Source organism: Dysidea avara, chromosome 8, assembly GCF_963678975.1.
Source record: "Dysidea avara chromosome 8, odDysAvar1.4, whole genome shotgun sequence".
NCBI lineage: Eukaryota > Metazoa > Porifera > Demospongiae > Dictyoceratida > Dysideidae > Dysidea > Dysidea avara.
Window position 1 is genome coordinate 31,241,243 of NC_089279.1, and position 71,031 is coordinate 31,312,273.

Here is a 71,031-nt window from a genome sequence, read left to right on the forward strand (position 1 = left end):
CTATTGCATCATGATTGGCATTATATGGATACTTGAAGTACCTGTGTTAAGTGGTCGTGCTTTGTGCCAGAGAAGCTGAGCAAGAAATAGTATGTTTCATTTTTAAACCACCCAGGAGGTGTTAGCAAATTAATGATTGTCTGCTGATAGTCCAAGAGTTGCACTAGTGGAATTAAACTAAAAAAAAGTAACTGTTATTTAAGGTGACACGTGTGAATACACACTTTGCTTGTAGCCCACGTTCATTCATGCCTTGCTTTTTCAAGTGATGGTGTATGCTGATAGCTTGTGTTTGTAATTGTAAGCCTGCTATTTGTAGGGGATGATGTTACCAGCTGGAATCACAACAATATCTTACAAGTTGTTGATGTCAGTTGTCTAGCATAGCCTATCTATATAAGAGTACCTTGGGGACTCCAGGCAAAACAAGAAGCTGTTTCTGTATGTGAAGAAGTGTTTATGACAAGTTATTTTGAATAACTGGTGTTTGTAGCTGAAAGGAATTTGTGTGGTTATTACGCTAGGTGCACACTATCCTTACACATGTACACTAAAAATAGAATAGTTTTTGAGTGATAGCTGTGAAGGTTTCAAATTTTCAATGGAGAGTCACTAACAAATTCTGTAGAGGTCTATGTTTAGATGAGTTATGGCAATGAAAACACAAGGTTTTGGATGGTGAAACACACTTTATTGTTAACTTGAGTTCTATGTAAGCTATGTATTAAATACTAAACATAGAGTTGTGAATTATTAACTGAAGTTTATTCAACATCGTTTCCAGCATGCTAGTTAATAATGAAGGACTAATTTTGATTTAAGTGTCTTGTAAAGAATCACATGTAGCTATAAAATGTACAGGCTGTTTGGTTTGTGTTGAAGAAAGGGAAGCACTTTGAATGTAAGGAACATATAGATTTATTTTACACATTGTCTGAGTACAGTGGACAGCACAAAATCACATGTTGTATAGCTTCAGATAGCTGCAAGCATACACCCTTCACTTTGACCACAAATGGCTTTGAGGCTGAGGTAGTACAAAATATTTGTCCCCTTTAATTCTATATAATATTGAGCTGCTTAAAGTTTTGCATATTGGGCTTGAGATCAACATGGATTCTAATATATTAGTTCAGGGAGGCTAGGTGTTCTCTTGAAGAAAAACTATTTTATAAAATTTATATTAGTATAGTGTGGTTCAGCAACAATAGACATCAATAAACGTGACCAGGTCTGCAAGAATGCCACATGTTAGTGTATTTTTTTAATTCCATTTTTACATCAACGTATGTAGCCAAAGAGAATGGTCAACTGAAATTTCAGCCCTAGAAGCGAAGTTTGAAGCTACAGTGCTACAAAGTGGTAACAATAAAAAGATTAATTTCTTCAGCAGAAAGATCAATTTGAGACAATGCAGAAAATAAACTACAGGAGCTTAAATAAGTCATTCAGAATATGTGCAGTTGTAGGCTGAGGTGATTTACAAAGGAGACAAACATTTGCCAATGATGCAAATTCATAGGAGTTGGTAGAGTATCAGAGGAGGCACGCAACATGAATGATAATTGGCCAGGATAAAAACCTTGGTTCCACAAGTGGCTTGATGTTTCAAGAGAAGCAGCATCTGTGCACTCAGAGACTCAAGCTTAAAAGTACACCAAGCTGTTTCCATATCAATAACAACTTTCTTACTAGCAAGATACAATTTTCTTAGCAGAAGGAATGGCAATTAACTGCTTCCTGGTCTGGGTTAGAATTTCATGATGATTTGTTATTGTGAATAATTCCAGAACCAAAGTCAAGTTGTAACGCTAATTCCTGAAGCATTAGATCAGCTGACTGAGTAATGTTGGCCAAAAGGCTTAGCTTACGATGTTTAACAGTTAAGGAGATATTGGGAGAACACACTGCAGGATAATACTGGAAGAACTTTGGGTAGATGAAGTCACTGTTTAAGGTATCTGGTTGCCAAATTCTCCAATTTCGTGATAGTAGATGGACCAACACAATCTATTGCAAGATGAAATTGAATAATAAAAAGAATGTAGTTCCAATAAATCTACACTTCGTACTCTGGTCACAAACACATTTTATCCACTTTATCTAGAAGCGTAGTAAACTTGTCAGCCATGGCCTTACCAGCTGGAAATTTAGTAGAATGCACTGATATGATAATCAGCTTACTTAAAAACTTAGCTAGACCTTCCATACTTGACTTGGTTGCACCTCTCAGGAGGGAGATGCCATGTGATAAAAACTTTGAACCATCGTAGATGACTTCAACAAAAAGCCAATTTCTCTTGCTTTAGAATCAGCTTCAGACAAAACTGAGTATGGATTTCTTCTGTGGTAGAAATCAATGTGGCATTACTGCCCTGTTGCACTTTAACAAGGCAGATACACCCACTGGCATGATGAAGTCCTGATGTGTTTATTCTAGTTTCATTGTGGAGATGTTGTAGTTTATGCTAATATTGATGGCTACAGCGATGCCCCTTTGGCTGCTATCCCATCATCTGTAGTAACCACTTCTTATCGTCCTGATATTGTTATACCGATCATACAATTAGCAACATTATATGATCCAACTGATCTAGGTCTAGAACTGATCTGAGTTCTACACATGTTTTTCTTTCTTTTTTCATAGCTGTACGTACATTTAATGAAGTACATTCGCCAAGATGGCAACCTAACATCACATTAGTTTCTAATACAATAGTCATTTTCCTAAGCCAAATTACTAGCATGATGTCTTATGATGATATTAATTATTTAATGCTGTGAAGTTTTATTGTAAGGAGTGGTTGATGACATACAAATGTATGTGGTTGTGAGTGGGTTATGATGATTCTGTTGCTGAAACATAAAAGCTGACCATGATAATTGAAAAGACATCTAACGATTACACCAGCTTAGTAATGTTTGAAATTTTTAAAATGGTTGACCATGCAAGCAAACCTGAGTATAAATTGTTAATTTCAGGACCGAATCGTTTAGTACTCTATATTCAACAAAATAATATAAATTGGCTGCTCGGGCCATTTTCTTACTCACTCCATCAGAGCTCTGCAAGCTACAGTAGAACAGTGTGTGTAGTGACTTGTAAGTATATCTTGAGCAAAGTTGCTCAGAAAGCTATCAGCTTGTCACAATGTATATTTTTAGCATAATATTATGATTGTCCTGAATGGAACATTTGATTATAATTTTGTTTTGTACTTGTTAATGTTGATGTGTTGGCTTTGTTTGCCAGTTTATTTTTGTAGTTTCCTTGCCATGTTTACACTGTGCATTTTGCACATATTATAGTAGCATGCGTCCGAGGTTTTTGTATTTGTGTGTTTTGAACATCCCAGTAAACAGACGTAACTTATGAATGCAGTCCTCCACAGAGATGCAACTTATACCATTATGTTCTTCATGAATCCATTGCTGGGTAAGTTATGTATGTCTTCCAGGTCCTTCCTATGACCAGGGCAAAGGCAAAATCTTGAGAGAAAAAAACAAGTGAACCACTCTTCCAATGCAAGGCAGATTAACACTCATATCTTCTGTCTCCTTGAGAGCACAGACACAAAACAAAGATTTTCAAACTCCTTTTGCTTTGGGGAACACGACACTACCAAAGTTTTTTCCATTAGTGACACCTTCCTTCATAGCGAAGCAGGTGCTCAAAAAATCTATGGAATTTTTTTTGGTTATAATCACTTAGACCCTTTTGTGGTGGATTTTGGAGGTATTTTAAGTTACTTAGACCCTTTTCATGTTTATTACACACACCTGCACTGGTAGCACTGGTAATGCATCACCAGCTGAAAATTAGTTTTTTAACCCTGTAACTGTTGTTATGGGTGGAGTAATGGCTTGTTTCTACTAATGAACACTACATTTCTCTGTTACAAGCAGCTGTCAACAGTGCTAAGGTACAACAACTACATAAAGGGTCTAAATAAGTTAGACTTCAGGCCACAGGGGTCTAAGTAATTTAGTAACCCATCAGGTTACTAAATTACTTAGACCTCTTCTAACTATTACATAGTGATTTGGTTTACCATACATTTAATCCCAATAGTAGGAGTACAATTAATCCCAAATTGCACTGGTAGTTTCTGTAATTGCACTGCCACTACGACAGTATGGTGTGATTCTATTGGAACCTAATTGCCGACTGGTGTTTTCATAGTGATAGGTGTCCACAGCATAGCAACAGTGCGGTTAATGGTTGCTAGGTAACTGTTGCTAAGGTAAAAGCTACTTTTGAAGCACAGTTGCTAGGCAATGGTTGCTACGTGTGAGTAGTCTTTTGCCATGGTTAATTTTCAAATTCCTGTTGCTTAGTAACGGTTGCTAGTGTGGAAGGATGGTTAGTAGGCTATCACACACATTTTCGTGCAATTATGGAATGATTGTACCCGTAACAGCCAAAACCCCTAATTTCACTCAAATGCATGTGATTACCTATACAAATTTGTGTCCATCGTGTTTTATGCATTCTACTGTAAAATTAGGCTTATGCTAACAGGTGGGATTCTTGCAGATCCGGTCACAAAAGAATTGTTTCTGCAGTGTTGGGATCATTTTTCTACACATCACATTTCAACCACATTTCGCTGATGTTCTCGAGGTCAGTAGCTTGTACTATACTTTAGCACAATAATTGTCCTTAACAGTTAAATGGCTACAAATGACATCACTAATACCAGCAAAATCTACAGTCACTTCTTTAAAAAGCACTGTGTACAGGCTTTATAGCATATGACACTTCATAAGTACTATAGCCCATGTTTTTAACCCACCATCAATATGTAAATAAATATGTATAAAATAAATGAGATGAATGTAGATTTGTGCATGTTTTCACCTATTAGGCTTGCATGCATGAGTGGTATAATATTATTTATACCGTGGTTGCTCAGGATTTTCCTGATATATATGCCTATGCTCTAGTGTTGTTTTAGTATGGAGTTTTAGTTCTAGTTTTAGTTATAGTTGTAGCTAGTTTCATCAATAATTTTAGTTTTAGTTTTAGTTTAGTAATCTTTCTTAATTCTTTTTAGTTATTGATTTAGTTATGGTTATTCACTCTTTGATGTTTTAGTTTTAGTTATAGTTACAGTTAAAAACATGAAAACCTTTTTTTTAGTTTTAGTTACAGTTTTAGTTATGTACATCGAAATCTTTTAGTTCTAGTTCTAGTTATAGTTAGAAACATGAAAACCTTTTAGTTTTAGTTATAGTTATAGTTAAAAACATGAAAACCTTTTAGTTTTAGTTACAGTTTTAGTTATGTACATGAAAATGTTTTAGTTCTACTTCTAGTTCTAGTTAAAAACTTGAAAACCTTTTAGTTTTAGACATAGTTTTAGTTATGTATCTGAAAACCTTTTAGTTATAGTTTTAGTTGTGCATAAGAAAACCTTGTTTAGCTTTAATAGTAAGCTATATTTTATGTGAACGAAACTCTTGTTATAATTTCAGTACCATTTTTCCAGCTTAATTAGTAATACAAAATCTTTGTATTACAAGACCTGTCGATTTTTTTATAATATAGATTAATACAACACTTAATACAGTGCATTTGACGCAATCTCTGTCACAGGTATTCCTTATTCTTTCTTAGCAGAACTTCCCTTTCCAAGTTACTATTAGTAAGTCTGTTGCGTTTGCCAGATGTCGATTCCCCACTTGTAGACAAATACTCTTTCAATATGGGGCTGTTGAAGCATGCAGGTATGCATAAATGTAGCCATTAGCTAAAAGCATTAAATTACAGTGACCATTAACAAAAATGGTTAGCATACTATAGGCCATCACTACTACCTAGTACCTACATTACTGAGTTCGTGAATTTTGGTCAAACAGTTTTTATTAGTTATAGATTTAATAGTATGTACGTAACTATGATATAGTTGCATATAGTTTTAGAAGTAGTATCAAATACATTTAACAAGCAGTTACAGTTTCAGTAGTAAGATCAACTTGCTATATTGTAAGCAGGTTTAGTTTTAGTGATTACATACATTTGTTTTTAGTTATAGTTTTAGTTTTAGTTAACTTAAACATATTCACCTTACTAAAAGTACTTTTAGTTTTAGTTACAGTTAACTGAAACATCAGGCCTAGCTTGGGCATATATCAGGCAAATCCTGAGTGGCCATGCTATAACTGTTACACACACATATTGATTGCACAACCATACCTATTTCACATGTTGGTACAGAATCATTCCAAGTGCCATCACTCTGACAGTTCACAACATTAGTGCCATTTAACAAATAACCTTCATTGCAAGTGAAAAAGCAATTATCTCCAAAGACAGTCTGAAAACCTTGTTCCTCATAACAATATATATCTCCATTGTCAGGAACAGTGAGCAGTGGACATGGACCTATAGATTCATAGGAAAGCCTTCAAAGGGATTATATAACAGGTAATAGAGAAATAAATACTTAGTGGTATTTTGTATATTATGTGTGTGTGCGTGTGTGCGTGTTTATTTGTGTGTGTTTGTGTGTGTGTGTGTGTGTGTGTGTGTGTGTGTGTGTGTGTGTGTGTGTGTGTGTGTGTGTGTGTGTGTGTGTGTGTGTGTGTGTGTGTGTGTGTGTGTGTGTGAACAATTCTACTTTTTGTGTGATTGAATGAAACATACTGTACCTACCTATGTACGTATATAGATTTCTGAATATTATACATTGAATGAAAGCAGTTATTGGTTTAAATTTCCTTGGCAACCTACTGACAGTGTGCATGTCTACAAAACTTTTAAATAACAAACTTTTCAAAACATTAATTTTGTTTGCTCCAGACTGACCCAGTCTTGTGACTGGATTTGCAAAATGTACACACATCTAACTCTATGAACTTGAAAGACAATCATTTTGTTACAAAGGTAAATTTAATTTTACTTTTGCAAATCTATTTACCTATATTGATAGAAAAATAGGCATCTTGAAAAGATTCTTTAAGAATCAGTCATTAATTTATGTTTCCAATCTGATATTTTTTTACACAACAGCACTTGTGAAAATTATAAAATAGTACAGATCATAGTTGTAGAGAGACTAGTCAAGGTCGAGCTTGATTTCAAGTCACATTATTGATAATTTGCACAAAGCACACTCCATGTTCTTTCTAGGGTTAGCTGAATGCATGCCTTCACAGGAAATTTAGCTTCCTGAAGTCAAATTTGAGTGCATTTTTGGCACCTCACTATTCTATTAGAACAAACTACTGTTCTATTGGTGTTCTTTGAGATTTTTATAGCAAATAAAAAAATTACAGGGTTAGTGCACCCTTACTTGTTCCCTGGGAATGTACATGTTAATATCACAAAGACAAATAATTGTGCTCATATATAGCACTAATGTTTGACACATTATTATATGTACTTGCGTGCATGGATAGACTATTGTAGATAATTCATACCAGGTTGACATGTTTCAAGACCACTCCAAATCCCAGTATCCTCACACTTTATTCTTAAATATCCAGGTTCATGTAGACACGGGGTCAAACACATACTTCCAGGCTGGCCGGTATAATAGATACAGGCATGTGGTGTAGATTGTTGACCAAAAGGTGGTAGTGGACAAGTAGCTAGAAGAAAATTCAAACATGCAGATGAAATGCTTCAATTGTGAGTTATAATATTTTGATAAAAAATTCAGTTTTATAACAAGTACAGGTAAAAATTAGGGATCATAGAAAAAAGGGAGATTGCCTACACCTGCAAATGTACTAGTGGACACTTAATCCCTAATTCAGTCTATAACCCAGGACTGAATTAGGGATTAAATGTCCACTAGTAATGTCCGCAGGTGTAGGCGACTTCAGTTGTTTCCTTTTCTATGGTCCCTAATCAATTTTAAAATTCCTACTTTTTCCTTGCACTTTTTAATTTACTTTTTTGTAACATAATTTTGACTGGTGAACCTGTGCATACCACATCAAAAGAAAGAGTGGAACCAGCTTTAATGTTTTGTCTGAACATGCTCCACAACTATCAATTACTGACTCAAAAGTGAAGTAGCTATTATGCTTTGGGTTCAGTCCATTACATAGCATTACAAATGAAGAACAGTAGAAGAAGTACTTCTGCAATCAATCCAGTCACCACAGAAAATACAGACAATCCCCATTTACAAATGCAGGGAAGCCATCACACACTACCATGAATTGACACACCTTGGACTGTCAGCAAAAAGAGATGGGACACAAAGTAGGACAAAGGTAAATCGATGATGTGTGCATTGTATACATTGCGGTATGCCAAAAAGCACCTGTTGGGTTAAAGTGACATCTAATAGTGAAAAACATCAAGCCCATAGCCGTAGCTGTTACTGAGTTATGCTTGTCTGAAGGCTTATCGAGTTACGCTTGTCTGAAGGCAGGTAGGCAAGCAGGCAGGTAGGCAGCCAGGCAGGCAGGCAGGCAGGCAGGCAGGCAGGCAGGCAGGCAGGCAGGCAGGCAGGCAGGCAGGCAGGCAGGCAGGCAGGCAGGCAGGCAGGCAGGCAGGCAGGCAGGCAGGCAGGCAGGCAGACAGGCAGTAGGTCTGAACCTATTATGCTTTTGAAATTGACTATTTGAGCAATGCTCCAAAATTTCCCAATTGTGCTCCAATTATGCTCAGTTGTGCCCCATTATGCCTCAAAATGCTTTTAGAAATTCGTATCTTAACTACTCTATTAGAGTATCAAATACATCTGTGAATGTCCTATTAGGATATTCAACATGCGGTGACTGTTCTATTAGAGTATATCGATCTCAAGTAGCTGCATGTCTTGTGTTTGCCAGCTTTACTAGGCTATCCCCATCTGCTTCATGCAAAATGTGTAGGTTTTCAGCATCACTGATACCCTAATTGTGCCTATCATGCTGGCATTATGCTCAATGCTTTTTCCTACATATAATGCCGCTGGAATAATCAGCAGTTTGTTAGTAGAAAATTCTGATGAATAATTTTTTTAACTTCGTAGCAACTTATTGAAAGTGGTTCAAGTCGCACTGAAGGAACTTTTGGGCTTGGTACCTAACCAATACTGCCAAGGTGCCAGGACAGTATTGTAAAGCTGGTTTTAGGGTGATATATTTGGCCAGAAAACCCCAAACTTCCATAATCCAGTACTACCATACTGTATGATAATAAATTGTCAGTTACACTAGACATTAAACACAAGTTTGAATGCATCAAGTAGAAATGGATCCATAGATACGGTTCTCAAAATTCATTCTATTTGCAAGTTTAAAATACTACTTGCATTCCAAAATTGACAGTAAAGAAGTCTGTTTTGATTTTACACTGAAATAATCTGTGCATGGGTGCAATAGTCACACTTTTCATTAACTACAGTATAAATTAAATGTTTATAAATGTACCAGCAAAAATACAATTTTCAGATGTGTAGTTCTCATTCAGCACATGTATCCTTAAATGAAAAGACTAATCATCTTTATCAAAAGGGTGTTCTTGTAAGCATAACATACCCAAAGCCCAGCAAGTAGTGCTATAAAAACTTTACAGTTGGAATATATTTGAGCCATGTGTGCAAATCACAATTTTTTTTTGGAGTGGGGATTCTATTTTGTATGTTGAAAGCAATTTCAGTGTGCTCTTCAATTTTAAAAGTAAACAATTCAGTAATTAATACCATAACTGTTTCACTGGTTACAGCATGTGAAGTAATACACAATAGCATATTAAATTTACATTTTAGGGTGAAATGTGGTGTTTTACAACAATTGCATAAATTTCCTAAATAAACAGAAAGTGCATCATCGTTTCTTCGCTGTCATTTATACAACTTGCAGCAGGTAGGCTAACTAGATATATACTGTCTTGCTTTATACTATTTTCAGAAAACAGACACCATTTTGTGCAATTGTTAAACTCAAGTTTAATATGACTTTGGCAAAGATTTATTGCAATGTATCAAAGATTTCTTTGGTTGTGTAATAGAGGTAATGTGAAGTTGGCTAAATAGTAATATAGCTGAAATATTCGCTGAAGCTGTACAGATTTTCTGTTGTCCACCTCTCACAAATGATACTCCTTCTAATGTCCACAAACACGTTGTGTTCTTGTTCAGTACACAACACAACAAAGTTAATAACGTAAAAGGAATGCCTACACTTTAAACAAGTGAGAGAAAATCTAAACAAAGGGAGAAACAGCCTGTCAAATTTCAACATATTGGTGCACCGTAACTAGGATAGGTAAACATTTTAATGGTGTATATGGCAGACAATCCATGTTCTTTATGCCTTAAATGATATTATACAGTTGCACCCTCGCATACCACATCAAAAGAAAGAATGGTGCCAGAGTTAATGTTTTTGTCTGAACGCACGCCACAGGTATCAAAAGTGAAGTAGCCATTACGCTTCTATATCAACTATGTTTACCCCGTTATACAGCACTATAAATGAAGAACAGGTGGAAAGGCACTCTTGCAATCAATCCAGTCACCACGAAAAATAATGGATGATTCACGAGCCCCAACTACTTGAGATTGAACGGTGACCATTACACTTTGCTTTCACCTATTTCAGTCCATTACACAACATTATAAATGAAGAACAGTACGTACAAGAAGCATCTCTGCAATCAATCCAGTCACTATGGAAAATAAGGGCAAAATACCAACACAGCCACAGGGAAGCCACATTGTGCTGTCATGAATCAACATCTTGAGTTGTCAGCGAAAAGAGCTGAAATACAAAGGAGGACAAAGGCAAGTCCATTATGCATGTATTGTACGTACTGCAGTTGGCAAAAAGGCACATTTCAGGACGATGTGATGTCGAATAGTGAAGAAATCAAGCCCATAGCTATATCTATTGTCGAGTTATGCTTGGCTGAAGGCATCAATTAGTTAATTAGTTAGTCAATACAATTCTGCTACATAGAAAATTTTTAAATTCCATAGAAACTTTTTGGAAGGGTTTGGGGTTGGTCTGAAGACATTTTTGGGTTTGGCTGTGCCTAACCAAGTTTCCATGAAGGGAAATTGAGGCTGGTTTTAGGGTGATATTTTTGGCTGGAAAAGCCCAGTTCTGCATGATACCTAATATATAGTACTACCATACTGTATGATAAGAGCATGCCATTGGAAGCCAATACATGTGTGCTATCCAGATAATGTATAACTGGTAAATTATCTTGATGCTATAAATTATTTTTTCTCCAAAATCCAACTACAATAACCTTTACATATGTTGTTGGCATGTTGCTTTAGTCAACAAAATATATTGTAACAGTACTTTACACAGTTGTGTCAGAGAACACTTCGCTACTCACCACTTTGACAAGTTGATCCAGTGAAAGTATCCAAACATTCACATCTAAAAGAATTAATACGATCAATACAGGTACCTCCATTCAAACAAGGATTAGGATCACAATCATCAATGTTTATTTCACAATTGTCTCCACTAAACCCATCTTTACAATTGCAAGTGAACGAGTTGACTGCATCAGCACAGGTACCTCCATTGAGACAAGGATTGGGTTCACAGTCATCAACATTTATTTCACAGCTATTTCCACTATATCCATCCTTACAATCACAAGTAAATGAGTTAATCTCATCAAAACAATTGCCTTCATTTAGACAAGGATTAGGATCACAGTCATCATCATTTATTTGACAGGACTCTCCACTAAATCCATCAATGCATTTGCAAGTAAATGAGTCAGCCCCATCAGTGCAGGTACCACCATTTTGACAAGGATTAAGATCACAATCATTGCTACCATTTATTTCACAATTATCTCCACTGAATCCTTCAACACAATTACATGTAAATGTATCAATTCCATCAATACAGGTGCCGTTATTGAGACAAGAACTAGAATTGCAATCATCAAAATTTATTTCACACATGACTCCACTGAATCCATTCATACAATTACATGCAAAAGCATTGATTCCATCAGTACAAGTGCCATCATTGAGACAAGGATTGGGATCACAGTCATCCACAACTGGAAACATAAATATAAGTGTGTAAGACTATTATGTGAGTAGGAAGCACAAAAGGGGACATACATAAACACTTCATATTGAAGGGTACCACATGTATTGGCTATATAAAAGCATTACACAAGTAGTCATGACACAGGAAATTTGAGATGACATTTCTTTGTGAGTAATTGTGCTTTAACATTTGTTTAATATGACAGTAATCAATTTAAACACAATGTAACTGGATTTAAAGATTTTAAACTACACTGATCCACGTCACATATCAGAAGTTTCTAGGCTTGCACCAATTATGCCAGCATAATTTCAAGTATAACAGGCTCACCATAGCCTCAAGTATATTCCAGCATAATAGGATGATTATCAAAATTGTTAATTAATTGCCAATAAAACAGCAAATAACTACATTTCACATTTAACTACATAACACATCATATAACTACATTTCATATCAATAAAGCATTCGCTATTTTTCTGGTTGATCATTTACACTTAGCAGAAATAAAATCAAGATACTCTAATAGAGCAATCACATGCTCTAACACAGTATATAGTCAGAAATACTAAAAACAGTCACCTTCTGAGCATAACCTTGATATTGAAAGCATAAGTTTGAGTATAAAAGGCTTGATTTTTGAGCATTACTCAAAAGCATAATAGGTTATTTATAGCTGCAAGCCTAGTAGTTTTGAGATGTCTTAAACATTTGAAGCCATTATAATTTGCAATTAGTAAGAGAGTAACAACTGATACTTTTAAACTATTAAAGTAGAATTCATCACTCTTGTTTACCAACAAATAATTGACTACTGAATACGGCTATGTCACTGAATGCCTGAGTAATGATCAAATTAATGATGCTGTCTTGTTAGAAAGAGTGTTCAGAGAGTGTACACGTATAATGTTAAAATATTGCCGCAAGTGCTATATGAAAAATAAAGCACGAGGCGAATACGAGTGCTTTATTAGCATCGAGGCCAAGCGCCGAGTGCTTTAGTTTTCATATAGCACGAGCAAGGCAATGCTTTACATGATTTATGGAACTTTCTAGTCGTGTACTGAGCTTCACCATACACTAGGACTCGTAATTAACATGTGTTGCATGAATTATTAGCAACCTGAATGCACACAAACTAGTTTAACAAAGTAACTCACGCATAGTTCACCATAATTTGGCATAGTAGACATTCATCACATATTTGGCAGGTTTTCGTCACACCCACAATCGATTCTATTGTGACACATGGTGAAGCATTTCCGTGATATCTCCAGGACTTGTCCATTTACATTAACAAACGTAACAGCAACACTACCTTCTCCCACTCATCATCGAAGCATTTAGGTATGTGTATCAAAGCAATCCAGTGGTAGAATTCGTATTGGCTGGGGTGATTGACCACTCAGCGTGGCAAGGGCTATCAGCCTTCACCGGCTTGGGTGATTAGTCGTACTGGCGTGAGCGCTGCGGGCTATTAGCCTGCACTAAAGCACATGGGCAATAAAGCACATGGGAAACTGTGCTTTATTGCCCACAAAGAGTGCTTTATTTACGAATAAACCACTCTTTGCAGTGCAATAAAGTACTCTTTGGTATTGGCAGGCTATTACGGGCGGGTTGGGAGTGAATGAAATGATTTGAGATTGAAATTTATAGTGCAAAGAGTGCTTTATTTACGAATAAAGCACTCTTTGCAGTGTAATAAAGTACTCTTTGTGGGAAATAAAGCACTGTTTGCCCTAAAGTGTACTTTATGAAATTTAAACACTTTTCCTTTTGATCTCGCCCACACAAAGTTCTATAATTTGTTATATGTATTATTAGTTATACGATGCTTACGATTAACATGACTGAAACCTACGTGCAACTGCCGAGTGTGTGCAGTGCTCAAGGGACAGCATGTATTTAAGTTATATCTCTAGTAATCATGTAACTACACCCCAGTGAATGAAACAATTTGAGATTGAAATTTATAGTGAAACAATACCTGCTAGAACTGGAAATCAGTAGAATCATTCAGTGCAGTAGGAGTTAGCGATGCTCAACTACTCGTGATTGCTGAGTTATACACGAAGAGTTCATCGACGATCCACTCAGCAACACAAGTAAATAGTAGTTGTTTGATTTAGGCACTTATTATTAGAGACTTGTATACCGTTCAGGTAAGGATTCTGTGGAATGCGTGAAGTTACACCATATATGGTAAGCATAGCCACAAACCATGGTTATATCACTTCTATACCATAGTTCGCCATGGTATATCACTTATATACCACAGCGCGGCACTTTTGATCTCCACCACAGCAGGGGCAGATCCATGGAGCATTTTATTGTGGGTTTTAGTTCATACATTAGGCAAGGCTCAGTGTAGTTACTAAGTTTAGATGATATGACAGTAACTAAACTACATTCTAGGTGGTTATTTCCTGCTTAAATAATAAAGCAAGAATCTGTTCTTCCCACCCACTTACATCTTAGCCTGTTTGTACGCCTCCCCTTGTCAACTCTTGTCACTCAATAAAAGCATTTCGTATCTTTGAACTGGTCAGGCATCAAAGCCACGGGCAAACTGCATTCCCATGATATTGCCCGGTGAATATGCGCCAGAGCGGCGCCTTTGAACGCCCATGCTAAAGTGGTATATTTAGTAAATATCCTTGTCAGAGATGGTCCATATCTTCTTCTAACAGGCACTATGATCTGCTTTATGGCTACCTTCAACTTAGCTTTGATTCATTATTAGCATTTAGTCTTTTTAGCTAGAAAATTTGGGCTGATGTATGGGCAAGGACAAATATGCCTGCAGACATCCAGACATGTGATTTCAAACCAATCTTAGAACCAGCTGAGGCAACCAGGCACATGCTAACTGCATCCTGTGGGCACATACATGGATTAACAGTATTTATGTACTAGTAACCAAAATACTGTAAGGTCTGCCTTGCTGTAAATTTTGTAGGATGGTGTTTATTGTCTACCCTCACAATGCAATGCCACTATCTTCTTTTGCCTAATGAATAGTTGTTCTATTTAAACTATACCAACAGTAGAACCCTCATGTGGCCAAGTTCATTCAAACATCATGTAGCTACACACAATCAGGAGTGCTTCAGCTTACAGAACACTAGCAACAGATTGAATCACCACAAACCAAATACTGAGTACTATTGGTGCATGGAGGTTGGAAATCTGTTTGCTGCAAACCAGCTAACAGTAAGCATGTGTACAGGACAAGCAGTACTTTCCATCTAACTGTAAATGTGACTGGATCTGCGGAAACCCAGCATAATGTCACAAGCCTAAATTGACAGCATAAACCATTGATTACAATGACTAATTTCAAAGAAAATTGTAATTTTTAAAAAAAATACTTTTTCTCTGTGAAGAAAGGGTCTAACAGTAAAACCTTGGGTATTATTTTATTTGCCTACTCAAGAGGAGTTCGAAAATCTTTTGTAGAAGACCATCGGATGTGTGAGTTATGGGCATTTCTTTACGTATCATTGAAGCAATTGTACGCGATCAATTTTTCTTCACAGATTTCATCTCTGTATGTAGTGAAGAAAGGTGATCCAAGGAAAAACTTACTCAGCAACGGATCTCCCTAGCTATTCATGGCAAACACAATGGTACGAGTTGCAACTCTGTATATTATTGTGTTCGTAAGTTACAATTGTTTTTGTAAGTACCACCTAAGTTTGAGCACTGTGGTATGGCATCACTATGTAAATTTAAAAGCATGATAGCCTTGATAGGCTGATGCCTACATCCAGCCTAAGTCCTCTGTGGTGCTTGTTCATCATGTACCCTGTATAATACGAACCTCAATGGTCATCATAACTACTTATTACAATAATCAATAACATACATACCTACTGAACATGTTGGTACAGAATCATTCCAAGTGCCATCACTCTGACAATTTAAAACATTATTGCCATTCAGCTCATAGCCTTCATCACAGGCAAAATAACAATTATCTCCAAAGACAGTTTGAAAGCCTTGTTTCTCATAACAATATATTCCTCCATTGTCAGGAGCAGTGAGCCGTGAACACGCATCTGTAGAAAGTAAAACGTGTTGTAACTATACTCTTAGTAATACATAAATTATTATTGTGTGAATCACAAAAATTTGTTTTTTCTTATATAGAATGAACCAATGGCATAAATGAAGGGGCCAGTGGCAAAAGGGGACAAGTGCCATTTGAAAATTTTGGTGACCACATGATGGGCATTAAACAAATTTTGGGACATACGTAATTGAATTATTGCAATATTTGCTTTGAGACTGCCATAAACTTTTAAATTCTGTTGTTTACTTAGTGACAACGTCATTCACATGGTTAAAACAAGCCATTCTAATTTTTAAAAAATGGAAAATCTAAAATGGCACATGTCCCCCTTTTCCACTGACCCCTTCAATTATTTCTTCATTTGATTTTGCAGTATTAATTGGGCACAATCAAGCCTAAATCATTTGCACAGATTAATGAGGTATTTATAACTAAAAGATACAGTACCTGATAGTAGGTATATATACCTAAAACCTGTAACAATTTTTTTGTCACATGCGTCACATGCTTTGCCTATATTTACAGTCACAACATTAATTAGAAATCATTGCTAGTGTGTACAGATACAGTTAGAAATCAACGCTGATTTATAAATAGCTTATTAGTGAGGTTTCTTAGCAATGAATACACTTGGTCAGGAAGCTGCCATAACTGGCAGAGATTAGAGCCACATGAGATGGATAGTCATTGCACATATCTGAGTGCTTCACCCAAGGTGTGACATTCCAATGACCTCTAAATAAATAGCAAATACTTGGATATGAACAATAACCTACATGTGTTTAAAGATACAGGGTATAACTAAACCAGCCTGGTATACAGTAATTCTTCCACAATTGAATAAATACGTACATCCAAAAATAATGTACACTTGCACATTGTTACCATACATGCAATTGATTTACAATTAGTTATCATATTAAACAAATAAATAATTCTTACCAGGTTGGCATCCTTCAATGCCACTCCAAATGCCAATACTCGAACAGGTAATTATGTATAATCTACGATTATGTGGACATCTTATAAAGCAAGTATCTCCAGGCATACTGATATCAAGTGCACAGGATAGTGGAGTGGTCCGTTGACTAACAGGAGGTAGTGGACATGTAGCTATATTGATAAATAATACAAATAAGTAATCTTAGTGCTATATTATTTACTGAGTTGTGTAGTTTAAAGTTAATTCAGCAATCAATAGCATGCTAAGGGAATATTGTTTTGCACCTTAAAATATGCATTTAATGACAATGTTGAATTGGCGATGGTCAATAAATTATATACTATGTAATGACCGATCCCCTTTAGTGATGTTTAAAGACAACGGCAAATTTATCTGTAAGTTGTAAAATTCTTGTTTTGCCACTAGTTAGCTGTTTTCTACATTTTAGTGGCTTTCTACTACCAATATTTGCCATACAATGTAGTGCATGAGTAGTATTGCTAAGTTTTGGAGTATTAACAACAAAATTTGGTAGGGCTTTATTATCTGTGAGTATGAGAATCCCATAGCAATTCAGCTAGTTTCGAGCTGCCTTGATCAACCAGGTTGGTAGCCAGAATTGCATGCAGAAGCTAAACTTAAATCCGTTAACCCTGGAAATTTAAGTCTGTATATGGTGCTATGTAGTCTGGTGGCACCTGTCCGTTCGAATGAACAGCAGGTGTCAACTGATGTAAAAATTATTAAGCACCCTTAATTCTTTTATTATACGTATTATTTTGACACTCTTTTGGATACAGCATGTGTACTGCAATATTATAAAAGCAAGCTATAATCAAATGTGCAATCTGCATTAAATATTTTTATGGTTGTGTACTTATTTCACAATTAATAGATATACTAGACAGATTGCAAAAATATTTAGCTATCAAGATTATAATATAGTCTATACCCAAACAGCCAAGCTTTTCAAAAAAGAGCTCAGACATCCCCAAAAAGGCCAGGATGAAAACTTGTGAAATCAAAGGTGGCAGCAAAGAAATGGCTGTGATGATAGGTTAATGGCAAAATTTAATAACAACAATTCGAGTGAATTTGTGTTGCCTCCTCCAAGGATTCAGTACCAAATTCTCCTGAATTGTCAGTATTAAAATTTTTCCATTAACCTACCATCACAGCCACTTCTTGGCTGCTAGGCCTGATGCGTCTGAAATTGCCTATTACATTTTTGAGCAATGCTCCAAAAGTTCCCCTGTTACGTAAGCTCAGTTGTGACCCTTCATACCCGAAATACGTTCTTAAAATATTGTATCTTGACTGCTCTATTAGAGTATCTAAAACATGTCTGAAATATATAATACATATATAAATGTTCTATTAGGATTTTTAACATGTGGTGACAGTTCTAATAGAGTACATCAGTCTTTAGCCACTCTTCCCTTCCCAAGTAGCTGTAAATTACTGTGTTTGCCTGTTCTTTCATACTAATCCCAATCTGCATCAAGCAATATGTCCACAGTTTCAGCTTCTCTGATAACCAATGTACAAAAATTGTGCCAATTATGCTGGCATTATGCTCAATGCTTTTGTCTACCTACTATGCTACAAATTATGTCAGGATAATCGGCGCAGGCCTATTAGCCTCCACCTTTGATTTCACAACTTATTCACCCTGGCTTTTTTTGGAGGTCAAAATCCTTTTTTTAATTACACAGTATTATTGACCATACAGCAGGTGATTACAGACCCACAGAATAATATTATGCTTTACATACATATAACACCTAATTATGTTTTCTGGCAATTTTTTTCACCTGCTATTTTTTAATATTTCTTGGAGTGATTCTAAAATTTACATGCATTTTGTATTGCCACTATGAATCCAATTACTACAAAAACTGCACCTTAAAAATACCAAGATACTCTAATAAGGTAATCACATACCACCTCTGTAAACAGTTCATTATATTCTAAGTGGTTGTTCTATTAGAGTATTTTGATATTTTATTCCAGTTTTACGCTAGCAGTGTTTGAGTGGTGTCTCCGAGGGAATTTTCAATTCCATTTTAAGCAAGCTCAATGATTTCCAAAAATCATCCAAATTTTCTGTTATTCAGCATGGCTATTCTGTGGTTCCTACAAGTGGTCAATTCTTTTGTGCTTTTGTGCAGCCAAGAAGGCAATAAAAGTAACACAGCAGTTCTTCCATTGAGCCTTTCTTGATCCCAATATAAAATAAAACTACACTTGAGTAACCCTGTAGAGCTACACAGTGTTCTGTGTATGCATATTAATGTGTGAAACGCTTAATAAAGCAATTGACCAATAATGGACATATGAAATTGCAAGAAAGCTAGAGTCAAAGTGGGCAAAAGACAGATGGGTGGAAGTAAAAAAATTATTGGTTTTCACCCAAGTTTAAACCCATCTAGGTAACTCAAATTTTACTGATGTCCATTCACATAAATGTTGGTGCTGATACAGCACAACCCTACATTAGACCTTTTGTGGTGGATTTGGTGGATTTTGGAGGTGTCTAAGTTACTTAGACCCTTTTAATGTTTACTTAGACCCTTTCATGTTTACTTAGACCCTTTTAATGTTTACTTAGACCCTTTCATGTTTACTTAGACCCTTTTCATGTTTATTTCGTGCACCTGCACTGGTAGCGTAGGCAATGCATCGCCACCTGAAAATTAATTTTAAACCTGTAACAACAGTTACGGGTGGAGTAATGGCTTGTTTCTACTAATGAATGCTACATTTCTCTTTTACAAGCAGCTGACAACAATGTTAAGGTACAACAACTACATAAAGGGTCTGAATAACTTAGACTTCAGACCACAGGGGTCTAAGTAATTTAGTAACCCTCAGACCTTCGCTTCGCTCAGGTGCCACAACACAGGGCCATCAGGTTACTAAATTACTTAGACCCCTGTGGTCTACAGTCTAACTATTATGTATTTATTACTGTGAGACTCCAGCACTAACCTGTTTGGCAAGTAGATCCAGTAAAACCATCCAAACATTCACAATGAAATGAGTTAATATGATCAATACAATTGCCTCCATTCATACAAGGATTAGGATTACAGTCATCATTGTCTATTTCGCAGTACTCTCCACTAAATCCATCATCACATTCACACATAAATGAATTAATTCCATCAATACAGAAGCCATCATTGATACATGGATTAGGATCACAATTATCATCATTAGTTTGACATGTATCTCCACTATATCCATCTACACATTCACAAGCAAATGAGTTTATTCCATCAGTACAGTTACCTCCATTGAGGCAAGGATTAGGATCACAGTCATCAATGTTTATTTCGCAAGTGCTACCACTAAATCCATTTACACAATCACAAGAAAATGAGTTGTTTCCGTCAGTACAATTGCCTTCATTCAAACAAGGATTAGGGTCACAATCATTATCACCACTTATTTCACAGGTTGCACCACTAAATCCATCCTCACATTTACATATAAATGAATCAATTCCATCAATACAAGTGCCATCATTTAGACAAGGATTAGGATTGCAATCATCAATATTTATTTCACAAGTGCTCCCACTGAATCCATCCACACAATTACATGTAAATGAATTGATTCCATCAGTACAGGTTCCATTATTGAAACAAGGACTGGGATCACAATCATCTATGACTGAAAGCATCAATAAACATAGAATCAATTATATGTGCAGCTCTATTATACAGTACAGTAGTAGAGATCCACCCAAAATTAAATAGTACTCCCAAAACGATCTCAGTACAGGGAAATTTCTGAAGAGGGTTTCCAATAGTAGTAGATCCCAGATGCAGGGGTCTGGGGGCACACCCCCCAGCCAATAACAAGGTGTGTGTTTTGAAATCATTACATTCTATGTAAACTTTGTATTTAATTTCAATGATATAGCTAGATATATGTATATACAATGATGATGTATGGTACATTATACAGAACATTACACTTACTGTTAGTGTATATAATATAAATGGCATTACATTTTACAACGTTCATGTTAACACAACTAGCCACATGTAGGTGCACATGATAGTCAATTACTAAAGTGTTCTTGATTCCATTATTAACAAACTCCCTTAATGCACAGCACCACTATTAAGTTAGCTACTGCAACAGCTCATAAACAGACTAGGCAACTCACAATTCCTTTCTCTGTTCTGTTATGAAACCATCTAACGTAAAATGTTTACGTTTCATTCAACCACACTGTACATGCATCAGCATAATTAATTCCGCTCTTCTAAATAATGCCCACCTGATGTTGTATGGATTGAACCAGGAGCTTATTAATGCTTTACAGCACAAGTGCTGAAGGTCTGTAGGACACCTGGTCCTACAGCCTGCTCAAAGACTTTAGCTACAGAAGGTGTGTTTGAAAAGTTGAAATAACTTTCACTGTTTTGTTACAAATAAATAAAGTGATACTCACACTTTTAAAGAGATGTAGTTGTCAGCTAGATGGCTGACCAATCTACTAGAGTATTATGATCTTGTGCATTCAACTTATAAGTGGGTTGTGCATTCTCCTTAGATTTAATAGAACAGTTATTTTATAGTGAAATACTCTAATAGAGCATTCACTGATTAAAATGTTCCATGATGATTGTCACAAATGTTGTTAACTTAGGAGCATAATGCTAGCATAATGGGTGAAAATGTTGGGAAATTCCTGAAAGCATTTTGGGAAAAATTTTTGAGCATATTTGACTCAGGCCTACTCCAGCTGTATATAAATAATGGGCTTCACTAATCCAAACAAAAAAAAATCACTAAGCTGAACAGAATTTTGTCAACCTAAGAACATAGCTGTTTGGATTAGTGAGGATCACCTGTACATACTGCAGTACATACAGTGCATGCATCATGGACTTGCCTTTCTCCTAGGGATTTTGCCAACATTTTTTTGGAAAACATGCTAGTAAAAGCAATGAGCAAATTGCTGGAAAAATAGGTTGAATTTTGGAAAAGAGGACGCTGAGGAACTGCAACATAGTACGCTTTGCATGAAAATGATTGAGATACTCTAGTAGAACAGTCACACAAAGTATTAGATCAACATAGATGAGTATGACTGTGTCTGGGAAAAACGGTCTTATTGCATATTTGCAGAAATGCTGGTTTTAATTATTCAGAGACTTGTAACCTATTATATATTTCAAAGGGGGGATCCTGAAACCCATGCACTCCCTACTCCCCTGCCAACCCAACGAGAATCTTGATAAGTACAGATATTGTGCTTTATGCATCAAACTATAAGCCAACTCCAAACTGGTTCCATCCAACCAAAATACTCACCAATGTTTGAAACTACTTGTATTAAATTTCACACATTTTAAAACAATTCCTTACCTTCCTGATCATATACTGTACAAATAGCCAACAGCTAAGTTTACCATCATTTTAGATAGTTTTTAACCAGAGGTTGACTGTATCAGGCAAGCTCAAAGGGGGTGGTAGGAGGGGAGTGGAGGGGAGGGTGAGAGGTTAATCAAAAAATTTATGAGAAAGGTGTAGGGATGAATCAGGCGGCCATTCAGGGCTCAAAACTGGCTAAACTTTAAGGAAACTTACAGCACAGGTAACACAGGGCTGTACAGCCACATATAACCTTCCTTAGGTTGGCCAGAGCTCCATCAAGGCCCCTGACCACTCATACGGCTTGCCACTGCGCTTGGGAAAAGCCGCCAGCAAAAGCAGACCACTTATACCTGGTTGATTTTGACAGTAAAATTTGATAGTGCATACATGTAGCTTTGGGTTTTGGTGAAAAATCAAATCTGTTGTCATGGGTGATAAGACCGGCTTTCCCAGACCCAGTCACATGTGCTCACAGAAAACCAACTGAAGATTAAGGTACTCTAATAGAGCAGTCACTGTTATGAAATATTCTAAGAACTGTCACGCATGCTTGTGGGCTTGCAGTACACAATTAATATTTATTAATGCTCAGCAAAATTTTGAGCAAAATGGTTGAGAAAAAAAAGAATTGCTGGGAAGAAAAATAATACATGTACATGGAAAAAAAAGAAGAGCAAAATAGGCTCATCCCTACTTTCTCCTCCTTTGTGTCCCATTTCTTTCAATCTACAATGATGCACCGATGGCTTTGCAGGAGACTGTCGCTTCATGTTGAAAATTGTCCATAATTTTCAAACCACATTTCCAACAGTTGAAGTAAGCAGATTGGTTGTAGGCTAGCTTCAAATATTGTTTTCCATGTACAGGGTTGTGTAACAGAAAGAACATAGTCAAAAACCTGCTAGCTTACAAAATCCCTATATATTTTTCCTACACTTGCTTTGATACAATAAGTATTCAAAATTCACAGTAACTTACCTTTATGCATACGTACGTATGCGACAGATTTTGACATAACACATGCAAAAAATATTGTAAGTAGATGCATGTGGTGAGTTTAAAAGTAGGTATGATAATGAAATTTTTTTTAAAAATCTAAAATTTCAAAGATGAATAGCATAGCGATCTTAAAACCTGTTCATCACTTAATGCAATTATATATAGCGGACTTAAAGTCAGTAGCCTATTTATAGATGTTTTTCAGGTTGCTGCCACAAATGAGTGTGGCAAATTAGTTTTACAAGCGGTAATAAGCCTGATATCTAGTTGTGCTATATAATGACACGGATAACCCAAACATGGTTTCCTCAACATAAAGGAAAGTACTCCAGAAAGGAGAACTAAAGGTACTACATGAAATATATGTAATTATGTATATAAGTGTAACAAAGCATGTTGTTGTGGCTAAACATGAGTTTTATGGAAGATGGAAGCTAAATATTCTTAGATATAGATAGAATTTTTTGTACACAGATAACATAATACCTGTTTCACATGTTGGTACAGAATCGTTCCAAGTGCCATCACTCTGACAATTCACAACACTAGTACCATTAAGCTCATATCCTTCATCACAAGTGAAGAAACAGTTATCTCCAAAGACAGTCTGAAAACCTTGTTCTTCATAACAGTATATATCCCCATTGTCAGGAACAGTGAGTAGTGGACATGAACCTGTAGATTAAAGTTTTGCATCATTCTACATTCATTATACATACCACTTTCACACTTCACTTCAAAGGGAAGGGAAGGTGTATAAAGGTAGCATATCAAAGAGTATTAACTGTTGCTCCTACATAGGAGGGAGTATATGTTTGATATACTACCTCCACTTCCTGTAAAATCATTCCAGACATTTCCAGAAATTGTTAGATTTCTTTGACAAAACTTTGTCTCCTCTGCTATAATAATACAGTGACACTTTACAGGATTGATTGTGGGTTTTAGTTTCATGAATACTGTTAAGTTAAGCTGTGAACTTGTAGTTAGTTGTTTTATTGTATAAAGAAGGTCACAGGTGGGTTTATGTTATACACTGTTTTGATTGATAGTAGATGCCTGGCACGATGTCACATATATCACATAGCTATTAGCATGCCACGAATGGATTTAGTTATCATCATTGCAAGCATGATTATAGCTTCATGATTTTTAGTTTATTCATGGCTATTAAAGTAAGTACTTTGGTACACTTACATCATTTTGAGCTTGTGTTTTGGTTTTCTGTGCTTAATTGCACATCCATAAGTAATGCTTTCTGCATGCTTGTATCATTACACTTACATTCATCCTCAGTAACACCTAGTGGTTACTCTTACATAGGTTATCACTGGCAAAGCATGCCTGCAGTCTCCCACACTTGCAGGTGAGTCACCCCAGTGGAATATATTAGTTGTAACATGGATACTTGTGATTTGCCTGATATATGCACACTCAGTCATGGGCCAGTGGCCCTCGTGCTAGTGCATATACTAATATATCAGGAAAATCACTCATGCCCATATTGCAACTGTCTGTATTGCATAAAAAATAAGTATACAGTAATTGATTTACGTATATATTGTCTTCTGTTTAACTTTGCACTGTGAACAGTATTCAATATACCACTTTCACACCTCACTTTAACACTTTAAGAAAAGAACATGTGTATAATGCCATATAGTATTGTTATCAGTCCTCAGGAATGCATAAACAAGAAATGGAGGAAATATATCCCTCCTAGGACGGAGTATATTTTTGATACCCTACCTCCATTAATTTTCTTGTTAGTGCATTCCAGGCATCCTCAGGTTTTTTTGATGACATTTTGTTGTCTCCTCTGCTATTATAGTGACACTTTATGGGAGTAATTGTGGGTTTCAGTTTTGTGAATACAGAGTTAAGTTATGGACTTAGGAACGAAGATAGTTGAATGAAGAAGGTCACAGGTTGGTTTGCATTGCTAGTTTGATTGATAATAGACACCTGGTACGATGTCACGTGTATGTAGCATATAGCATGGGACTAATGAATTTAGTCATCATTGTAGCAAGCATTTTAGTTTCATGACTTTTAGTTTATTCATAGCTATTAAAAGTAAGTACTTACGTGCACTTAAAACATTGTTTTAACTCATCTTTTGGTTTTCTGTGCCTGCACCAACAATCAAAGTATTCCGCATGTTTACCAATGTTGTTATACTTATGTATGTTTGGCCTTCGGAACACCTTGTTGTTATTCTTACATAGATTATCCACAATCAAAGTTCACATGGCTCAATGTAAATACACTCACAAAGCACATCTGCAGTTTCCCACACTTGCAAGTGAGTTACCATGGGAACCAGTGATTGCATGATATATACACATGCGCACTCGGGCCTGTGGCTCTCATGATTGTGCATAATTATATATCAGGCAAATCACTCATGCCCATGTTACAACTATTACATATTTCCCTGCCAACAAGGATCTTGACAAAGCTGTAGGCACACCTGGTGCAGTTACAGACAAAGTCAAAACAGACAAAGCAAATCAAAGCAAATCAGGATGTGGAAATTACTATTGTTGTTATATATAGTGCAGCACCTTTGTGCCAATGTTATACAGTATCTCGAGCTTGCATGGGTTTTCAGTTTGGCTCAAAATTTGTCACAAACAGAAATACTATACCTGGTTGACATGTTTCAAGACCACTCCAGATGCCAGTATCCTCACACTTTATTGTTAAATATCCACGTTCATGTAGACACGGGGTCAAACACATACCTCCAGGCTGGCCAGTATAATAGATACAGGGATGTGGTGTAGATTGTTGACCAAAAGGAGGTAGTGGACAAGTAGCTAGAAGAAAGTAATGTAAATACAGTACCTGTAATATAGTTGTAATGAGTGGTTTGCCTGATATATCTACCTAAAGCCCGAGAGCCCAAAGGCTGAGGCTCAACATATCAGACAGACCACAAGTACACATGTTAGAACTATTAAGTGACACATTAGATAGTTGGAAGCCTTAATTATCTTTAAAGCCTTTGATGTTGTTGAGAGTGCCTTTAATGTTGTCTGGTAATTGTCCAAAGCCTTTGAAGTAGCTAAACATATGATTGTAGCAATTATATATTCCAACTATTATAATAGGGTTGTCCATTTGTAGAAGTAGCTTGTATCATCAAGAGGCAGTTTTGATTGTGGGTTAGTCTCAACAGGACCCTTAATTGTAAGCCACAGGAGATCATTGAAATGCACATAATGCACATAATTTTGAGCATAACATAATGCCAGCATAATAGGTTGATTTTCAAGATTTTAATTAAAACCGTAAAACACACACCAGAAGAACAGCAAAACATGAACACACCACACATTATTGCACATTTCATATCAAAAATTGTGTAGTGTTATTACTTTACCATCTATTAGATGATTATTGAAGTTTCACAGAAATAAGATTGAGATACTCTAATAGATCAGTCACTTATTCTAATACAGTAGTCAGAAAATGCTGACGTATTCTAATAACACAGTCAGTTCATGAGCATAATCTTGGTATTGAAAGCATAATTTTGAGCACAATAGGCTTGATTTTTGAGCACTGCTCAAAACATAATGTAGATCATTATCAAAGCCATAATTGGCTCAAGCCTAATCATAGAAATAAAAAAGGGAGGTCATATATACTGCTAATGTACATTTACAGTACTTCCTAATACAACCTAGTCAATAGCATACATGATTTAAGTAGGGATTAAATACCCACTAGTATACGTAGATGCATGTGTTGATGACCTCAGCTCCCTTGTTTCAATGCCTTTTATTTCTCTCAAATGTAAAATTTTATATTTTTTCTTAAACTTGTTGGTTTACTTTTTTGTAATAATGTTGTATTCCTAGTTGCACCTGTACATAAAAAAATTGGAATTTTCAACTAGAGTAGGGACCATAGCACATTGATGAAAAATACCAAAACAAGCTGGAGTAGTGCACGATATTAAATCACAGTAAAACAATAAGAAGTGTTATATCCCTATTGTGCTCAAGATACCATAATGGAAATGCACAGTAGGGATATAATACTCCCTAGACTCTATTTAGGCTGTTTTGGGTGGGTAATAAATCTCATATACTCCACCTTGTTTTCTAATATACTCCACGCCTTCAGGCACAATATAACATATGCTCAAAATCTAGGTTCATCCAATCGCTATGCATTGTTCACGTGCAGTGATTTAACGAGCGCGATTATTTTGTCACGTGAGGACGTGTAGTTGCCATGGCGCTAGTATTATCGCAAGAAAACCAGCCGCTTTTGCCAAGCCTACAGCAGAAACAGCCGTGGATGAGGTAAGTAATCTGAGTGTAATGTGAAATAGAGTCTAAAGCAGTTACACGGGCACAATGTGGAGTCCATGAAATTTATAAACCCTCAGGCCCTTAGTAGCGCCCTCGCTTCGCTTGTGCGCTACAGCCCAGGCCTTCAGGATTATAAATTTCATAGACTCCACATTGTGCCCGTATAACTATTATTTATTGTTTTACTGTGATTTAATATTGTGCACTACTCCAGCTTGTTTCAGTACTTTTTATTGATGTGCTACGGTCCCTACTCTAGTTGAAAATTCCAAATTTTTTGTGTACTTGTTTGTTAACTTTTTGTAAAATAAATTATTAACCCACACCTACTGCATCAAAAGAAAGAAATGGCACCACGCATCCTAGCTATCAATTATCGTCTGAAATGTGAAGTATTCATTACACTTCGTTGTCAGCTATGTTCAACCTATTATACAGCATTATGAATCAAGAACTGTTCGAAGTAACCACTATGAAAATACAGACGATTTCCGAAAGCCATCACGTGCTACTGCCAAATCGACGCCTTTCGCTGTCAGCAAAGATGAATGGGACACAAAGGAGGACACTGGTACGTAAGTCCATGAAAATGCATTGTACGTACTGTGGTATGCCAAAAGGTACATGTCCAGCTGAAGCGACGTCGAACAGTAAAAAAAGCAAGCCTGTAGCCTTAGCTATTATCGAGTTACACTTGTCTGAAGGCATCGGTCAGTCAGTCACTAGAAAATTCCATTTAATAATTTTTTCATAGCAACCTGTTGAAACCATTTCAGGTCAATCTGAAGGCTTGTTTGGGCTTAGTTTTACCTAACCAATACTGCTCCATCATCGTTTTGGGTTATGCTTATTCATGGGCCATGCCCAAACCTTTGTGGTCCCTACTATACAGTACAGTACTATCGTACTGTATGACGTAAGTATAATTTTGTAGATTTTGCTGCTTGTAAGCAGTTATTGTAGATTTATTTACTTGTAGCAACTGTTTTAGTTTCTTGTAAGTAGTTACTATTTTCTTTTTGTAACGAAATAATTCATCACTGGTGAATCATCACATACCATATCAGAGGAAAGAATGGTGCCAGGCCCATTATAAAATTAATTACACAACTGAACACGCACTCCAACAATCAATTGCTGAGATGCAAAGTGGACATTCCGATTGTTTTCAGCTGTGTTCCAATACAGTGGTAAAAGTCAAAGGAAGTGTCTCTGCAATCAATCCAGTCACCTACAGAAATTGCGATTGAATGCACACCCTGATTATCAACCACTGAAACACAAAATATCCATTCTGCTGCAGCTTCAGCTATGAAAAGTACAAAAAGCACCTCTGCAACCAATTCAGTTACTACGGAAAATATGGATGATTCATGTAGGGAAGCCATCATGCGCTACCATGAGTCGACACCTTGAGCTGTCAGTTAAAAGAAATGGGACACAAAGGAGTATACACATGATGCATGCATGCACACACATAATGCATGCATTGTACGTACTGTGGTATACTAAAAGGCACCTGTCAGGCTGAAGCAACACTTAACAGTAAAAAATCAAGTCTGTAGCCTATCATTATTGAGTTATGCATCTCTGGAAGCATCAGTCAGTCAATCAATCAGCAGAAAATTCCACTGAATAAATTTTTTTAAAAGAATTCGTAGCAACCTATTGGAAGCATTTCGAGTTGCACTGAAGGCATTTTTGGGCTTGATAACCTATACCACCAAGACACCAAGAAGGTAATCTGAGGCTGGTTTTGGAGTGATATTTTTGGACAGAAAAACCCAAACCTTCATGATCACTGATATATAGTACTACCACACTGTATGATATCAAATATGTGCACCAAAAATTTCTTTGATTACCCACACACAGTGTTACATATAAACATTAGAGGGTAAGTTGATTAAATCATACAGTAATGTGCAATATTACGTTCTACAGCCCTCCAAATTTTAAGTAAATCAACCAAAGCATGCACGAGCTATTACAATTTTTCTAAAGTGTGCAAGGTGAAGAAGAAAAAGATTAAGAAGAAAAATACACAAAGAAATTTGAAGGCACATATCTCAGTAATGGATGCGCGGATTCACCTCAAATATGGAATGGGAGGCACCCTACCCTACGGAAGTTTCCACAGCAAAAATGATTAATTTCCGTCCAGCCATTATCAAGCTACGGATGTGTGAAAAAGGTGTTTTCTTGGTTCCTGTAAAATACACACTTGTCTGTCGCGTGCCCGCACTGGCTGTACTTGGCCGCACGGCACACTATTGTGTGTCTTGATTGTACATAATTATGCATAATGACATCCTTATTTTTCACACACTCACAAACTGTCTCTCACTTTATTGTGTATAAAGAGCATTTAACAGCATAATTACCATCTTAATTGTGGGCACATAATTTTGATAAAGTACTGCCAGTTTGAGAGGTTTTTAGAATTATAAGGGTATTCGTCATGCCTACAGGATAAACTCCTGAAAAATACACTGAAAATTATCCTGAAGATATGTTAACCATCATGTCACTGTTCAAGTAGTTTGAAGGAAATCGGAGAACCTGCTATGAAAAGAAAACAAAACAATCACAATTTTTGAGATACTTTAATAGAACAGTCAACCAGAATGAAAAGAAAGGCCTAATGTAGGGTAATACGAAAGTGCTCATTCATATTATTTGTAGCGATTTTCACATAGGCCAACCTTTAAGATATAACAAACAAGTGTTAATTTTGTTGTTAAAATATCTTTAGCGCTTGGTAACAGCATAGTTTTAGAATGCGTAAATGCTCAAAAAGTGGTCACGTGACCAAAGATCCCACAATAGTTCAAGTTACACACTTAGTGTGTGCTACGAAACTACAAGATGTAGAAAATGTTACTGAGGTAAGAAACATGACAATTGTGTCCTAGTTCACCCTATGAACTGGTTTTAGCCATAATTATTGTTTGAATATCGCCTATTAAATTGGTGGTCACGTGACCACTTTTTGAGTATTTACGCATGCTAAAAACTACACTGATACCAAGTGCTAAAGCATTTTAACAACAAATAAATGGTTGTTTGTTATATCTTAAAGGTCAGCCTGTGTGAAAATCGCCAAAAACAACAAAAAGAGGCACTTTCATATTTAGAGTTGGAAACCCTAGGTAATGTATTTCGCGGACTGGACTCACGGACTGGACTCGCGGACTGGACTCACGCACTGAGCTGGAAACAACTTTTAAACAATAATCCAGGCATTACCCATCTCTTGCAACACTGGAGACATCACTATCGAGTTACAACTGCTGATACTGCTCTTCCTTACAAGTTAACAAACTAGCGCGTGCACTAATTTATTAGAATACACTTACGATACACGAGTATTAGCAGTGATAAAGTGTGATAGAGGCTATTGTTGTAACTTAGATGTTTTTCCTTTGTTACTCCAGTACTTAGCACTAGTGTTAGGACTGTAGTGATGAGTCAGTTTATTTGCATAGCCCCATCATCTCGCGGCTGGGCGTTGCCACCTATAGCTACCCTGCTAAGAATTATTACTGGGTCATCTCTACAACCCTAGCACCAGTGCTAAAGCAATAAAGGAAAAACATCTAAGTTACAACAATAGCCTCTACCACGCTTTATCACTGCTAGTGCTCGTGTATCGTAAATGTATTCTAATTAATTAGTGCACCGCTAGTTTGTGTACTTGTAAGGAAGAGCAGTATCAGTAGTCGTAGCTCGATAGTGGTGTCTCCAGTGTTGAAAGATATGGATAATGCCTGGATTATTGTTTAAAAGCTCTGTGCGTGAGTCCAGTCCGCGAGTCCAGTCCGTGAGTCCACTGAGTCCACGAAATACATTAAGCCGAAAAGAAATGCTTGGCACCAAGTCAACCATGATTCAAAACAGAGACCTTACTGTATCACCAAAAGTCCACCAAAACTTTTCCAACTCCTGAACATTTTCTATTATACAGCCAAGCTATTTTGTTGTTTTCTGTTCTTTTACACAAGACGTAATGACTGCATCTATCTAATAATACTCACCTGAAACACATGTAAAATCTTCACAAGTAAAAATAAACCAACGCCATCGATACAGTAATAGTACCTTTGTTCTCACATAGGTTAAACTCAACTCACAAGCAAAGTTGTTAATTTCTAAGTATGAGGGAATTAGCTATGACTAAATAATAATGATAGGATAAAAGAATTGAGATTTTCTGAAAGTATGAAGCAGTTTTGGTACATAATAAAACAGTCACCTACTGTCTCTAATAGAGTAGACAGTGGGACACTTCTGTACTTCAATAAACAAATTTCATAATAAGGCATTATTACACATAATAGTAACCATTGCCCCAGCAACCTGAATTTTACATTATTTTTAGGTGTAAATGTTAACAATAATCTCTCCAAGTTTTAAATGGATAGTGTATGTAGGTCATAAGATATGACATCTTTGAATTCCATAAATTATGTGATTGCCCAGAAGGGGCAACTGTTGCTCCTCTCAAATAGACAATGTATGGAAAACTACAAGCTTCAAAATGTCATATTTTGTGAACTACAAAGTACATTATGTTATCCTTTTGAAAATTGGAGAAATACCTTTAGACATTGACACCTACAAACATTGTAAAAGTCAGGTTGCTAGGGCAATGGTTATTGCTATTATATAGTAAAAAAAATGCCTTATTATAAAATTTGTCTATTACTAGACACCTTAAAAATCTTGCATTTTTTACTACTTGTGAGTTTGTGAAATATTAATTTTAATATACAAATACATTATAAAAATAATTTGATAATATGAGCATGAAGTGTACTTTAATGCATGCTGAGCAAAACTGAAAAGTTGAAAGTTGAGCATAATTTCCACAAGCTTATTATAATATTCTAGTACACGTACTTATTAGACTGCATAGTTTAGTAGCAGAACCAGGGATATTTGTGGACTTTATCCATCATTAGGGACCTGCAGAATGTGCCAGAATATTTTCCAGAATGATAGGTAGTGAAAAGAATCAGTAATTATTCTGGAATAGTAAGACAATTTTCAGAAAATTTTATATATACAGTACTTAATTAAAATTCACAAATTTAAATTGCAAAAAATTCTCTTGGAGACACCCCTAAAACACTGCTAGCATAAAGCTGTAACTAAAGGTTGAGATACACTAATGGAGCATTCAGATAACCTAATGAAGCAGTCACCTAAATGTAGTGTGACTACTCTATTAGAATATATCATATTATAAGCCACAATTTATGCATACTATAATCTCCTCTATAGTTGCAAAGGAAAACAGATTCAGTAATCGCTCCAGGAAATATCAGAGAATAATTTTGGAATAGGTAAAGAAAAATGTTAGAAAGAATAATAGAGAGCCTTACAAGTAAATTTTGCGGGTCCCTACTACTCATATCTACATATACTGCATTATACTTTTTTCATTGAAATTTACCATCAAACACTCCTCTGAGATGTGACAAGTTCTGCACTGGTACAAACTGCAAAGCAATAGTTTGTAGCTTTTGTGCCCCAATTATATTCATTGAGAGCTATTACTATATCCACATAAAATTTTGTCCAAGGATTTCTTGCTAACTGTGCTCACAAAATACCAACCATTCCTAAAACTTTTAATGATGGATATATTGCCAGACCCCAATCCATATCTGTTGGGGTCTGGGAGCTTACCTCTCAAAAATTTCACATTTTAGAAGCTGTGAGAGAGAGTGTTTTAGATGATTTTGCTATGTAGTTGCAAATAAATTAAGTAGCTACTTAAAAAAGAAGTGTAAAAGTGACTGTTTTATTAGAGTGGTTGACTTTTCTATTAGAGTATACATATCTTGACCTTTTCTTGCAAACATTTTCCAATAAAAGTGGGGGTATGGTGTCCCTGGCCCCCCATTTTCACTGCCTATATGCTAAATATCCTATGGAATGGCTATGTACACTGTCAAAGGTGTATATTGTAATGCAATAATACTAGGCATGATGGGTCTATTAGGAGGACATGTATGTTTATGTTAGTAGATGTTTCCTACTGTGCTAAATGATGCCTGTTGATGTCCAATTAATGAATACTTTTACACCTTACATTTTGTTATATGGAAACATTCAAAGAAAGAGCAGTATTTTGGACTATTATTATTATTATTATTGCATCTAGAAAACACTTACCAGTTTGACAGGTAGATCCAGTAAAACCATCCAAACATTCACATTTAAAATTGTTAATACGATCAGTACAAGTACCTCCATTCATACAAGGATTAGGATCACAGTCATCATCATTTATTTCACATGCATCTCCAGTTAGTCCATCCCTACATTCACAAGTAAATGAGTCAGCCCCATCAGTGCAGGTACCACCATTTTGACAAGGATTAAGATCACAATCATTGTTGCCATTTATTTCACAAATGTCTCCACTGAATCCTTCAATACAATCACATGTCAATGAATTAACTCCATCAATGCAAGTGCCTCCATTGAGACAAGGATTAAGACTACAGTCATTATCGTTAATTTCACACATGTCTCCACTGAACCCATCCACACAATTGCAAATAAATGAATCAATTCCACGAATACAGGTGCCATCATTGATGCAAGGATTATGGTAACACTCATCTACAACCACAAGCATAAGAAATTGAGTAAATTATTTCTATAATAATCTATATAAATGGTGATCCAGTGAATAGAGAATTTCCATTATTACATACATATGAATTCAGTTCAATCTTTAACTCATAGTACATTCTCTGGGGTCAACATATAAATTCTAAGTACATCTGTAAGCAATGACTGTGAATACCAAGACTAAAGGCAATTTAAAGCTTTAAGTAAAGATAGAGATAGCTAAACATAATGGCTTTGGAATCTAAAGCTATTGAGGTTTTCAAAATGGTTCTTACTTCTCTATAAGCCATAGCTAATGTTCTGTTCTTTCTGTTTGTTTCTTCAAGATTGTTCTTCACATGAATAAAAATAAGCCAACATTTTACTTGTGTATGGCACAGTCAATGTACAGTACAACGTTTTTGCACTGTTTATGAAGTTATAGCCATTTAGATATATTACAATAAAAATTATATAATGTGACCGAGTCAGTCTTATAGCCAGAAATACATGTGTTTGCTTAATATTGTGTATCTCCATTTCTGAGTACTCTACAGCAATTCTGTAAGTTTCAGGAAAATCTCCATAAATTTCTACATAAGTGATAAACCTTTTAAATAGTTATCAAGTCCACAGAAAACGTTGGTGAATTTCAAACTGTGAAATTATAGTCAAAATTTGATGGGCTATAAGACTGATTTTGTCAGACCAGGTCACATATATACTACTACAAACAAATTTCACTCTTGGAGACAACAAAGCTTACTCCTTTACCTGCACCTTAAAGCAGACACTATAGTGTACATATCAATCTCTCAAAAAAAGTTTTTTTGTTAAATTACAAACTCCATCCACTAAAGTATATAAGAGATACTGTCACTCATATTTGGATAAACCTATGCATTCTAAAACTGAAAAATCTCTAGAACAATGGTGTTGGACATTATTTGAATGATGTTTTTAATTACATCCTTACATCATAGATGTCTATTAATAACCAGGTCAATGTACGTAAGTACCCACTGCCCAAGCATGTCTTAAAGTGTAAAATTTACTAAGCATGAATTGTGTACATATTGTAAATCTTATACTTGATGCCAAAAATGGTTGCATCCAAACTGCATCCATACAGTACAATAGTACTGTGTAGTAGGGACCACAAAGGAATAAGCGTGGCCCACAAAATAACATCACCCAAAAACCAGCTTCAATTTTCCCTAACGACAATGAGGCAGTATTGGTTAGGTAATACTAAGCCCAAACAAGCTTTCAGATTGACCCGAAACGCTGCTAAGAATTTTTTATAAAATTATTTAACAGAATTTTCTACTGACTGACTGTCTGACTGACTAACTGACTGACTGACTGACTGACTGACTGACTGGCTGGCTGGCTGGCTGGCTGGCTGGCTGGCTGACTGACTGACTGACTGACTGACTGACTGACTGACTGACTGACTGACTGACTGACTGACTGACTGACTGACTGACTGACTGATGCCTTCAGGCAAGCGTAACTTGATAGCTAACGGCTAAGGCTATGGGCTTGATTTTTTCACTATTCGACATCGCTTCAGCCCAAGAGGTGCCTTTTGCCATACCACAGTACGTACAATGCATTCTTCATGGACTTACCAGTGTCCTCCTTTGTGTCCCATTCATCTTTGCTGACAGCGAAAAGTGTTGATTTGGCGGTAGCACATGATGGCTTCCAGAAATTGTCTGTATTTTCATAGTGGCTACTTTGATTGCAGAGGTGCTTTTCAAACAGTTCTTGATTCGTACTGCTGTGTAACGGGTTGAACATAGCCAACAATGAAATGTAATGGATACTTCACTTTTCAAGTGATAACTGGGGCATGCGGCACCATTTCTTTCTTTCCGTATGCGTGGATTTCAGAGGTGCTTTATGAACAGTTCTTGATTCGCATTGCTGTGTAACGGATTGAAAATAGCTGACAACGAAGTATAATAGATACTTTACTTTTCAGACGATTGCTGGGGCACGCAGTACCATTTCAGATGTAGTATGCGTGGGTTCACCAGTCATAATAATTATTTACAAAAAAGTTAACAAACAAGTATGCATAAAAAAATGGAATTTTCAACTACATAGAGTAGGGACCATAGCACATCGATAAAAATACTGAAACATTGTGCATGATATTAAATCACAGTAAAACAATAAGAAGTGTTATATCCCTACTGTGCATTTAAGATACCATAATGTATTTGGAAAGTAGTTAGCAGCTTTAGTTGACATCACTGCCCTTTTTGCATTTAAATGTTAAACTGGACCTCTGGCTATATGACTTGATACAACTTTTCTTAAGTTACTGTATAACATACATCAGCACAATGAAATAAAGTGAACATAATATTGAGCTTAATAGAGAAACATTGTAGTGCAGCATAGCACAGTAGGTAAAAAAATGAGCATAATAGGCTGGCAAAAGACACACTGTAGTACTTGGTGACTTTCCATGCCTTATTCAACACTCCAGCATTGTATTCATCTGGTTTGAACAATTCAGTTTATTGGTCTTAGCTAAGCTGAGCCACCTTTTACCATCATTAATTGCCAACTATTCCTTGTTCTTTGGGGTAAATGCTTGCTTTCATCTTTAACGTTTATTATATACTAATACTGCATATATACTCATCTTTTTTTCTGCAACATAATTCCGGGCATAGTAGAGAGTGTATAATATAGCTCTATGTCCACTGTGTTGCTCTGATTACCCACCTGCCGAATAATAATTTTTGCATGTGGGCGTCATGGGAATTTCAGTGTGAGAAGCTAAGAAACTGTCTTCATTGCTCTCTCACCATATTCATGCCATGGCTTTTGTAAAAGTAAACTGCAGTACACACAGTGTCTAAATAATTTATATAGTTAAATACCATATTAAGTTGCACAGTGGGGATATAACATTTCTCATTGTTTCACTGTGATTTAATATCGTGCACTACTAGTACTCCAGCTTGTTTCAGTATTTTTTATCGATGTGCTATGGTCCCTACTCTAGTTGAAATTTTTTATGTGTACTTATATCAATAAGCGTATAATATGCAACTGGATTTTAGCAAAAAGGGGTCTTCCACACTCACACATAACTGCCTGATGCCGTCAGACAAGTGTAACTCAAAAATGGCTAATGTTACAGGCAGTATAAGTAAAAAGAGTACAGAGGTGAGAAAACTGTAATATAGTTTGGAATGCTTAGTAGGGATAAAATCCAGTAATAAAAGAGGGCCAGCCAAAAGTGAAGGCAAATTATATGAAAGTTTTGACACTTAAGTACGAAGGGTTGGGGAATGAACAGGACTAGATATCCCAGTAGTCAATCTGTAAAATTAAGTAACTTTAAATACCCTCTGAATGGCAAATTCAATTGAAAATTGAATTTTCCATTCTAATCATTAATTCCTAATCATTGCTTCACTCATGATTAGATGTCACTTCAGCTCAACAAGTGCCTTTTGAGATACCATAGTGCATACAATGCACTTACTCCTTTGTGTCCCATTTATTTTTGCCGACAGCCCAAAGTGTCAATTCGCGGCAGCGTGTGATGGCTTCCTTACATTGTAAATGGGAATCATCCATGTCTTCCGTGGTGACTGGATTGATTGCAGAGGCACTTCTTCTGCTGTTCTTTGTTTGTAACACACTTTCAAGTCAGTAATTGATAGTTGGGACACACGTTCAGACAAAAACATTAAGTCTGGCACCATTCATTCTTTTGATGTAGTATGCATGGGTTTACCAGTCATAATTATGTTACAAAAGTAAACAAGCAAGTACAAAAAATTTTAAGTTTAATTAGGGATCACATAAATAAAAAGTAAAGAAACAAGGGAGGTCGCCTACATCTGCAAATACACTAGTGGACATTTTATCCCTAATTCAGTCATGGATCATATGCTGAAGTAGGGATTAAATGCCCACTAGCATATCTGCAGGTGTCCCTTGTTTCTTTCTTTTATTTCTATGATCCCTAATCGAATTTAAAATTCCTAAATTTTCCTTGTACTTGTATGCATATATATATATATAATTTAATGCAGTCTATTAATGAATAACATGCATACCTATTTCACAAGTCGGTACAGGACCACTCCAAGTACGATCATTCTGACAATTTACAACACTAAACCCATTTAACAAATAGCCTTCATCACAAGTGAAGTAACAATTATCTCCATAGATAGCCAGAAAACCTTGTTCTTCATAACAATATATTCCCCCATTGTTAGGAACAGTGAGCGATGGACATGAATCTGTAGATAAGAAAGTCTGTATTATTCAACACATAAACAGGTGGAACAAGTACAGTAGTAATGATAACTGAATTAATTCCATAAGTTAGTCTTGAGCTATACTATTTGGTTCATAATTTGTCAACTTTTGCAAAATCAGATTCGTGAAAAAGAGTTTCCATTTGAAATACAGTACTATAATGTTACTCATATCATTCTTGTAGTACATTACAGCATAGGCGGCAGCCCCCCTCAGAATGATATCTCATTGAAATTGTTCTTCATGGAGTGGGGCTCAATATACTCTAATAGAACGCTCAAATACCCTAATAGAGCAGTCAAAGTGCTTTATAAAAATGCGTTCCTAAAAGTAGCATTAAATTTTTTCCTACAGTGGCAATTGAACCACTGACCTCTTTGGGTGTCTTAAGGCTGTTTGTACTGCTTTTAAACACTGCATGTTCATTAACACTGTTTATTTTATTTACTGCAAATAACTGACTTAAAAATTGGTATTTTAACTGAAATGCTTCAAATTGTACCTATCTGGTGAGCTTGAGACATTCTGAAAGCTAAAATGGCTACAGCTTGAAATTCTATACTCTGGTCAGCCCCCTCACATCAACTACTCACAGTACATTGACAGAATTACTTGGGTGCAAATACAACCAATGCTTTACGATCCAGACTTAGCGTAACTTTCTGTGAGGTTTTAATAATAACCAGATTGACTGTCTGACTGGCTAACTGGCCAACTGACTGACTGACTGGCCAACTGACTGACTGACTGACTGACTGACTGACTGACTGACTGACTGACTGACTGACTGACTGACTGACTGACTGACTGACTGACTGACTGACTGACTGACTGACTGACTGACTGACTGACTGATGCCTTCAAACAACTGTACTTCAAAAATAGCAAAAGCAAAGTGTTGGATTTTGATGTCTATTTGGTTTGATATGTGCTTTTTGACTACCTTTGCCTTTGCATGTCCAACTTACTTCTTCACTTTTCAGTGCAAAGATGCGTTGATTTACAGAATACACAGAATGGTTACAATAAGATTTGGTTAAATAATGGAAATCAGCATCTGGTATAAATACAAATTTAATCCTTCTATAATGTGTATTGATTAATTGTGGAAGTTAGCATGTCAAATGATGATCTCCATTGTTTGAGTACTTTAATTGTAATGATCCCTACCACAGTAGTTACAGTAAATTTTCCTTGCACTATGGAACAAAGAAAAAGCTGTTGTTTGAAAGTAATTTCCATATCTATCCATATAAATGCCCAAGCATTTATTACTTACAATCCGCTCATAAGCAGCTGTTGCTCCTTGTAGCAGCTGCTGTTGACATGCTTGTGACAAGTCAAGTATTGCAGTAAACCTTATTCTACAAATTAAGCTACATGTATTGCAATCTCATACAAGACCTTGTATTAAGGTAGCACCTCCTGGCCTTCATTTAGGACCCAGCATTTATTTGAGCATGGCTCTATAGATAAATATGGTATGTAAACAACTGCATCGTAGTGGAAATGTTTATAAAACGTTTAACAAATGTACTTAACCAATCAGTAATGTATATGCGGCTAGTTTTGTAATTCCTTTTAACAAAATAAAATCACTAACTTCAAATATGTTAATCAAAAAGGCACTACAATGAGCTATTTAGTGTACTTAACAGTATGCACAGTGGAACTTGTGTATAATGGTCACTTTCAGGCCAGAGATTTCCAGTTTTATATAATACAGCTGGCTGTTATTGAGACATCCATGCAGAGGATGGTCAGAAGCAATCTGACCTTTGTAAAGAGCAATTTATGCAATTACTACTGTATTAAGAGTCTCCATGAACCACACTATTCTCTATTATTGCATTATTTGTCAGTACAGAAAGAGCAAGGTGAGCTAGTTGTGGATGCTGTTGACATTGATTGAATGCTTTTATTATAACCAATGAAGCCAGATAGGTTATGAAGTATTCAACAAAAGGCAGGAAGTGCAATCATTACATGTTAATTGAAATGGTGCCGATCATCCATAACATACCCCACTAACTGCTTGTTATAAGACAGCAAATGCTATGTTTGAGTTGAAATTATGTATACAGTAATATATAATACTGGCTGGCTGCTATACATGTATAATACAGGTGACTATTTAAATTAATACAGACCAGAACACAAACATTTTGTATGGGATAATAAGCCATGGCCTTTGTACAAAGGTGGCTGTTTAATTCAGGCGACCATTAACACAGATTCCACTGTAATGCTTTAGCTATGGCTGTATTAATAAATCATACCAGGTTGACAGTTTTCAAGACCACTCCAAATGCCAGTACTCATACACTTGATTCTGTAGGTACCATAATCATATGGACAATAAGCAAAGCAGATCTCTCCTGGAATAACATTGTCACCACCATTACAGGGAATTGTTGTAACATCATCATTAAAAGGAGGTCGAGGACAGGTAGCTACAGTTAGTACACAATGTAAACATTTTAGTGGTATAGATATTCATACAAACACACATTAATTTAAATAAAAACATAAATAGGATTCTGTTTAGTAATTAGCTACCATTGTTTTGAATAATGTTGGGATCCAAGTCCTGAAAAGTGCTTAAACAAATGGCATTACAAAATGGTACCCATTATACAGTAGATTTACCCACTTTGGCAAAGAAATGAGTGTAGCATTATTCCACTAACAACTGTGCAATAATAGTAATGATGTTTGTATGTTTCTGATTATAAAACTCGCCTTATCAAACTCAACCTACTACCACTAATGTATATTTATGACCAGTGTGACATTCTGTTCTTCATAAAATCAATTCAAAATCTATATGATCATTTCGATATCTGGACCTTTATCAAATTCTGTCTTCACTCTACTAGGTCTTCTTCCAGTAACAAACTTGAATATGTTTTTACATCATCTAATCAACAAAGAAACTTCTACTTCGACAGACTTCGAATTTTCAACAGCTTACCAGTAATTGACTTAACTCAACCTTTTGTTACCATTAAGTTTCAATTAACTAAAATCCTATGGCAACATTTTATGAGAAACTTTGATCCAGACAACCAACATAGTTTCCATTTTACATGTCCTTGTAGCATCTGCTCCAAATATCCCAGGCCACCCAGCTTTGTTACACTTAACAGCTAATTGTAATTATATAAGTAATAATAAGTACTTAATTTTAATGTTAAGTTAATGTGTTATGGGGTCTGGTACTTTCCAGATTACCTTTAGTGCAATTGTACACTAACTCACTTTTGTTGTTGTACAACCATGTACACCTGTAACATTGCACTATAAAGCTTATAATTGAAAAAAAATTGAATTGTAGCGTCACCATAGTTTAGCTAGCTAGTTGCAAGGTGAGTAGCTATGCACACTTGGTATACAAATGTTGTATAAACTAAGGCATGAATCGTATGAGGAAGGTTGAAGATTCAGTGCTAGTATTAGCTCACAAAGGTACAACTTTTTCAGGCAAATTTTTTTTATTGTAGGAAAAGTCTTGGAAGAAAATATTCACGAATGCATGTAAAATCACAAAATTCACGAATGTTTTCTTCCATGAATCATTCCTGTTACACATTATCTAAACCAAAACAGCCAAGCTGTAAAAAAAGAGTGCGGCCCCCAAAAAGGCCAGGGTGAAAAAAGATGTGAAATCCAAGGTGGCAGCCAAGAAATGATGTGAAATCAAAGATGTGAAATCCAAGGTGGCAGCCCCCTTATCCCCCCCCCTAAATACACCCCTGAAACTAATCATTGTCTCAGTTGAAAGTCTGCAATACCACAATAGGAGACATATACAGTGGAAGTAGCTTGTACCCTTGTGACTTGTCTGATATCCCCTGTATTTATACAACCAGGTCTTTGGATTTCTGAGCTTTGGTGCACATATATCAGACCTAAGTAACACTTCACTTGGGATCATGGCTAAAGCTATTATAATAATAAATAATTATTACTCTAATCCATTGTTGTATTCCACAGATCACTACCAGCACTCAATCGTAAATACATGCATGAGACTGAACTTACGAAAGAAGTCAACTGCATTTGTTTACTGACACGTAAAATGTGTACATTTTCACAAATCCAGATATGTTTTTTTTTCAAATTTACAATGATAAAAATGATACTATAATAATACTTATCATATAACTGCAGTATAATAGACTATATACATATACATTTTATGTATATAATTTGAATACTGGTTTATATGCATGTATTAATTTTCCTGGTACACACTTCAGCACTCACCTTCTTCACATAAGTCTCCAATGAAGCCATCCAGGCATTCACATGTAAATGAGTTGATAGTATTAGTACAGGTACCTTCATTTTGACAAGGATTGGGATCACAATTGGCATTGTCTATTCCACAGGTATCTCCACTAAATCCTTCTTCACATTGACAGTTGTACAAACCAATTCCATCAGTACATGTTCCCCCATGCATACAAGGATTAGGATCACAATCATCCATATTAACTTCACAAGTTACTCCACTAAAGCCAACCTCACAATCACATGTAAATGAATTGTTTCCATCAATACAGTTGCCTTCATTAAGACAAGGATTAGGATCACAATCATCTACAACCAGAAACAAATATTAAACAGAAATATCCTTGCATTATAATAGTGTTTGGTTTTATAATTTAATACCATTATTTTCTTTTCATTTTTAATTAAAAAACTACTTGTACATATAAAAATTTAATATGGTAAAATTATATAGTAATTCTAAGCTATAATAAGATTGAATTTATACTTTCACAAGTACATAGGAATTTTCAACTAGAGTAGGGACCATAGCACATCAATAAAAAATACTGAAACAAGCTGGAGTAGTGCATGATATTAAATCACAGTAAAACAATAAGAAGTGTTATATCCCTACTGTGCTCAAGATACCATAACAGAAATGCACAGTAGGGATATAACATTTACTGTGATTTAATATCGTGCATTACTCCAGCTTGTTTCAGTACTATTTATCAATGTGCTATGGTCCCTACTCTAGTTGAAAACTCCAAAAAAAAATTTGTGTACTTGTTTGTTAACTTTTTTTGTAAATAATTATTATGACTGGTGAACCCACGCATACCGAATCAATAGAAAGAAATGGCACCGCGCACCCCAGCTATATCAATTATCGTATGAAAAGTGAAGAATCCATTATGCTTCGTTGTCAGCTATGTTCAACCCTTTACACACCAGTACGAATCAAGAACTGTTTGAAAAGCACCTCTGCAATCCAAGTAGTTACTATGAAAAATACAGATGATTTCTGTTACAAGGGAAGCCATCACGTGCTACTGCCAAATCAACACTTTTCACTGTCAGCAAAGATGAATGGGACACAAAGGAGGACACTGGTAAGTCCATGAAGAATGCATTGTACATACTGCATTATGCCAAAAGGTACATGTCCAACTGAAGCAACATCGAACAGTGAAAAAATCAAGACCGTAGCCTTAGCTGTTATCAAGTTACGCTTGTCTGAAGGCATCAGTCAGTTACTCAGTCAGTCAGTCAGTTACTCAGTCAGTCAGTAGAAAATTCCATTTAATATATTTTCTTAAATTCCGTAGCAACTTGTTGAAAGCGTTTCGGGTCGATCTAAAAGCTTATTTGGACTTAGTTTTACCTAACCAATACTGCCTCATCGTCGTCAGGGAAATTGAGGCTGTGATGTTTTTCATGGGCCACACCCAAACCTTTATGGTCCCTACTATACAGTACTATCGTACTGTACAATAAGATCTTCTAATTCACTGAATGTAGGGTTATTGCCATTATTATGTTTATTGGCATTCAAATGTTTTCAGACTTAAAACTGTGCCGTATAAAGAACAATGCCATGTTCTATCTGATAGGGGTAAGTGTCTCAGTAGCTCATTTACATAAAAACTTAGGCATAATAAGAAAACATATTTTCATTGAACCACATCATGATACTTGAACTAAAATATGGGTAAGAGGGTAAAAACAAAAGGACTGAGAAACGGTCAAAGTATAAATAATTTATATATGAGCAAAGTAAAAAATATTGAAGAGAAAATTAGGGAATTGCCTTTTTACAATTAGCATGTGCTTCAAATGATTTTGTCACATCAATTTAAGTACCTGCAAGGAAAGGTGTGGATTCAAATATTAATACTGTACCTTTTATGGTTTTTTCATGGAAAAGACAATGATTTGAGAGAATAAGCGATATTAATACTGCAAGGTGATGAGAGCAGATATCAGTTGGAAACTAAAATGGTACATACCACAAGTGAGTTAATACTGTAATTGTGAAATAAAATGGAGTCTTATAAGATGTATCTATAATATGCACGCAGTTCTCCAACAGTGATCGGACAGGCTAGCAGACCAGGTATACTTCAATATTGTTGTTACATATACTAACTTGAAACAATTCTGTGGAATTTTCAGGTATCATATATTTGCCGAGTGCTTTATTAGCATTGAGGCCAAGCACCAAGTGCTTTATATTTCATATAGCATGACATATAGCATGAATAAGGCAATGCTTTAAATAATTTATGGAACTTTCTAGTGGTAGCTTGCAGCCCAGGGGCAGATCTAGGATTTATAAAAGGGGGTGCTAACTCAAGCTACTAATCTCTTGGGTAGAGGTGTGCAAAGCACACTTCCCAGCATGCAAAGCATGCTGGAACTGGGGGGGTCTGGGGGCATGCCCTGCAGGAAAATGTTGAAAAATAGGTGCTAAAATACTGCAATTTGGAGACATTTCCACATAAAATTCATACCTGTAGATACCTTTAGATTATAGGTATGGCTCTCTGAAGCATTTTGCTAATGGAAAAGTTTGGGTAGGTACAGACAACCAAGTACATGATGCACCCTAGCTCTCACGATTACACAACACTGAGTAGGTGCATGTTAGAATAAGAATGTTGAAAGTGGAAAATTTTGAAATTTGAACAATACAAGATTGAATCTGAGAGCATTTTTTCAATGGAAATTGTGTACCTGAATTAAGCATTGCCATACATATTAACTACACAAGTAGATGAATGAAGCCCTTTAAACAGATCAATTGTATGTATAGGTGCAGGCAGATTTGGAAAAATTCCATAACAGAACCAACTTTCTAGTGAATGTTCTATTAGAGTAGTTGGCTGACTGCTCTATTAGAGTATCTCGATCTTGTACACCTCCAATGCTGATCTGGGTCCTTGTTGCTTAAACTTTAGCATAAATCCACTGATAAAACCTTGGAAAGATGTTTATAAGGTGGTTTTATGAATATTTGTATTAATAGTGATCATATAATTATACTAAGACAAAATTTCATTATAATACTCAGCATATTGATCAAGTAAAGCCTAAATATGGAGGGGGGGGCTTCAGCCCCCAAAGCCCCCCCCCCCCCCCCCTGGATCCGCCCCTGCAGCCATACACCAGAAATCATAATTAACACACGTTACACGAATTATCAGCAGCATGAATGCACACAAACTAGTTTAACAAAGTAACTCATGCATAGTTCACCATAGCTTGGCATGGTAGACATTCATCACATATTTTGGCAGGTTTTGGTCACAACCCACAATCGATTCTATTGTAACACATCGTGAAGTATTTTTGTGATATTTCCAGGATTTGTCCATTAACAAATGTAACAGCAATACATTACCTTATCCCACCGGGACCCATCATCGAAGTATTTAGACATGTCTATAAAGCAATCCAGTGGTAGAACTCATGTTGGCTGGGGTGATTGACCACTCAGTGCAGTGCGGGCTATCAGCCTGCACTGGCTTGGGTGATTAGTCGTACTGGAGTGAGTACCATGGGCTATTAGTCTGCACTAGAGCACGTGGAAAACTGAGCTTTATTGCCCCAAAGAGTGCTTTAATTACACCGCAAGAGTGCTTTAATCATATAATAAAGCACTCTTTGGGCAATAAAGCACTGTTTGCCCTAAAGTGTACTTTATGAAATTAAAAGTACACTTTTTCCTTTGATCTCACCCACGCAAAGTTCTAGAAATATATATAAAGTACTACTATTATACATAATGGTATAGAGTTGACATAATCAATACCAATTGTGCATGCTGGTATAGAACCACTCCAAGTGCCATCACTCTGACAATTCACAACACTATTTCCATTTACTAGTGCATATCCTTCATCACAAGTGAAGAAACAATTGTCTCCATAGATAGCCTCATAGTCCTGTACATCATAACAATAGATCCCCCCATTGTCAGGAACAGTGATCAATGGACATGAATCTGTAATAAAATGTGTGGAATGGAAATAGGTTAATATAATATTTATTGTATTATAATTTTTCGAGTTAGTTTTTGCTCTACATTTTTGTATTTTTAAATTTTCTCTTGGTCTTAGAAAATAATTGCAGCTAAATAAACTCAAAGAAAGGATTTAACAACAGCATAATAAGAAGCCAGCTACATCACAGAGCCTTAGTGGGATATATGCCATACACAGTAGTCATATACAACATCTTTTATCCTCTTCTTTGCCTGGGACTAATGTCAATTAAAATTATTTACTCCTGTTGTTTTATAACGTAGCTTTATGCATGTACTATGTAGTTACTAATAAATAGATTACATTCTGCAAGTAGTCTACAAATTTTATATTCATGATAATCTATGTACAGAACATATACATCTAATCACACATACAGCCATATTTTGGGTAGTGTCAGCTTTATTTACTAATCATACCAGGTTGGCAGCTTTCAAGGCCACTCCAAGTGCCAGAGCTCATGCACTTTATTCTGTAGATTCCATTGTCATATGGACACTGTGCCAAACAGATCTCCCCTGGGATAACATTGTTACCACCACTACATGGAAATGTTCTGACTTTGTCATTAAAAGGAGGGGGTGGACAGGTAGCTACAGTAGAGCAGATAAAAATGTGAATATGTTGATATTATAGTGACTCATAGAACTACAAAGTCATTTAAATTAAATGTAATTTTGATCCTCTAATAGATTAATAAATGTGATTGGATTTGTGAAAAAGGGTCTTCCGCACACATTCAATTCCATGAGCTTGGAAGACCATAACTTAGTTTTCAAGACTTGAAATATTCTCCATTCATTAAACTATGTTGTTGCTCACTACTGACTGAGTTTCAAATTAATGACTTTTGTCAGTCTGAAGATATAAAGATAAAGCTATGTGTGGGGAAAACCCTTTTCGCAAATCTGGTCACAAATTATAAATTAAGTTAAATAAAATAAAAGTCTATGTTCTTTGAAATTAAATATGTACTGTAGCCAAGAATTATTATTATTATTATTATTAAACCACATTATTTTTCAGTTTCATGTTGTGTTGGCTTTTCTAGTATAGTACAGTATGTACACATTGAGCTGAGCCCTCAAAAACATTTAATAACTCATGGGTGGATTTATACAAGTTCTTGAAATCTGGCTCATTTGTAGTACTGCTTGGCCTGCAAAAAATTATTTCAAAATAATTTCATCTGTAATTGGACTTATACATAGTATCACTTAATAGAAGTTTTGGGGAATAGTGGGTATTTTCTGAAGTTGAGGTAAAAATAGAAGAAATTGCTGAAAAGAACAACACAAAATTTGTAAAGCATGGTTTGAGGCACTGCTTATAGTCTATATACTGCTACTGAAACCTTGGTTTTAGCCAATCAGTTCTGAGTATTCAACATGTTCAAGTCTAAAAAAAGCTTTCAAAGCTGTTTTGTTTATTCTGAAAGCATGTTTACCAATACTAAGAAGGCAAATGTAGCTAATATCTGATATATAACTTTAGCACAATAATGAGAATCTTCATAATCCTTATTTACAACTCAACAGCAAGTGTCTCATTGATTTCATATTTCAAATAATGGCATGCATAGATGCATTGCTGTGTCTGTCTACACTTCAACACTCACCTTCTTCACACAGTTCTCCAACAAAACCATCCGGGCATTCACATGTAAATGAGTCGATACTGTTAGTACAGGTACCTTCATTTTGACAAGGATTGGGATCACAATTAGCATCATTTATTCCACAGGTGTCTCCACTAAACCCTTCTTCACATTGACACGTGAATGAGTCAACACCATCAATACAAATCCCTCCATTTAAACAAAGATTGTGATCACAGTCATCAATGTTTGTTTCACAAGTGTCTCCAATAAATCCATCCTTACATTCACACATAAATGACTCAACGCCATCAATACATGAGCCATCATTAAGACAATAATTAGGATAGCAATCATCTAAAAATTATGTATAAAACACTGTACTATAAAAGGAACTACCTTTTACTAACTATGACACATTAAATAATAGTACTGTATTGTGATGGTATCTCCAAAGTAAAATATGATGCCTCCAAAATACTGTTGAGTCTACTGTTAAAAATCACCCTAGAGATATTCTACATGACAAAACACCTTCACAGGTCTTAGCATATCTAACTTCAAATCTAGCATTAGAAATTAAAATAACTTACTAAGCACCAATATTAATTAAATTTTAATAGTATTGTCAAAACAAAATAATAGGTTTTCCCACAAAATAGGTTTGACAATTTTCTTTTGATCACAGCTAAAGGCTAGAGGTTAAACAATACATTTCACAGCTGCCATTTCACAAGAACAAGCTATGTGTGGCATGAGTTCTGAAAATACCAAATCCCTGCATACTTAGATGCTACAGAATTATTTATAGAGCTTAGAAGGTAAGAGGTACCGACACCCGGTAAATACCTGTAACTCTCACAATAGGATTGAGACCATGCCCATTAATGATCTAGGTTGACTAATAATGGTCGAGCATGGAGACTACACCTCTTAACAATCTATTTACTCGAACACAATGACTGCACCCTTTAGCCATTTTATAATGATAGCACAGTGAAAATAAGGAATAGTGGCAACCCTGTTTGGGGGCTTAATTTTGTATTTAGATCTGAAAACATTCAACAAAGAACTACATGTCTTATTTCCGCTATTAAAAATGATACTTATTCTGAGAGGTTTAATATCCTGCGCTTGCCTTTCATGCATTACAGACAGATTAAAAGAGGTTAATTTTAATGTACACTTCAGCACAAAATTTTCCAACTCTTTTACATTCTCTACATCTACTAAATGTTTAGTGTCTTCACAGTTGAATGACATGCAGCCATAATGATTTAAGAAAATTTCAAATGTACCATCAATAACATTACATCTTTCAAAATCTACCTAATAGAACAGTCACACGTGCACATATATAGCTGTAGGCTATAACAAAAAAACTAAACAAACTGATATATTTAAAAATTATTATTTAAAAATGAAGTAGGTATCCAAACAATAAAAGTAGAGATGAATGATGGCATTGCAGCATAGCTTGGTGGGAAAATCCCTACTTTGGCATTGAACAAAATAATTGTTATAACATGTCAATATACATAGTGGTTTTCTCAGAGCTATGCTGTAATACCACAATTCGTCTCTTGTTTCACTAATTTTTATTGCTTTGATCCCTACAAATTAGTTAGGAGACTCATACCTATTTCACATGTTGGTACAGAATCATTCCAAGTGCCACCATTCTTGCATTTTGCAACACTATTCCCATTTAGTACATATCCTACATCACAAGTGAAGAAACAATTATCTCCATAGATAGCCAGAGAGTCTTGTACATCATAACAATATATTCCCCCATTGTCAGGAACAGTGAGCAGTGGACATGAATCTACAACAAAAAGGAAGCCTTATAATCATTCTACATTACACAAACAATTATAAACACATTGGCTTTGTTTCTGTACTACTGTATAACAGTTTGCTTTACAAATTGTTCTTTTCCATATAACCATATAATTGTAGGAGCGTTTACCAGTTGTTGGTCATCTCACATGCGTTCACTTAGTTTAAATGTAACAACTGAAATCTAATAAAATCTACCTGTTTCTGGAAATCAGAAGAAAGCATAGCTAATACCTAGTTACAGTAGCTAATTGCAACACAATCAATGAATTCTGAAGTTCTGACCATCTCCTTCTGTTACACAACGGTGATGTTAAATATCCTATGCATGTACATTTAAGTACACAAGCATTATATATGACCAGGCCTGAATTAACAGGGCATGTGGGTACATAAAATTATATATTTACATAGTTTCCAAACTTTCATTCAAAATCGTTTTTCTATGGTAATGCATTTTTACCTCACTTATCAAGCTTTAAGCGTTAATAAATAAATAAATATACAAGTACAGAGTACTGAGATACAACCTGTAATGTGAAGGAGTATGGTTAGTGTCTACATGCCCTGTTTTAACTAGTCATACACATATGTTTTTGTAAGTTAAACATTGTCGTGCTAATTATTAACAAATCATACCAGGCTGGCAGCTTTCAAGACCACTCCAAGTGCCTGTACTCATACACTTTATTCTGTAGGTACCATAATCATATGGACAATAAGCAAAACAGATCTCTCCTGGGACAACACTGTCACCACCTTGACATGGAATTGTTGTAACAAAATCATTAAAAGGAGGTCGAGGACAGGTAACTATAAAATAGACAAACAATGCAAACATTTTGCTACAATTATGCTTCAGACAAGCAAACATCCAATATATTAACCCTTCCATTTTATAGCATTCCACCTCAAACGTTTATTGTTGATTGGGTAAATTTAAAATATGTACACTATAGAATTCAATTACTATATGATTCCAATTGTGAAGTTGCAGATATCTAGCTAGTATATTTTAATTCTTATAGCAGCGCCAGGTCTGAAGTGCTTCTGAAGTGCTTCTGAAATCCAGCTCTGAAATAATCTATGCATCTAAATATGCTGCTGAAAGACAGTGTTGATACAGAAAAGTAACGCCTTCCGTTGCATGAAGACAAGCAGCCTGATTGAAGATAAAAGAAAAGACAAGGCGCAGAAGGGCCTACACTTGTCGAAGGCACATCCCACTGGTGAGTTTGTTATTGTGGCGTAAAATGGCTGTGTGCTACTTTGTTTGGCCACTGACTGTAGTCAGTCAGGCAGTCAGACTAAAAGTAGAGTTTTAAAATTCTATATCCGGCCACCTGTGTTTTGCTATTTGATGTGTGTCATATATATTATATTATGGACTAGTACTGCGTAAAGGTGATTTTTGTTGTGTAAGGTGTCACTAGGATGATTTTCAAAGGTGGAATTTTGGACAGCGAACAAAATTTTGGGGGCAATCCCTACTTGAATGGTGCAAACCATAAGTTCATACATCATTACAGTAAGGAAGAAGAAACACTTAATAAAATTATGATATTGAAAATTGGCAATCCTAATTAGACTTCAACAAATTTAATGCTGAAATTTGATTGGCTAAAAACATGGTCTCTAAATTTAAATCTCATAGTGCCACGTTCACATGTTGTATAGATACCACATACACTTTGGGGCAATGAAAAAATGACAAAATCATGTGCCTGTAACACTGTCATTGCATGGACCTTTAAATGGATAGTAACAGCTTTAATGAATTAGAGGGAGGTGTATTGGGCTTGTTTTTACTACATTTCTTGTTTACAAGCTGTCAAGACACAGCTATGATTAGTTAGTAATAGATTTCAAACACAGGGTTCTACTCAATTTAGGCCCTGTAGTAGTACCCTCACTTTGATCGGGCACCACAACACAGGGACTTTAGTTTACTAATTTCCATAGAATTCTGTGTTTCAAAGTCTAACTATTATATGTTATAGCAATTTGATTGAACCTTAGGAATATCAACAAGATCAAGTGCAATAATAAACATATTAGAACATAAGACTACAGTGAAATTCCATTGTAAATCATACAAGATTTTACTCAGCATTATATAATTAGTCAGCACATGAACATTTATATACAGTAAACAGAAAAATATTTTGAAATGTATAACATCTTTGACATAAACTACTTCGTAGAATGTCTCACAGAACACGTAATCATAAATATTAGAGCCTATGGAACCATAGGATCTAATATCTATGATGTAATTGTAAGTCATATATATAGCTGGCTACCTGTTCTCATGAACATCTGCAATATGAGGAACACACTTAATGTGTAATGTTCTTGATATCACATCATAGGCAGTGGAAAGGCATGTCAAAGAGGGACTAAGCTCCCCTAAAAATAGTATCTTCAAAATTGTGCTTCTTGGAGTGGGGCTGAAAACTGCAAAAGATCAATAGAACAATCAATTACCCTAATAGAGCAGTCAAGCACTTCATAACAATGTGCTCCTAAAAGTAATGGAATTACCAGGAATTGAACCCACACTACCCACTTTTCTTCTCAAATAAGTAAGGGGTGGCATTACTGCTTTATTTTGTGCTTTATAAATGCTGTATGAGTTTTAAACCATACTCAGATAACATTTCAATTTTCATTGACTAAGTTTCATTGACTTCAAATTGCCTGCTTCAAATACTTACAGCTAGCACTTTAGTTGAAATGTGCACCTATAAACTGATTCTGGTAAACTTTTGAGACATCATGAAAGCTAAACAAATAGCTACAGCTTCTGTGGGGAGAAGGCTTGCCCCTCAGAACCCTATACTGCCAGAGATTCTATACTCTGGTCAGCCCCCCGTCATATCAACTACTTCCTCCGCCAAAAAATCAACTGTATTATGTAATACAACTAAATGTACTGAACACAATGAAATATTTTACTAGCTATAGCATACAAACTTAGTTCAGTATATAGTGATTTTCTTCATTCCACCACCCTACTGTTTTACTATTTCCACTGTTTATATAGCTGACTCTCTCTGGAGTCATGAAAAATTTAGTATGAATAATAGCCCTATCAGAATCATTGAATCAATTTCTCTGGAATTGTTTGTATCAAGCTTGAACCAACATTGTTATACTTGCAAACACATAGCTACAGTATGTATGCATCTATGTAGCTATGCATGCTTGTAATTATGAGTTTGGCCATTCAATCAGTGTTCAAATCTAAGTAATAGATAATACATTAACTTACGAAGTTAATGCTTGGCTGATTGTTCATGTTTTCTATCAGCATGTAATCTTGTTTACCAGATTCTGTTCTTCAAAGGTGGTTCTTAATGATTAGAAATTATAAGCTGAGGAGGCACTTAAAATTCTGATTGATAAGCACCATCATGCATGATTCATCAGCTTTGACGAATTAAATTTTTACGAAAATCAAGAAATCTTAGGTCTAACCACCTAATTTCAAAAGTGCTTATCTATTTAAAAGTTGATGATTTTAGGGGTATCTACAAAACTGTGCTTAGCGTCATTATGACTCTAACTTCAGACCATGTCACAATATGTCTATGAAATACTGTATTGAGAACAGAAAATGAAAAAATAATATGGATTATTATTAATTTTAACTTCAATACGTAGTTTACAACACCGCTGCATATAGTCATTTTCACGGTCTTAATTAGCTAATTAAGCCAGACAAACTTAATTACTTGTTAATTCTCATCAACTGAATTTGGGATTTGCAGGTGTGCGTAAGGTCATTTTTCATTATTCATTATTAAAGAAAATGTTGTACCAGCAGGCAATCTGTTACTGTATAGATTAGCGGAGCCTTCTTAAAGCTAATACTTACACTTTAAGCTCCAAGACACCTTTTCTGCATGTGCTATAGAATGATAGCTAGTCTTCTCAGCCTCAAAATATGTGTGCATGTGATCAACAATAGCAATTATGAAATTAGAGTGAAAAGTGATATGGGCAGGGTTGAGAAACAATTGATCATGTTTGTCTGGTCTTACTAGCTCTTGCTACAATATCACTTTCCAAAGAGATCTCCTATAAGGCAGGGACGTCAGAGTAAAAGTGGGGTCTGAGGGCATGTTCCCCCAGGGAAAATGTTTGAAAATTTTGCATTTTGACATGCTATCTGGAGACAGTTTTGTGCTGAAATACTGCACTAGCTAGCTATATGAAAAGTGTTCAATGTTAGGCACAGAACTCAATGTACCCTGACCAAAAAAAAACACCTCTGTAATACTGTTAAACTCTTAAACCTTACCATTTGAGTTTGTTAATAAAGAGGCAAACAAGGTAAACTGTAAAGAATGTTCCAAAGTCACTGCAAAAAAAAGACAAATGTCTACCCTGATTATAGTGGTACATTATTTTTAGAGGCATTTAATACACAAGGAGTGGAGGTATATGCCTATTTGTGGATGACTGTGTTATTTACCGTACCATCAACTTGAGTTGGTCAGGAAGAAGTGTGATGAACAAGTGCTCCATCATTCATCATAGCTACTGTGTGCCAGGAAGTTGTGTATGCAGTAAGCTATAATTCTACAATAGCGAGTGTAGGTTTCCGGCTAGTTATAGCTAGATAGACACATCATGCTTGTTCAGTAAAGTTTGCCTAAGGGAACATTTTATGTATGAATGCTACAGCTGTAGGCCGGGATGTGCTGAGTTATTACATATGTGAACTTTAGGGGGGTTGCCCTCCACAGCTCAGAGACCCCCCTTCTTGAAAAATCTCCTTCCCCTAATCCTTTTATCTACTTTTTTTTCATAGCGTTGTGATGCCTTCCCAATTAGCTAATCATTAAAGTACTTTGTTGTTCAATGCATTTAGTTTTGACTTCATCAAGTTTCAAAGTTTTCTTTTATGGCAGTGGTTACTGAACCGAAACTGAGTCGGTTCAATAACACCATGCAAGCTATTGGACCAACAGTAAAACTTGGGGTTGCGAAAACAAAAAAGATGCCAGCTGCATCTGGGGTTCGAACCCTGGACCATCAGGGTGCCTGATAGTTCTGGAGCTGTGCTACCACTGCTAGCTCCCCAACTCCCTTTCTACTATGATGATCTAGTTAGTTATAAAATTTATTGTGACTCCAGAAGTAAGTTGTATAGAGTAACTCACCTAATATCAGACGGGCTCCAAAATTGGACACGGTTAGCTACTCGAGCTACAACAGGAATTTTTGAGCAACTTATATGTCTTTAGATACTTCCAGGCTGTGGGACTTTGCACACCAAGTACCAGCTTCAGGGGCATAGGGAGGGGGGTTCAGGAACCCCCCTGTAAATTTAGACTTCTGAGTTTACAGCAAGACCCTAACATACTGTTTAGTGTGGCAGGACAAAATGAGTGAGTAATAGTGTATGGCACAGGATAAAGCTTGCATTCATCTCTCAGAGAAGGATTTACAGAGGTAACAAGAGCCCTCTTGAAAGCTTGTAAAAAATCGATATATATACTCTAATAGAACAGTCAGGTATATACTCTAATAGAGTAGTCACGTATACTCCAATAGAACATGTATGTAAATATCCATTATGTTCATTAGTGGAGTTTTTCAGACATTCTAACATTTAATAAATGCAAAACTGAGCATGACCTTATACTGCTATAGCTTTAGTGCGCAGTGTTTAAAGATATAGAATGCCAGTACTTTATCACTTGGGCATGCAGAATGAATCCATGCTATGCATATTTTGTAGTTATAATGTTTTGATTGTAAGTTGTTCCTATTGTATCAGTGGATTCATGGTTCCTATACCAGTGGGATAACTCAACTATCACTTACAGATGTCTGTAGCTATGTATCTCTATGTGTTATGCTGTCTGTTTCCACTAAGTATAATACAAGCTTAATCCCAGGGGCATTTATATAGCTATGCATTATAATTAATGTACTATTTTTTGAATAAAATATAGAGTTGTGATTCATTAAAATATTGAAAGTCTCTCAGCGGCTGGGGGCTAAGCCCCCAGACCCCTGCTTCTGGTAACTCAGTATTGCTGTTGGAACCCCCCTTCAAAAAATCCTGGCTACGCCCCTGAGCTTTCTCGCGGCTTCTTTGTCTGGTGGCAGCAGCCCTGCAAAGTCATTTCCGATTAATACATGTAATCGGAAAAAAGATCGATTCACGGACTTCCACCGTCTACAAATCACACTTATAAATCCAATCAACAGCTTTTTTAATCTACACGTTGTAGAGCAACTCATCTAGATATCCCTAGTTTATTTAATCAAATCCTATTAATCAAATAAAATGAGACATCACTGGAGTAATGATCGCACCATGAATTAAAGTGTACTGCAGTACCGTAGATCAGGAAATATTCTACAGTAAGAATATTGGTTAGGTAATTCTAAGGCTGCAGCACATGTTGTTGTCAGACCTTTAGTGATGGTCACTGTAAAGTGCTAATAATAAATACTTTAGGTTTAAGGAAGAAAATCCATCCCTCCTGGAGGAAGACTGAGTGTAGCCCCGACTAGACATTGGGTGACCTGCAGTTCGAATCCTGGGGTTGGAGGGATTTTTTTTCCTAAGTTTGGCCCCTTTTCTGTTACATACACCTTTCAGTCACTAAGTCAGTCATTAGGTCTAAGTCCTTGAAATTTGGCTAGGTAATCCTAAGGCTGCAGCACATGTTGCTGTCAGACCTTCAGTGCTGGTCACTGTAAAGTGCTAATAATAATAATTTGTGGTTGCCTGGACCAACGAAAATAAATTATGCGAAATGTTTTCACTCTTTAATATTAATTTTTCTACTTGCGAAATATTTTTTGGAGGTCGAACCCTTGAGAAATGAGTATGCTACATACGCTGTTGGAGACGGAAGACTGATGGCCTATCGTAAGGATTCCAGAATGAGTTTTGGTCAAGGCTGACCTATAGTTCTGTCACAGCCTGGTATGAATTACACGTTCCTAGTACAACAGGTACAACTTTTATCGTATATTGCACAGTCAAACACATACAGTAGCAACTACTCCAGTGCTAGCTTCTAAACCCAACAGTGTGCTGACCGCAAAAACAGCATCAAGATGAATAGCTCCATGTTTCATTATTTGCTGTACAGAAATATTCACTGATAAAATATTTCTGTGGCTTGGGCTGTTAGCGAAAATATAACACATAGAATTTATTTATAACTAAATTATCTCGAATGAAAATTTCCCGATTTACGATAGAGTAACTCATCTCTTTTTTTTTGATTTTTCAACCAACTCTATACTACAAAATTTACACAGACAGTTACAAAACTAAGGAAATCAGTAGCTCACCTAATGGCTAATATCAGACGGGTTTCAAAATTGGATGCAATTACTCAAGCTACAACAGGAATTTTATGATGTCTTCAGACAGTTCAAGGCTGTGGGACTTTGGACACCAAGTATCAACTTTCTTGGCTTCTTTGTCTGGTGGAAGCAGCCCTGCAAAGTCATTTCTGCTTAATACGTATATTCCGGAAAAAGTCAATTCACGGACACCCACAGTTTACAAGTTAGACTTACATCCAATCAACAGTTTTATATGTTCACGTTGTATGTCAATTTATCTACTTTCTAAATATCCCCAGTTTATTTAATCAAATTACGAATTACAAATCAAATAAAATGAGACGTCACTGGAGTACTAATCGCACCATGAATTTAAGTCTACAGAAGTATACGGTGTTTATAAAAGTATGCGGTACACATTTTCCGTAAACTTATCTCAATCAGTGATGTCTCATTTTATCTGATTTGTATTCGTGATTAAAAAGGATTTGATTAAATGAACTAGAGATATTTAGAAAGTAGATAAGTTGATGTACAACATGAAAATATAAAACTGTTGATTGGATGTATGTAAGTCTGATTTGTAAACTGTGGGTGTCCGTGAATCAACTTTTTTCCCGGAATATACGTATTAATTGGAAATGACTTTGTAGGGCTGCTTCCACCAGACAAAGAAGCCAAGGAAGTTGATACTTGGTGTCCAAAGTCCCACAGCCTTGACCTATCTGAAGACATATAAATTGTTCAAAAATTCCTGTTGTTGTAGCTCGAGTAATCATGTCCAATTTTGGAGCCCGTCCGATATTAGGTGAGTTACTCTACACAGTGTTCGTAAAAGTATATGGTACACATTTCCTGTAAATTTATCTCAAACATCGTATACTTAATCAAGTTTCCGTATACTTAAATTTATGGTGTGACTATTACTCTCATTTTATTTGATTTGTAATTCGTGATTAAAAGGATTTGATTAAATGGATATTTAGAAAGTAGATGAGTTGCTCTACAACATGAAAATATAAAACTGTTGATTGGATTTAAGTGTGATTTGTAGATGGTGCGTGTCTGTGAATCGATCTATTAATCAGATAAATATTTGGAAGGCTGCTGTGATGAGATGAGGAATACGGGAAGGTTTCCCCCAAGACTGATAGCTACTTGGTGTGCAAACTCATACAACTTTTACCTAGGTGAGGATGTATAAAGCATTTAAATATTGCAACCCAACTCTGTTTAATTGCGTGTCCGGGGTGAACCCGTTCGATATTATGAATTACTCTATTTAATATCTAAGAAGAACGTAACTTTATTTATTTGTTATTGTTGTACAACACCAGATGCAAGATTACAGAATTAAAATGGTTGTACAAAAACAGTGTGGTTGTGTTGAGGGTCACCTAAAGGTGAAGAAGAACCAAAGTTGAACTGACCCTAACCCTAAGTCCCTAACACTAATACTACTTGTCATGTGCTAACAAAAGCTGCTACCTACCAACCATTATAATTGTCATACCAAGCTATAGATACCTCAGCCGATATCAGTTACATAACATCCGTTTACATTCGTTGATGTATTCAAAATTAATATAGCTAATTGTACTGTAGCTATGTATAATGGCTGAGTGAGTGCGTGGTTGTGCGCATGCATGTGGAGTATGCAGCAGGTTTGACTAACTATCTACATTCAAGAAAACAGGCATGGGAATAGCTGCTAAAGGAGATAGCAAACTACTGTACCAATGTTTAGCTAAGTATGTAATATAAAGACATCCACTTCCATAGCTCTATAGCTAATCGCCAGTAGCTATAACGATAGCTCATAGTATAGTAGATAGCTACAATCATAAACTGTATAGAGAGAAGCAAACTATCATTTGAGAACCTATTACAGAGAAACATAATTGTATATTTCTGTTAAAGTAATAATTACTCAGACAGCATGTTTCTTCATTTAGCTAATCAAGTAGTCACATAAGCTTACTTTCTGTATTACATTCCTGAAGTAGATTACAGAGCAAGCAACAAACAATGATGAAATACAAGAATTTACTAATTTTCATCTTCAACGGTCCCTCAGTATAGCTATACAACAATACTTGTAAAACAGCACTGAATTTGTCATAGAAAAACATCTGACACAAACTTGGTTGCCAAATGACTGCTTATGGTATACCTCGATGATTTATATTCAGTTACAGCAGCTATACCAGTATAGACTTATTGTATTAGCAGCCACATGATATAATTGCTCCAGAATCTGAATGTGATTCTAAATGGCAAACATAGATATTTCTACATTGATAGTCAAAAGAATGCTTATTAAAAAATTGCATTATAAAACTAATCTATTTAACCATTTTTGGCTAAACTATTGCTCCAAACCACTCAAGTACAATTTTTGTATGAGTTTAGGCTAAAGAATGTAGGCTTTAGTAGGCTGCATAGCTATCATACAAGCTGTCACAATCATTAGGTATTGTACAAGCTTAAGGTTTCTCATAGTGGGACAGTCAATGTAAAGACCACAATTTCCTGCCAAGAAATATTGACCATAAACCAGTCATAATGCTTTCAAGATCATAATTAGTGCAATCGAATGCAAAATTGTGCCTTCAAGTCAAATTAATGAATCCTAACTTTTCCACAAATCTTTGTATATACTAAATTGTAATATTTCAATAAAATGTGTACAATGGTTGCTGTACTTTAGCAACTGGGCATTGGAAAATGTGAGGGGCATTACCCCTCCACTCTTCAAAGTGGGTAGGGGACAGTTGTCCCATCTTTCTCTGCCCCAGATTTGTCTCATCTTTCCTGACACAACGAAATTTGACTAGGTATCATAGAAGTAAAAAAAAAGACCAGAATGAGATCCTCAACAATTTCAATCTATTTTACTAAAGAAAATCTATCTAAGGCTCATGACTACTCTGCACTTCCTATAACACCTTATTCAATGTTCCAATCTCAGTCGATGGAGTTAAAAAGTTGCTATCTGTGTATCCAAATTGTCTGGTCCTGATAATAAACCATCTTGTATTCTCAACTACTGTCGTGACAAAATAGCTCAAAATCTTTACCCAATCTTTGAACTCAGGCAACTTACCAGAAGACCGCATGGCTAACAGCCAATGTCACACCAATATGTGACTGTATTTGTAGAAAAGGGCATCCAACTCTATGAAATTAAATGACCATAACTTTATACTATGAAACAACATACTAAACTAAATTTCTCCACCTATTAAGCTATGTTGTTGCTCATTTTCAAGCTAACTACATATTTTAATCTAAATTTATGAATCATCAAAGTTGGTAAATTTGATGTGTGTTATTCACAAATCTGGTTACATATTCTAAAAGGGGGATAGAGTGGACATTGCTACTAATATTTCTTTATGCATCAGATTATTTGCAAATGACTGTACAAGTGTACTGTACCACATCATTTACTCTGAAAAAGATCATCATTAATACAGCAGGATCTAAATCACATTATTTAATGGACTAAACAATGGCAGATGAACCTTAACATCAACAAATGTGTCATACCTACTTAAGATCGACAATACCTCACCACCTGAACTCCAGTATCACATTGATAATAAAACACTTACTCGTACAAGTCAACATTCATATCTTGGAGTCCTATTACATTCACTGATCAATGTTATTCTCTCCACACATTGATATCGTTAATGCAATGAAGTCGCTACACTTTGTGAGACATAATCTAAATACTTGTAATTAATTGGTAAAATGTGCTGCTTACCTGCCGTGAGCTGCATTATGTATTAGTTAGAATGGGTCAACAAGGTTTCTATTCTATTTAGGGACCCAAGGACAATGTGGGTGAGGCTACCCACAAACTTAATTATACCAAGGTCGCAGGCCATGGTAATTAATTTTGGGTAGCCAAGCGCATGGCTCTAAATAGCGTAGAAACAGATGTCAGCCTGATTAGACAATTTCCTAGGTTAAGAAAGAGTGAGAGAAAGTGGCAAGCTGTATGTGCTAACATTAGGATTTATCCTTAAGTCAAGTTGATAGTATGTGTCAATTAATGCCACTCGGGGGGTCCGCAACTCTGTATGAGATTTCAAATCTTTGCGATTTGGCAAGCATTTATATGGCAAGATTTCAAGAAATTCGCGGAATTCTTTCTCGGGTTTTCTGCAATCTTGTGGGGATGCTGGACGTAGCATACGTGATGCTGCAAATACGGACGTATACAGGAAATATACAGAACTTTACAACAATTTTCAGAGATTTCAAAATTTCAAAGAGGATTTCAAGGGAGTTGTGAACCCCTTGATGCCACTGCACCATGGCGTGACATTCATAACCGTTGCGTGACTATAGTGCCAGTATCAAGCAGTTACTATGCCAGGTTAGAAAGATGCTTGTCTTGTCCAGAAAGTAAGCTATTAAGAAGCAAATTGTGAGTGCTAGCATCAAGATATATCCTTCGAGTTTGTTGTGTCAGCACCACCGAGACTGTGTCGGACATTGGTATTGAACGCCTAGCTAGCTGATCGCTATAATGATGCCACGGCCTGTCTTGTCAAGAAAGCAAGCTAAGGCATTTTGTTTTTGATTTTGCCGATTTTGTTTAATGGATGTAGTAAATGACCACCAGCGAGACCACAGGTTACTAACTAGACAGATGTTTATAACATCATGGGGCGAGCCTGAGGTAGTTTAATTTTGTGTGTGTTTTACTGATTTATATGGGTATAGCCATGCAGTTGTATAATATTGATGTGTTTTGGTATTTTGTAGGTGGTGATCTGAATTGTGCGAAGAAGGATAATTTGATATGTGCTGAGACTAGCAGGGCTGCCCAGAGAAATTAAGAGGCCCAGGGCAAAGAGCTAAAGTGGGGCCCCAGAGGCAAGGAGGTTTCCATTCTGAATCATAACTTCAGCCAAACTGTAAGTTGAAAACCCAAAAAAAAAAAGGTCATTACATGCTGACAATGACAATAGCTACCCCTCACCAACCATATCTCCTTATTTATAAGCTTGCTACACTGCTCCTCTGAAGAATACAATGACTGCTCTATTAGAGTATATCAATCTTTTAAACAGGTATTCAAGGGGGCCTCCTGGGGCCTCTTTCAGGCTAGGGCCTGGGGCAAAATGCCCCAGTTTCCCTCCCCTGTGGGCGGCCCTGGAGACTAGTATTTAAATGGTAGTGGAAAATGTGTGTATTACTAAGTGGAAACTGAAAGCAAGAATAGAGAGTTGGGAGGTCATTTAAATGGATTTTGGAAAGCATGAAGTGCGTTTAAATGCTTAATACTGAATAAGGTGGAAATGGTTAACAATGAGTGTATTAATTTAATGTTAATTGCTTAAATGTAAATGGATTTTTAGAAGATAATTAACATATTCATAAGTATTATACAGGTTTTCTATCCCACTGAAACCATACATCAAAGTAAACAACTGGGAGTATATGGTAGTTAAACCCCAGTACATGGTAGTTAAACCCCAGTACATGGTAGTTAAACCCCAGTGCATGGTAGTTAAACCCCAGTACATGGTAGTTAAACCCCAGTGCATGGTAGTTAAACCCCAGTACATGGTAGTTAAACCCCAGTACATGGTAGTTAAACCCCAGTACATGGTAGTTAAACCCCAGTGCATGGTAGTTAAACCCCAGTACATGGTAGTTAAACCCCAGTGCATGGTAGTTAAACCCCAGTACATGGTAGTTAAACCCCAGTGCATGGTAGTTAAACCCCAGTACATATACGGAATTACACATTCATTAAGTTAAAAGAAATGCAATCAAAGCAAATTGAAGCCATACACACCATAAAATCTACAAGTTCAGCAAAAAATTAAAGCCATATCATTACAAAAACTACATATCAGCAAACAATTAAGCCATACACAACTGACATGCTTATAACACATTGTTCATGAACTTGACTACAAAGTGAGGGATAGAAGCTAGTTAAACCCCACCTGCACTTGTAGGATATCTAGTTATCAACACCTCGGCTTTGCCTCGGGTTGATAACCTACTCCTGGTGGGGTTTAACTATAACATATATATTATAGTGAGTATGCATAAGATGAAGAGATGATTTTTGTACAGCTGGGTTTTTTTTTTTTTGGTTTTTTTTATTAAAGTATTATGATACTGTTGTCATAGAAATGGAGCTTAGGGTGACTGTTATAGTATGTGAGATGATAGGAGGTGATGGTGTGTTTTATTATTATTATCATTGTGTTCTTATGCGATAGAGATGGCGTTGTATCGTGTGTTAACAAGGGTGGTGATGGTGTTGGACTATGTAACATCTTAGGGGGAGACGGTGTGAGATCATAGATGGAGTTGATGGAGATGGTGTTGTAATATGTGTTAGCAAAGGTGGTGATGGAGGAGGAGATGGTGTGTTACTTGACACCAAAGATGGAATTGATGGAGATGGTGTTGTATCATGTGACATTATAGATGATGTAGTATATGATATTATAAGGGTAGATGGTGCTGTATCGTGTAGCATTATACGTGTTGTACAATATGATGTTGTAGGGTGAGATGGTATTGGTGATAGATTGTTAGTGGCAGGTGTTAACTAATGTAAGGGTTTGTGATGTAGATGAGTTTCCCTGATGTTGATGTAAAGTGTGTAAATGTTGATGATCAGAAAGTCATTCTTGTAAACGTGTACTGTTAGAAATGTTGTGTAAACGTACATATGAAAATGGAGCAGCAAACAAAAGATCATTACATTGTCTAAAACTAGAACAAGCAACAAAAGTTAGGCCTGGGCAAAATTCTTTTTTACTTATGTCTATTACCACTTTATTTAAGGTTAGACCGGTTTGTGATGTAGGTGAGCTTCCTGCTGTAAAGTGTGTAAACGTAAACATTGATCTTCAGAAACTCATTCTTGCAAACGTGACACTGTTAGAAATGTTGTGTAAATGTAGATATCCCGGCATTGCTTGAAGGATGGTATCTCTTTGTTTGATAATGGGAGCGATTGCAGCCCATTTAGTTCTGTCCTTTCTCTTCTCTTAGCTAATCTAGATTCCCTTGCTGTGGTGATTCTCTTATTCTTCACGCTCATTTCTTCTTCTATGCTGGTCTTCTCTGTTCACGATTACTCTCTGTGTTGTCAACGACTTACATACCTTATATGGATGATCAGTAAATGACACCAATTATTATCTTGTGTTATCAACGATGTATGTACCAATTATTCTCTGTGTTATCAACGATGTACATGTAAGTTTTCCAATTTTTGTCAGTTTTTTGTGCACGAACCATGCTACGAAAGTCCTGCTAATGTGAGGCTCACTCAGGCTTGCCCCAACTATTTAGTAACCCCGCCACAGGTTTCTATTGGATTTAGTAACCTCAGACATCAAAGGAAATATTATGTAAAACTTTCTAAACTATTATATTTGGAGACATACATCAAGGATCACAATATTTTACAAGAGACTAAATGATTTAATTACACTAGAAATACTTACTTGTGTCACAGCTACCACCACGACCCTTTTAAATTAGATTTCAGCATCCCTTTTACTTTACAGCTATGTACAACAAATTTGTATCATAATAGTTACTTCCTGAAAATCTTCCATTATTGGAACTCTCTACTATCAAAGGTATAGCTAGTACTCTTCCAGTCAATTATGTAACTTATCAGTTGCTTATAATTAACATATGTGACTAGGCCTGTGAAAACAGGGCATGTAGGCACATGATTTTTGCCTACTTTTTCTAACTTTCATCGCTCATAACATTTTGCACCCATATGCTATGGCAACGTAATTTTCAGCTCTTAGTTAGCATGTAATTGGCTTTATGATATAAGTTACAGAATACAAATATTCTGTTCCAGTACTGAAATATGATCTGTAGTGTGACGGTATGTAGTTTGTGCTCACATGCCCTATTTTTGCAGGTCTAGTCACATATATAGGTCCCTTAGTAGCTAGTGCTTTAGTTTGTTTTATATAACCTATTGATTGTTTGTAGTTAGTAATCTTTTAATATGTGTGTTGTATGTAATATTGCTGATTTAGCACCCTAGGCAAACCAGCTGTGCTGCCTGCCTAGTAATTGTAAAGAATAAAGAACTAAACCAATTTCGTGTCCACAGCCTGCCGAAGGCCAGCTGTGGGCACATGCCTTGTTTTCTGAAAAACGTATTGCATGTGTATGTATTTATATATGTACGTACTATGTATGTGTGTATGTGCGTACGTATGTATGTATGTATGTATGTTATGTATGTATGTACAGGTGTATGTACAGGTGTATGTATGTATGTATGTATGTATGTATGTATGTATGTATGTATGTATGTATGTATGTATGTATGTATGTATGTATGTATGTATGTATGTATGTATGTATGTATGTATGTATGTATGTATGTATGTATGTATGTATGTATGTATGTATGTATGTATGTATGTATGTATGTATGTATGTATGTATGTATGTATGTATGTATGTATGTATGTATGTATGTATGTATGTATGTATGTATGTATGTTATGTATGTATGTACAGGTGTATGTATGTAAGTATGTATTTATGTATGTGTGTATGTATGTATGTATGTATGTATGTATGTATGTATGTATGTATGTATGTATGTATGTATGTATGTATGTATGTATGTATGTATGTATGTATGTATGTATGTATGTATGTATGTATGTATGTATGTTATGTATGTATGTACAGGTGTATGTATGTAAGTATGTATTTATGTATGTGTGTATGTATGTATGTATGTATGTATGTATGTATGTATGTATGTATGTATGTATGTATGTATGTATGTATGTATGTATGTATGTATGTATGTATGTATGTATGTATGTATGTATGTTATGTACGTATAGGTAAGTAGGTAGGTCGGTAGATGTAAGTATGTATATTGTATTTCCACGTTGGATAATTTTAGAACTAAAGCAGCATGTCATTTGGTTTGCATATTGTATTTTCATCACTAATATCTTCAATTAGTATGCACTAGAATGCATTGCATTTAAGTAACTACTGTAATGACTGTATTTAAGTTGCTGCTTGTGCTGAAATCTGATGCAAACTGGCAAAGTTATTTGTCTGAATACAAACATCATTACTATTACACATTACTAGACATTAGTTGTACTCCCAAACTTTTTCTATTAAGGATTCATAAACTTCTAATTTAATAAATTTAGTTTCGTCTTTTATGGGTTTACACCAGTGAACATTTCATTTGCTTTAACTGTGCTTTTCAATTATATGAATTCTGAAACACTTGATATAGTAAACTGATAGACGGATCCTTTCAATGTAGCATTCTTTACTAAATTTTAAATGTAATAAACTAAAACCAAGCTGCTACTATCATAGATAATAGAGTACATAAAGGAAATGCAATAACGTGACGTCACACAATACATACATTTTTATTGGAATTCTGTGTATTACGTCATGAACATACTCATTACGCTTGCTGCGCTTGTATCAAAGAGAAACAAATTGTTATAATGACAGAATTTTGTAACCAACGACTGTGAAACTTTGCTACAGTGAACTCAAGTAAGTAATCAAGGGAACTAGGATGTTATTAACCCCCAAGGAAGTTATACGCAAAATTAAAGGAGATTGAAATGGAAAAAAAATGGCCCAAAAATCACTTTAAACCACTTAACTTTCTTCATAAATATATTCTATCCTTTTAACTGTGATAAACCTATTCCTTACCATTTAACAGAGAGAACCAGAGGGAATATCAGAGCAAAACAGGAACTATTGCTTGAAGAAATGACTAAGCATCTTCCAGTTTTTACCAAAAGTTTAAACCACCTAGTAGTACAACGCAAGGGTAAAAGACTACTGTGTTGGTGACATGCCTAGTTTACCACAAGATTCGAAAGTGGAACTGGCTATACAAGAAGTGGTATGGACGAGGTATGAAGGTAATATGAGCGAAAGTATGACAACATGTAACAATCACGGCTAATGCGATATGTTTTGTTACAAAATCTACGGTCTGAATTCTCTTGCCAAAATCTCTCACAAAGGCCTAAACACTTGCTGTAGTCTGTTGGATTACTATTTACGCTGCTTAGAACACTAATTCCCATGCTTGAGCACAAAACTGTCTTGTCCTTTCAAATTATGCATAACGAAAATCAAACCAGAAATTGCTTGCGTTTCCTATCCCTTTTATGTACTCTATTATCAGTGTTGGGAGTAACGCGCTACTTATGTAACGCGTTACGTAATATTATTACTTTTGTGGTAACAAAGTAATATAACGAAATACGCTATGAAAACAGGTAATATAATGCAAGATACTTTACTTACAAACGTAACGCGTTACCTAAGTAATATAATTACTGTAACGAGTCTAATATGACGTAATATTATTATTAAAAGTAACGAAGTTACTAATCTCGTTAGTAATCCTCTGAGTAACGCCTAACCACAACGAAGTAACGAGGCCTACTGAATGAAGCTTATTCACTAGCTTCTTACTTATAACCAAGGTTTGCACATTGTCCAACAACGCAATCATGTCACGTGATAAGGTGGTAGTTTCACACGTGACAGCTTAAGGCTGTGGTCACAAAGTAATATAATATGTAATATTATTACAGTTACTTTATTTTATGGGTAATATGTAACTGTAACTAAATAGTTCTGTTGCAAGTAATATGTAATATGTAACTAGTTACTTTTACAAAGTAACTTGCCCAACACTGTCTATTATCTATGCTACTTTTTATCAGTACCGTGTATATCAGTAGGGATTGCTGAGAAAATTTCACTTGCCGCCCAAATTCCCACCTTTAAAAATCATCCTAGAGACACTGAATAAAGAAAGATAAAGAAAAAAATCCTAAAGACATTTTACATGACAAAAATCACCTTTATGTCAGTAATAGTAAATCCATATACCTTAAGGTGCATAAATTTAACGCATACTAAATTTAGCGATTTCATGTACTTGTGGATTTAGCGAGTACTAAATTTAGCGATTTTTTGATGACTATATTTTTAAAAATTCAATTATAAATGAATGTCGTTTATAATGACATGTGTAATCAGTCAAATGTTCATTGTAGGTAAGTGAGACAACGTTTCTACCGATAAACAGTTTCAAAAGGATCTTCTGGAGGAGGAATGTGCGATCCAACAAAAAGATCGAAAACGCCTGCTTTCTTCCAACCATTTATGATTATTTGTTGACCTCTTTCAGTTGTAAAGTGGTTATACATCTCAATAAGCCATTGTGCATGCAAGGGTTTTATCTTGCTTAAGCGCAAATCAACTTCAACATCATTTAAAGCAGCACCATTGTCAAGCTGATTCTTGACTTCCCTGCTGTAGTAAGTTACAAACTTCTTCCTCATAAATTTCTTTACTGATCCATTGACTGTGAGGTCTAGAGGCTGGAAAAAATGTGTCATGTTAGCAGGCACTGGCACGAGTTCAATGTCTTTAGCCTCAAGCTCTGCTTTAACAGCAGGTGTCATTTGACCTTTAAAGACATCCCAAATCACCATTGCCTTTTGTGTTTCAGGTAATTTCAACTCAGCTCTTTTATTGATGACATATGGATTGATCACTTCTCGTATTAGTTTTAGTGTTTCTTCTTCATTTGACCAATGGGAGGGGTTCTGTGACAGGCAAAATCCACGAGGAAAACGGACATCACGTGGTTGACTTGCTTTAGTTTTCCCAGCATAGATGATTTGAAAAGGTAAAAAGGAACCAGCTAATGTTACTACTAAAGTTAAGGTTATGTTTCTTTTATCATTTAAACCTTTGACAGGCACATTTTTACTTGCACGCTGAGCCATTGTTTTCCTTCCAACTGAAACATGATGAAGGGGTTTGGTCTGCATTTATCACTAGTTCTGGTGGAATTCTGTATTTGACTCTTTTGTCATTAATATCTGTAAGGTATTCTCTTTCACATTCACTGTACAGACCTTTTGGTACAGGCGGACGTGCTGTGGTACCGATTCGCCGACTGTATCCCATTCTGCGGTACACAGACTGTACCCATGTGCGAGGCATTTTAAATTTTGCAAGATGTGGTAGACTTGACGGATTACTCTCAATGAGTGCTGTAGCTGTTGCTCTTACAACATGAATATCAACAACAGAGCCTTTTGCCCGAAAAGCTTTCAGCAGTTTTATCAATTTTGCATCAAAATCCAATAGAATAGGTGGTCGTCCTTGAGGTTGGCATTGAATTTTACAAACTGGTTCAGGGTTTGGTTTTTCCAATTCTGACTCGACTGCTTCTTTGTAGGCCTTCTTAAAATTTCGCACTGTACTTTCAGTCAAGGTTGGGTACTTTTTTAAAAACTGCTTTCGGGCCCGTTCATTCCCATTCTCCACGGCATACTTTCCTATCTTGGCTCGATCTTCGTCTGAGTATTTCAAATAAGTCCCTCGTGTACATCTCTGTTTCTTTTTCTGGCTACTCAAAATCTCACTTGTGTTGTTTACAACAGCTTCGTACTCGACTTCGCCAACCCCAATTCTCTTAGCCTCTTCTAAAGAAGGCATTCCATCAGGCATAGGTTTCTCTTGGGAACTGGAACTCTCATCAGGCCTAATCCGTTTGAATCCGAAACGGTAAAGAGCCATATCACATGTACAAGGTGAACTTGCGCCTGTAAAATCCTGTAAAACCAGTTAATGCAGGTAGGTAGCACCTGAAATCGATCAGACCACGTCGGGATCACGTGTATCCACAGATGGCTGGCGTTGCATCTAGCCCTATGTTTTTGCAGTTTAGTTTTCTTTGTGGACTGAGAGGATATCATGAATACAAGTTATTTTGGGCCCCAACTTTACATGAAATACTGCCAGCACGCCCAGAAGTTGGTAACCGTTTTGATCGTTTTGCAGTAGCAGGATACAGACGATTTGGCGCAATTGAACGAGTTGTTGGACACTTACCACGAGAAATATCTCGCTTTATGTATTTCATAATCGTACATGGAGCCACAGTAACTTGTAAAGTGACTGATGTTCATCATCGAAGATCACCTCTGATTCAGGGTGGTCTTGAAATACCCATCGAAGTAACTGTCAGCATGGAAACGAATGATCAAAATAAGCAAGCATTAGAGCTGTGCAGGAAATCCGTGCAGATGAAGTATGCAGAACCAGTAAATGGTGAATACGAAGATTTCACAGACCGAATCTTGCAGGCACTTCATAACGCTTATGATTTGCTGGATGAATCAGAAGATGATGAATCTGAAGAAGATGATGATGACTATGCTGAA

General features: G+C 35.9%; 1 protein-coding gene across 1 annotated transcript; it reads right to left on the reverse strand.

The window, feature by feature from the left end:
* Positions 1 to 11,544: 11,544 nt before the first annotated feature.
* LOC136264933 (fibropellin-1-like) lies at positions 11,545 to 51,254 on the reverse strand. Its single transcript, XM_066059699.1, has 17 exons — positions 51,053 to 51,254; positions 50,211 to 50,399; positions 48,593 to 48,928; positions 47,394 to 47,567; positions 46,743 to 46,934; positions 42,920 to 43,255; positions 40,930 to 41,103; positions 38,443 to 38,631; positions 33,905 to 34,357; positions 31,759 to 31,872; positions 26,045 to 26,215; positions 23,880 to 24,068; positions 19,989 to 20,675; positions 16,997 to 17,167; positions 15,852 to 16,040; positions 11,600 to 11,983; positions 11,545 to 11,555 (listed from the first exon to the last, which is right to left on the reverse strand). Exons 1-17 carry the CDS (start codon positions 51,252 to 51,254, stop codon positions 11,545 to 11,547), a joined length of 4,161 nt encoding a protein of 1,386 aa, XP_065915771.1.
* Between the last annotated feature and the right edge of the window lie 19,777 nt (positions 51,255 to 71,031).

Excerpts from the sequence above, each read along its gene's own strand:
- LOC136264933 (XM_066059699.1), bottom strand. The coding sequence starts at position 51,254 with ATGTTTGCATTGTTTGTCTATTTTATAGTTACCTGTCCTCGACCTCCT. Across the intron at positions 47,568-48,592 it reads TGGAGAACTGTGTGAAGAAG|CTACCTGTCCACCCCCTCCT; the intron begins GTGAGTGTTGAA and ends GCTCTACTGTAG. Across the intron at positions 41,104-42,919 it reads TGGAGACTTATGTGAAGAAG|CTACCTGTCCTCGACCTCCT; the intron begins GTGAGTGCTGAA and ends TACTAACTGTAG.